A 69,650-nucleotide genomic window follows, 5' to 3' on the forward strand; every position below is an offset into this window, starting at 1 on the left:
TCTGTGCAGGGAGATGAACCCTTTTAGGGGGAGCAGGGAGCAGACTTTCGAGGTTTCCTGGTTCAGCGAGAGGGTGCATGGCACTTGCAGGCGGCTCCATAAGCAGTTGATGAGTCTGTCTGAAGGGCGAGCAGCAGGGACACCCAGTCAACATCAATCTTACACCAGCATCAAACAAGACAGGAGGGCGGTTTAGCTCGGCATAAAGAAACACAGAGCGTTAGATTCTGTTTAAGATGACTAGGCACGAAATGAAAGGTGCAGTCAGTCAGTCAGTCCAGTGCTCCTGGCTCGAGCCAGGGAGGACCTGAAGGAAGCACAGACATGAGGGCTCCCGGAGACATTATCATTGATTACTATAGGACAAGCATTGGTTTTCTTGTGTACTGTAACACGAGTTCCTAAAGTCGGAACCCTTTTATGTGTTACAGTGTGGAGATATAGAGGGAGGTATTTTTAAAAAGCCTTCCAAAGGTATGTGGGGGCTCCAGAGTGGGGCAGCTGTCAAAACAAAATGGGAGATTACAGGTTCATTTCATGGTGATGCGACAGAAATGAACCCAGAGAGCATAATTGGCCTCATTTTGTCTATAGCTCTATCTCTGCCCTAGTTACTTAGCATGTTGCTTGCCAGCACTGACGTCTGTTTGGTAATGTAATACAGCTGGCAGTTAGTGCTCTCCTCCAAGTGTGATCAGCTGTCCAATGATGTTGCAATGAAAGCAAGTGAAAGCCTGTTGTGGCTAGCCTAATGACTCAGAGGAAGCATACCCTCCCAGCACTGGTAGTGTCATGTCATCTGATGGGGAGTCCTATCTAGGGACCGGGATTTGAAAATGTAATTAAACATAATTTAATTAGGAGAAATTAGTAGAAAACTGTGTACAACTGTCGCTGTAGCCAGTTCTCCCCAACTCTCGCAGGCAATGTTTTCCACTGACCTGATGGAGTCGCGGCAAGAGCGGGTGGCCATCAATGGCGTGGAGCCGCAGATGATCGGCATGCTGGTCAGCTATGCCTATACGGCGGAGGTGGTTATCTCAAGGGCAAACGTACAGGCCCTGCTTGCTGCTGCCAACCTTTTGGATGTGATGGCTGTGCGAGAGGCGTGCTGCAGGTTCATGGAGCGACAGATGGACGAGATCAACTGCGTGGGCATTCACTGCTTCGCTGAGGCTCACTCGTGTAAGGAGCTGGAGCGCCGCAGCATGGAGTACATCCAGCAGCACTTTAGCACTGTCTGCCAGCAGGTGAGATCTAGTAGGAATGGAAAGATGTCATTTCTGTGTAGTCAAAGGTTACATATTTTTGTGTTGGTGACCTCACCGCTTATAGAAGATGGTTAATAGTGTTAAGAGATATAGCCAAAACAATATACCTGTCAAATATTTTATATGCTTAATTTTGATGTTTGACTCTTGCAGGAAGAGTTTCTCTCTCTGTGTGCTGATAAACTCACTGAGATCATCTCCAGTGACCACCTCAACGTGCCAAAGGAGGAGACAGTGTTCGAAGCAGCCATGCTGTGGTTGGAGAAGAGCACTGCACGCAGACAGAGCTTTGAAAAGGTGAGCAACGAATCGGGTCTCACTATGTCTGTGCATACTTGTCTCCAGTCATGATTATTTCTGGATTACTGGATTATATCCATTGAAGGTAATGTAGAGTTATTCTATATAAGATAAGGTGATGATGTTTGTCAGTAGGGAAGAGTTACGCGAGACATCCTTGTGCTGTGAAAGTGAATGTAGTGCAGATTAATGAGCATGGTCCAGACAGCTCAACTGGCTAGGAGGCTTGCCTGAGGCAGATCAGCTCAGCTGTCTCTCATTCTAAGTGAGGATATATGGGAGATATGTGGAGGATTACCATCGCAGTGCTTAGCATGAGGAACTTTACTTTCCAATTATAGGGCTATTGTTTATGTTCACAGTTGTACATGTGTAAGATTAAAATACTCTATAACACAATTGTGGATCTCCTGTCTCACAACAATCCAATTAATCCAATTAAATGATGAAACATTTGGTGCATTTGGCAAGTATTTATATATAATTATATACACACACACACTATATATATATAGTTTATATAAAGTATAAATAAAGTTTATAAAAAGTATAAATAATTAATATTTTTATAACTAGAATTTTTTTCTAATTTAGAGAGATTGAAAGTGGATTTGCGCTTTGACTCCCCTCCCTTAAGGAGAGACACAGAATTATTACTAAAAGTGAAAGGAACATGTGGTCTGTGGCGGCAGAGTGATATTACAGGAGGAATACGTAAATGACTCAGCAGCAGCAGGTTTTTAGAGCGTTATACTGATTTTCCAAAGTTACATAGAGCAATTAACAGCGTACTGAGCCCAGAGTAGCAACAACAGAGATTATTACATGGCAGTGGAGCATTAGAATGATTTTGAAACTGTTATTTTGAGGTAAAAATGCTACATAGTGTTGCTCTAAAGTACTGTTAGTTAAAATGATTGCTTTCTAACATCACGCCACAGGTATCATATTTCCACAGAGACAAACTGAAATTTCAAGTTTTCTATATTTTACTGTCCATTGCACAAATGTAACTAATTAACGGTTCATTTAAATTTGAAATATTGTTTATAATAAGCTGTAAAATCCATTAGTATCTTATTTTTCTTTTATAATGAATATTAAAGAATTGTTATAATGGAAACTTCATCTATTCTAACATTTAGATAAGTCCCTTTCCAGTCAACGCATCAGAATGCACTGATGCATATTTACACTCCTGACTCTTTAGTCTTTCTTCATGTTTCTGTTTCTGTTGAATAATGATATATGTTGTATGAATATGATGCAAAGGTGCTTGAACACATTCGGCTGCCCCTGATAAGCCCCTACTACATCCACGATGTGGTTGAATCGCTGGACGTAGTGAAGGAATCTCTGAAGTGCCAGAAACTGATCTCAGAAGCCAAGGACTACCTCCTGCTCCAGGACCGCAGAGGAGAACTCTACAGCCCCAGAGCACGGCCTCGCAGGGCCACAGGTACAGCATATACATCTTCACACATACAGACACAAATACAGGATACATATTTGTGCAAAATAGCTCAACCCACCATGTGAAACTGGTTGGGTAAAAACAAATACATTTGGGGCAGGTGTTATATGTCTGGATTGGCTTTGTGGTTTATGCCAGATCAGTGCAAGTGTTCAGCCCCAGGCTCAGTATGTGTTTATCTCTTATAGGCACAGCTGAAGTAATAGTGACAGTAGGAGGGGAGGATGATAAGGTCGTGCTGCGAAGTGTAGAGAGTTTTGACCCTTTAACCGGTCAGTGGAAAAGCCTGGCTTGTCTTCCATTTGCTGTGAGCAAGCATGGCCTAGTGGTGTCGGGTAAGTGTTCTTTATGTTCACATGATTCTGGCCACTTTAGTTGTATCTTGTTACTGTGTTTTACTCAATGTTGCAATGTTTACTTTTCTTTTTTAGCTCTCTAGCCTAGAGCTTAGAGCTTAGTTTCGTGATCAACCAGTACTAGCCTTTGTCATTAGGCTAAAAGTTTCCTGAAATTGTTTCTTTTTCTGAACTGCTGCTTCGTTTTCAAGCTTGTTGTTGTAAGTACTGTTAGTTGTCCTGATTTGTGTCTGAGCAGGTTCCATGTTGTATCTGGCTGGCGGAGAATTCCCAGATGGCTCAGCAAGCAGAGAGATGTGGCGCTATGACCCCTGTTTCGACTCCTGGTTAGAGATGGCCCCCATGAATGTGGCAAGATCTGAGTTAGGTGAGGTTTTGTTTACCCTGTTGTTGTTATTATTATTATTATTATTATTACTATTACTGTTATAGTGTCTTGTTATAATGTCTGGTTAGCTAGCTCAAGAGATGTTAGCTTTTAGTCTAGCATGAATATCTGCTGTATATCTGCCATGGTTACAAAGCTGGGTTTGCTTAGTGCTGCTTTCCGGTTTTACTTAATTAAGATTAAGATCAGTTCTTACGGCCATTGCACAGCAGTGGCAGCAATGGGTAGCTAACTGAGTTTGAACCCCCCACAGGTCTGGTGATGCTGGATGGGTATGTGTTTGCGGTAGGAGGCTGGGAAGGCCGCTCTCGTCTGGACTCTGTAGAGTGCTACAATCCTCACACTAATACCTGGCATTTTGTGGAGTCGGTCAAAATGGCGGTCACCAGTCCTGCTGTGGTTGCCCTGGATGGGCTACTTTACGTCACAGGTGGTGTATTCAGTTCACACTTGCCAGGTCTCTGCTTGTCTTTGTTTTTGTCTTTGGGCTGTAAAACAAAGGTGTAGTACATTGTACAGTATATACTCTCAAACTGTAGGAGGTGCTGTTTTGGAAGATGGTGATGGAACTGACCTAGCACAAGTCTACAACCCTAAGACTCGAATATGGACAGAGGTCGCCCCCATGCAGATCGCTCGCTCTGGGTCTGCAGCCTGCACCCTGAAGGGCAAGATCTATGTAATAGGTAAAAAGAAAACAGCAGCCTATGCATTTGCTTCCTATTTGTTTTTTCACTCATACATTATGTCCTTTTTCCGTCAAGGTGGCTGGCATGCCTCTACGGAAAATACAGACAAAGTGGAATGCTACGACCCGAAAAGCAACAAGTGGACCATGTGTGCTCCGATGAAGGAACGACGCTATCGACCCGGAGTGGCAGTTGTGGATGGGAAGATCTATGTGTTAGGAGGAGAAGAGGGCTGGGACAGGTTAGACATGTTGCCTTGTACCATAAAACCAAAAGGCTGTGGTTGCCCAATATAGTGACTGTTTGCCAGTATTTCTTAGTCTACAAGTATATTACAAGTCCCACATATAGCATTGGCCCATAACTGATCACCCAGTAAAGCATAAAATTTCAGTTCAGACCATTTAGATCAAATTTGCAGGAGTTCTCAGTCCTGCAGCGTGAACAAGGCCTAAATCTGAGCTATGTGAATACTTCTTATTCCTCAGGTACCATGACACCATCGAAAGGTACTGTGAAGAGACTGACAGCTGGGAAATCGTAGGCGAGATGCCCACCAGTCGTAGCTGGCTGAGCTGTGTATCGCTACAGCTAAGGAAAGACACTCACACCACCAGCCACCCCGGTGCTGCTTCCGAGACCGAGTTTCCTGTGGACTGAGGCCGTCAGGGTACCTTTGTGCATTAAAGCCTTGTGCTCTGTGTGCCTACCACACCCAGCAAACACTGCATCTGTGTGTGCCTAAGAGAAGGCCAGGAGATGTAGTTTTCAGTTTGCCGTATGGCTGTGGAAAAGGAACACGCTGACCCACTGACAGGTCTTAAGAAACTAGTTGTGTGGTAATCTGTCTCCTTGGTCCATGACCATGGATGGATAGAAATCAGTGGTTTTGTGTAAGGGTGTGTGTCTGTGTACCCTCAGTGTCCTGTACATCATCCCCCTGAATCTGTGAAAAAAAAGGCTATACAGGGTTCCTTGTGTTAGCGCTGAGCACCTCATGATTGTGGAATAACGATGTGGTTTTGACCTTAACAGTCACAAGTGGTGAAGTATTTTTGTAACCCGTTCTGAATGGTGTTTTTTGTATTTATTGGGTTTTTAATGTTACACATTGTACGGAAATAGGTTTTCTAGCTAGCACTCCCTCTTAAGACTATGTGATATGAATGCATCACATTGTATCGTTGGGGTCATGCAAAACCCTTGGATCTCAAAAAGGACAACTTTATAGGAGATGATTAAAACCTCACCTGAAGTGACTTTTAATGGAAGCATTTCTATTTATGAGGAAATTTTGGCACAACGTAAAGAAGTGCAAGATTCAAATTTCTCAAAACCACCAATAATCCAGATATGAGGTTTGTGGCAGAATGGAAATGAAACTATGTTCCAGGTTGTTTTGAAGCATTGCTGTTTTTACAATGTAACGAACAGCAAAATTAGAGATTGTGACTGCAGTGATATATAGCTGTATAGATCAGTCACGAGAAAGTATCAAATTGTGAATTTGTTTTCAAATCAGCAGCACTTTCCAAATGACAAATTACTTTTTCAATTTAAAAGTCTATATTGCTACTTGTTAATGAACATTACCTAAGTATTGAAAGTGGTCATATGTCTTTAAAATTTGTCAGTGATGTTTGGATCATTAAGTGTTATTAAAAAGTATCCAGGATTCCTGAATGTGTCAAAAGTTGATCTGGTTACACTCTTAAAGCGACCTCTCCAGATGAAGCTGAACTGGCACCACTGCATTTAAAATAAGCACACATGATGTAGGTAAGCATTTTGTTTATTACAATAATTGAAAAACAATTGATCAGAGCAGACAGGAATCCATGTGTATCACCATGTTGAATGTTCTATAAAAGTTAAAAAAAAAGGTTGTACAGTTCACTAAACCAAATGAATGACTCCAGCTGAGCACTAAAACAAAAAAACATCTAAATGCAAGAAGAGAAACACCCCCTTCTCGTGATTTCCAACTTAGGAATCAAACTAGCACAATTCTATACATTGTGTATATTTATAGTATTAGTAGTAATGGTGGACTGATTAGCTCCCAGAGCTTTAATCACACCAGCAGTCTTTCAATGGCCATCTGCACAGACTGTATCTGAGGCTTGAGCTGCGAGCCTTCCTTAATTGTGACCGAAGTGGCTATCACAGGCCGGGACACCCCGCACGCTCGGCCCAAGGCCTGCTTGGAGCGCACAAACACGTACGGGACGTTCTTGTCCTCGCACAGCAGAGGCAGATGAAGAATGATCTCCAGAGGCTCAGCATCTGCAGCCATCACTATGAACTCCGAGATTCCACGATTCAGAGTTTTGGTGGCTGAAAGAGAGAGAGAAGAGAAACCAATTAACTGATGCCATAAGTGCAATAATTAAAAATGACATCTTTTAGTGTTGGAAATGTATTTCCACTAGGTTCAGCTTCTTGCCTTCATTGGCTCCCTTTCTCAGTTGTTTGTAGTTGGCCGCTTGCTGCACCAAGTCCAGGATAGTTTTGGTCAAGGTAGCGTCAGCAAGAGGATATGCCTTTGGGTTGACTTCTGGTTCGGCCTGGAAGATAAATAAAGTGACATAAATAAATAAAAGCTTTGGAGAGCATGAGAGTGATGCCTGCAAAGTACAAAGCACTGCCCCCCTGCCCACCCCTCTCCCCAGAATTTTTTTTTTTATATATTGGCAATGTGAAATGTGTCCAGACAGGATTTCTAACTTGTGTGTTTAATACTTTATTTCTACTTTCATTTTGGGATTTTTACAGCTTTAAACACGTCTCTGTAAGTCCTGCTTTCTTGCTGCCACACCTGGTAGATGCAGGTAGCTACATGTAGACTTCTGGTGAAGCCTAGGACGATTTACCACAGCTTAAAACATACAAATCAGTTATAGAAGGAAAAAAATGTGGTAGCATTTCAGTTATTAATTTTAGATTTTAAACAACGATCTAATCAATCTATCTTACACACACAGTTACAGCCAATCGGACATGTTTGAACGTAGCGCATTTCGATGGTAGCTAACATTAACTAGCACTAGCTAACCACCTGTCCCACAAACAAAAAGAGGATCAGCGAATCAGTCAAACTAAACTAAATCCCGGACATATGACTCTTAAATTTACCCCCCAAAAAACTCGTAAAGTCGTGTGTTTGTAGTAGTGTGTCGTAAGTTTAGCGATCCTTCAACTAGCTAGGTGTTACCGGCAGCGGGGCAACGTGGGCTCCACATGCGGGAGAAAGTGACCCACCATTATTCCAGCAGAAGATCGGAAGATCAGGGATCGTGTGCACAAGCTGTCTGGTCGTCCTCTCGGCGTGTGCTTCACGGAGGACAGGTGATCTACTGCGATATACAGGCGGATAACAAGTTAAAAGAAAGTGTAAATCTTCTCTATCTGGCTAAACGTTGCAGCGACGAGCTCTGCGTGGTAACACTGAAGAGTTCCTCGGTGGTGTTTCCTCTGCCTGTAGCTACACCGGGGTTTAGTACGGCCGCTCCCTACCGGAGCTTCTTGGTATTGCAACCCTCCTTTCCCGTCTGCGTTCCCCTGATCTCCTAACCATGTGGATCCACATACCAGTCATTTCACTCATATATTTGTAGTGAAGCAATATTATACAGATCAGGCAATGAAGTTTCAGCCACGCATGTCATTTTCCCTTAAGGTTCACTAACGTTTGTCATAGAGAGCTCACTAGACAGATAGAGCCAGACGGTGTATATAACTGATATGTAAACTACCTTAGGCTTAAGATCTTCCATTGTGACCACTGCCCAGAAGTAGTACAAAATTTAGCCTCCACGTTTAACCCATCCATGGCAGTAAACACATGCACATATTGGAGAATAAGGACAGTGAGGGTGGGAGGCTCTCCACTTCCTGCTGGTCCAGGGTATCAAACCAGCAACCTTGTGGTCCCAGGCCACCCTGTATTCCACTAAAATTCTCCTGAGAGAGTCAGTGTGAATGGGCTGAACTGCTGTAGGCACTGAATTAGCCACTGTGGGCTCGTCATGTTGTCCAATTGTGCCCCTGATCTATCTGCTCTGCACGTGAGACAGCCTGATCTGGGTCTTCATCCACAATATGATTGTCCTGTATCAGCTGTCTGATCTTCATCTTGAGCAGCAGTGTGATATTACAGATGCACACAAGTAGGCAGGCACTGTGGGGGTCAGGAGGAACGTGCTTAGACACACACACACACACACACACAAATATATACACACACATAAACCCAGACAGTTTAACCAAGGCCTCACAGTGTGATGAATGCTTAAGGCTCTGCAAGACCCAGCGAGTGGCAGCACGTTTGACAGGAGGGTTCAGTGACGTTACGAAGGCTTTAGATATTATTCTAATCGACAGCAGATATAATATGGCATGCTATATTATGTATGCGCATACTAAATAATACATATTCTGTACATACTACACACTACAATAATATGGTATGCTACTTTCTACAGATATATACTAAAGCAGTAGAACACGAGAGGGAGGGTGGTCTCGTGAAATAAGAGCTGGGCTATGGTGAAGCAGACAAGAAGGCCGAGGGTGAGCCTCGTATTTCTTCACAGCCGTGAGTGTTCTTTTGCTTTTATACAATAGTTTGCAAAATAAATAAAGTATGCAAGAAGTAAAATTTACATTTAATATGTATTAAGGTTTGCATTTCCACCAAATGATGATCCCTTACAGAAACGAACTCCACTCACTGCACAGCCTTCTCCAGCTCCTTACACAGACCCACAAATTAAGCTCCGTTTCCCACTCACAGTTTTTTTCTTCTCCTTTTGTTGTTTGTTATCATGTTTTATTTGCTTTAATCCTTTTAGTTTTGTTTTATGTCATTCAAATTTTCCTTTGCATTACCTCTCGGATTAACCGTGTTCAACGGAGGGACACAGTATTTATGAAAAAAAGTGCTGTTAAGGCGAAATAGCAGCAAAGTTAGAACGCTTCTCAACCAATCAGCTGGCATTGCTGGATCTAACTGTTGCATAATGTGTAATACTGCATACTACATAATACATGCTACTTTTTATGGAGGCATACTACATAAAATGCATACTACGCTCTATGGAGGCATACTACTCACTACCTAATATAGCATACTAACTTCTATAGACGCATACTACTTCACGATACACACTATTTTATTCATACTACATATACTAAATATGTATATGTAATATATAATAGTATAATATATGTAATAAATAATAGTCACAATAATTACTTGTCGACTTATCGTACAATATCTGGATGTGAGCGCAACAATATCTGCTGACCTTGATAATGCCCATTGTGTTTCCTCAGCGAGCCATTATGTGAACTTTGTTTAAAAACATTTATTTTTTATTATTATTTTATTTTGTTTTATTTTTATATCCAATTTCTCATGTCTCAATATTCTGAATGATCAGAAGTCCATTGCTGTTTAAAAAAAATCCATAATTGTAATATTAAGCTATTTTACCATCATTATGACTTTCAAATTGCAATAAAATCAAATCAAATCAAATCAAATTTTATTTGTCACATACATAGTCATACACAGTATAACTTGCAGTGAAATGCTTTTTTGACAGTCTGCCCACATCAAGCTATACAATAAAAATCTACATTTAAACTTAACTAAACCTTAACTTAATGAAGTAAAGTGCAAAAGTGCAAAAGAAAAATAGAATAAAAATGAAGAAAATAAAAATAGAATAAGTTACATTTAAGTTAAAGAATAAAATATAAAAATATGAAAATATAGAAATAAGCAAAAAAAAAAAACAAAATACAAATATACAAATATATATACAGAGATGAAATAGTGCGTGTCTGTGTGTGTGTATATATATATATATATATATATATATATATATATATATACACACATACACACATATACATATGTAAATCATGTATTGCTAATATTTACTTGACTATATATCATCCAAAAATGACAATGGCATACTAAATAATCATATTACACAGTAAATCGCATAAATAGCTACAGCCTTTAGAATAAAGACCCTGACTGTGCTAACGCTTACTCATGACGTCATCGCGGAACTGAGGAAGCTGCGGCTCCACACGGTCAGCTCGCCCGTCCATGTCCGCCTTTGCCCGGTGGCTGAAGAAAGAAGGGACCGGAGTCATGAGAGGAATCCAGACTCTTAATCAGCTCTCAGTACGCTGCAGCTCATCCTCATCATGCTTACCCTGTAACAGCACGTCCTCCATATGGGAACTAACAGCTCTGCCAGCGTTTTGTTATTCCGTTAGCTCCTGGCTAAGAGGCTAGTCTGCCTCTACTAGACCGAAATAACAGCTCGCCGGCTAGCAGCTAAACTAGCTAGCCTTCGGCTAACTGGACTAGCTACTTTTTACATTAACAACAGCAGACGGGAGTAGTCTGGAAAAGATTAATGGACACCATAAAGAGACTCAATTAGCTGAGATGGGGGTTGTGGTTTACATTTAGCGCGAAGTGTAGCGAAATGTCAGTTTCCAGTGGCTGAAGGTCATTGTGCTGCTGCTTGGGGAATGGCACATAGCTACGTTAGCCAGCTAGGTAGCCTTAGCTAGCAGGCTAGTCTTAGAAGATACGGTCACACACTAAACTCGTTTTTTTCCATCGACTGTTAGCTACAGTTTTAAGAAAATGCACACCGAAGTTAACACAGAGCTTAATGTCAGGTGTTGTCAGCTGTGTCAGCTAAGCTAGCTAAGCTAGCTAGTGCTAACTGTCTGTGAAAGGGTTTTCAGGTTACACACTGTTTAACTCGAGGCATGACTACAACAGTCCTCCCAGTCTTGGCAGTAGGTAAAATATCTTTAAAATATATATGAGAATCAGTTGCTACCTTAGGGGCTTTGCCCTAAACCTCTGTGGAGAGTTTGTGAATCAATACCCCTCTAATATAGTCTATTAGCTAGGTTATTGTTGGGAGTAATCCCAGCCAAGTTTACCAGTGGACACGCTTACTGTAACCTGTAAGATGACCTACTGGTAGCACCAACATACCTGTGCAGCATAAGCAGTGAAAGTAGTGTTTCCCTGCAAAGTGTCTTCCATAGGAGCTAGTTTGTTGACGTGTGCAATGCTTTGTACTTTGCTGGCGAATTGCTCATGCTTTTCAAACTTAGATTTAAAGGATTCACGCTAGGACTGGGCAATATGACCATATTTTATTGTATCGTGATCAATCTTGTTGTCGTGGGTATGCAATAGGCTTTTTGAGTATATTGTGGCTGTCGTCAGTCATCAGTACTGATTAACTGCACATTTCACTACAAAAAAAAAAGGTTATCAGTCCTATTTAACTGAATGGAGTGCAGTGTATTTTGAGTAAAAAAAATCATGGTAGTCAGTATAGGAGAGTGTTTAGAGAGCAGGTCTTTTAAAATGCTTTATGTAGTTGGTGAATTTTGTCTGCATGACAAAATATTGCAACCAAACCAAAATGTCTTTGTTTATGGTGATATAATTTTTTTATTTGGTTTTAATTTGGTTCTTCTGAGCGATGTCTTGTGTGTCATTGTTCTCCACAGAGGCGATGCTATGCTGCCACAAGGATCGTCCCTCTAACAGAGCCACTGGGTTCTCCCAAGTCATCTAAAGCCATTGCATGTCCTCCGCAAGATGTTCAGGTACAGGTGTTCTCACCAGTTGCAAAAAATTCAGTTCACAGTGTTACATAAAACAGATGAAGTTAAGTCATTTAAATATGACTAAGCTTATTATACTTTGAAGGTACAGGGAGAATATGTCATGCAGTGTATCATTCATAATCAGACAGAATAATCAGACAAAAAAAGATCAGTTCAGTGTTTCATGGAAAATAAAGTTATAAAATATATAAAAAGTTTTATATTGTTGCTGTCCTCAAATCTTCAAAATGGCAACTTTACAGGAGGTGAAACCTTCTTAACTTTCAGTGGAAGTCTATCTATAAGGAGTTTTTTTACAGTGTAAAGGACAACTGCCAGATTCAGATGATGTCAAAAATTTATACAAGGTCTTTGCATGACAGCTATGACATGTTACTGGAAAAAACCTGCATGGGTTGATGCACGTTTTTTTTAGCTTTATGAGAACTCCCATTCATATTTCAATCAGTTGCCCGTTTCCTCATTTATAATGTTTCTGGTTTTCCTGCTTGGTCCATATTCATATCCAAATCCATAGGTTCAGAGCTCTCTGGCTTTAGTCTCAGCTTAGATGGTGAGACTGTCAAGTCGTCCTGTACTTTCTAATCTTTCACTTATTTCATTAACACCACCTCCGGGTCCTGGTCAAAACTGCTGTTTAACCTCACCTCTGTAATACTGCATACCTCTGCTCTTTGCTAACTGTGAAAATGTGGATATTTTGGACCATGCTTTTGTTTATTTTCAGCTGGTGTTTCATTAGTATTTCTGATTGCCTTCGGTCACTTCAGTATGTTTAACATTGCGCTGCCCAGGTTCTTTCCCATTCTGAAAGATCTCCTCACATCTAACAACCCCTTAATTAGCCAAGTTCCTGCACCTCTTAACATCTTGCCTGAACAAGGGGTTTTCAGCACTCTGCACCTCTCTTTGTCCTTAATTTCAGACTGGACACTCTTGGGGGCAGACAGTGAGGTTCCAAATTATGGAAAACTTTACCAGAATCCTTTTGACTCTGCTCTTCATTCTCCTCATTCAAAGCTAAACAAAAATGCATGTTTTCATTTTATATAATTTTCCTGTCTTCCTCACTACAGTTACTAATGTCTCTCCCTTTCTCTGTCTACTTGATTTGATTGTCATTTAATTAATTGTTAATTAAACTTCATCTTTGTCTTGTGTTGAATGTTTTTGTTTGTCCTTTATGTTGTAGGTCTCCAAGCTTCCCAGTGGTCTTGTTGTTGCTTCCCTTGAGAATTACTCTCCTGTCTCCAAAATTGGTGTGTTTGTGAAAGCTGGCAGTCGCTATGAACCTTTGGAGAACCTTGGCGTAACTCACTTACTGCGCTTATCAGGCAATCTGGTAAGGTTTTTATCAATTTCATTTAAGCTGTCTTCTCAACTGCCGCTATGCAGATGTGAAAGATTCAAGAGATTGCTTCTGGAGTATCCAGTAGCTGTGAATAGAGACAAGTTAATAACAGTCTAATAATCAGTCTTGAATAAGTACTTAATCTTCATATTTGAAACCAAACATCTGTCAGCCCTGTGGTCCTGCAAATAGTTCAGAATCATTTGCTGCTAAATTGCATTGTGGTTCTTCAGGACCGTTTTAAGAATAATCTCTCTCCTGAGTCTTGCCTAAATGTGCCCAAATGTGGTATTAGGCAAGCATTGTTTTGGATATGTACATTAAATTGTTCCTGGGCTGCAGAAAGTTTACTGGAATCTCTCATTGCAAACCACTATGGCACAAACCAGTTATTCATCTATGTGCATTCACTTGTCATAAAATGTAACTACTCAAAGAAACAAGCAAATAGCTCTCCCTTTTTTCAGACTACTAAAGGAGTTTCCGCATTCAAGATCACCCGAGGGTTGGAGGTTTTAGGGAGCACTTTAAGGTTAGTTGTGGTGCTTTGGTATGACACAGTATGCTTGTGACTGATTCCTCATTTTGATGATTATGGTGATTGTGGTATCGAACAAACTGAACTGAGGTTGCTTTTATTAATGTTCTCCAAAACAAACCAGTCGTTGGAGGAAAAAAAATATTCATAGGAATATGTCATAGGAGTGTCATGACATGGGGCATTCTTGATTTGGACGCAGGGTACTATAATAATATAATGAATAAATAAATAGGAAAAAAACAGGTACTCAATCAGGGTACTGATAGATTCTGCGTTTAATTAGTACCTATACTTCATTGCCTGGTGGTGCCATGTTGTCATGCTGGTACATATGACAAAATGACCTCGCTTTTCTCACTACTGTCTCTTGTTGGATTGCAGTGTAACATCAACAAGGGAGCACATGATCTATTCCCTAGACTTTCTGAGGAATGATTTGTAAGTACCTGTTTGACCTTGGACATGGTGTCCTTCTTCACAACATTTATTGTGCATTGACCTGCAGTAGAGACAACTAACATACACCTACACTCTTTGGCTATTTGATCAGATACACCTGCCATACATACACTTTGTAGGTTAGAAATTAGGAACACCATTTATCATCATTTCTCAACTGTACAAAAACATTCATCTCTGAGTTAACCCATCCATAGCGGTGAGCACACACACTTATGAGCTAGGGAAGGGAGAACACACACTACGGAGCAGTAGACTGCCCCCTCAGCACCTGGGGAGCAACTGTGGGTTAGACAAAGAGACAAAGCTCTGTTCTTTCACTGCCCCGCCCCCACATCCTGCTGGTCAAGGGGATTGAACCAGCAACCTTCTGGTCTCAAGCCCACTTCTCTAACCTTTAGGTTGGGCTAAGGACTGCTGTGCTGACAATTATTCACTTCTCACCACCTTAGGTCAGAAGTATCCTAGTGGTAAAAGAGGTGAGTCAGCAATCAGAAGGTCACCGGTTGAGATCGACATAGATCAGCACCCCAGCAAGGTGTTCCCAGACTGGGAGTGTTAAGTGGCAAGTGACCCATTTTTCTTGTACATGGGTCTATACCAGATCAGTTCACCTAACTTAAATGATGTCTGGCCACATCCATTGCTGAATAGGGTAGATAACCTTATATACCTTCAAAGTAAACATATATGGTAGGTGTTTCTGAAGCCATGGCCAATGAGGTCTTCTGATTACTTGTGAGATCATGCTTGTTTTTGTTTGTATCCTAGAAGCAAATGCTAATGCTGCCGATTTGTTGTGTATTGTGTCTGCGTCCATCACAGTGATGCAGTCGTAGAATACCTGGCCGATGTGACCACTGCTTTTGAGTTCAGGCCATGGGAAGTGTCTGAGCTCACGTCCAGAGTTAAAATAGAGAAAGCCGTGGCAGAGCAGTGTGCTCAGACAAGTCAGTGCTCTCTGTTTACCTTGTGTTGTGGCACATTTTGTTTTAGAGCACAGGCATTTGGTGGAGAGGAAGGCCTTACTATGTTGTGTTGTGCTTGTTAAGGTGTTCTGGAGATGCTGCATCAAGCTGCATATAAAAATGCCCTGTCCAACTCTCTCTACTGCCCAGACTACAGGGTTGGAAAGATCAGTGGAGACAATGTAAGTTATGAAGAAGTACTGATAAAACACTTTTGTAACTTTGAGGTGAAGCAGAATAGTTGGGCTGCTTATCAATATCAATGTGTGCATGCGCAATAGTCGCTTTGCAGGACGTGTAATGTCACATAAGGCAAACTGTTTTTTCTGATTGATACAAAAGAACATTTGCACTGTTCACATTTTCATGACTTATCTACCAGAGGCAGATTCTATCTGCCTAATGTCATTCATTTTACTCTGCTAAACGGTGTGTTTGGAGTGTGTTATTAACATTTTGGATCATTGACTTTTGTGAAAGGTACTAAAAAATGTCCTGTATTGCAACATCTAAGTTGTAACATCTATATTGCTGAAAAAAATTCTATATCTGTTTTCTATTTTTTCCCCAAGTATCAGCAGCCCTGGTCTGTTTTTTGTTCCAGAAAATGTCACATTTATAGTAGTGTATAGTGTAATTTTATGTGTTATGTAATTTGCGTGCCTGTGTCATACATGCCTCAAACTGATTTTAGGTTGCTGACATCAACCTGACCCAAAATTGCCATTTTTTCACTTGGTAATTTATGTTAAAGTTAAAAGTAAAAATTACCTATGAAGTGCCTGGATAAATGCACTAGCAGGTGGGGAACTAATTATATAGTTATATAGGTAATTACATGGTTAAGCACGTTTCTACCGTCATGTCTCACCTCCCACTCACACCACCCCTGCTCATCGTTGAGCAAAATAATAGATAGACCTGCTTATGTGTTTCTATAAATGACATAACATTGCCAAACGTATGATCAAAATGTAGCCTTTAAGATGACTGCTACTGTTTCTGTTGCTACACAAAGTACTTTTGCAGCCCCTATGTATAGATAGCAGTGTGAAAGCGTGTAAACGGATCGATTTATGATTACCAGACAACTTGCCTTGATCTGAGGAACGTGTGGGAAGACTTGGTAATGAAGTTAGGAGCAACATTCTGAACTGTCCTCTGTCACTTGTAAGCTACATTAGTTACATTAGTATTGTAACAAGTACCTTGTAGCTGGAGTTCAAAAATTAAGAAGCAAACATATCTTGTTTGATAGACTATACAGCATTTGGGGCAAGACTAAAAGTGTGTGTGTACAAAAAGAGCAATAATTATTCTGCATAATATATGAGGTGTGTACATGTCAATCTGAGCTGTTTTTTCTTCTTTTTGTTTTATTGTAGATGCGAGAATTTGTTGAGAACAATTACAAAAGTGCAAGAATGGCTTTAGTCGGAGTAGGTGGGTGATTTATTCATTTTCTTGGTGCTATTTTATTTGTTGCAGTTATAATCTCTCTTTGTCCTTAAAGTGGTTTTGAATTTTGAGAAAAAATTATTTATACATGCAGACATAAAAACAGACCCGCTGCGATTTCGTTCCTAGGAGAAGGCTTGATTAATTTAACATTAAAGACACCGTATATTCTGGTTCACTCTGAGACTAAAATACAGGGGTTATTACTGTGGAAATATTTAGTTCAACATCTATAAAAAATTGGGCCATGTCCAAAAATCTCAGTATGAGACTCCACATCTATTATAAATAAGGACAGTCTAAAAACACTGCATCATTTGTGCTTGAACTGCTCCATGATTGCACTGTCCCGAGTGATTGTCACTTGCTTGCAATTTGAACACAGATGTGCAGCTCGATTAAAATCATAGAAATCAACATGTTTTACATCAATTTCAGGCCAAGACTTAATATTTGCTGATTGTTCTTAGTGCTAACAATGATCATTTACACAAATTAATTAAAATTTTGTGTAAACCCTAATACAAGAAAGTGAAACCAGCATTATTTATTTATCTTTCCTCCCTTATATGCCCAAATATGTACATGAGACTATGGCTTCTTCTGTATGTATTGAATGACATATTTCCGGAGCTGCAGTGCAGTTTTGCTCTGGCTGTCGATACAGTGTACAGGCTATAGATTTTCTACCCTTCTAGTGTTTCATCTCTCCTTTTTTTTTTTTCTTGTTCTGTTCATACAGGAATTAAACATTCTGCTTTGAGGCAGGTGGCAGAGCAGTACATTGACGTTCACCATGGGACAGGAACTCCTGGAGACAAAGCTGTTTACCGTGGAGGTGAGGCTACCATTTGCATAAAACTCACTACACTGAACTGTGATTTATTCATCATTTAGCCTGAAAATGTTTGATGAAAACGTGAAAATTCATGTCACTGTTGCAAGACAATTTGAAAAATAGACTTTAATAATGAAATTAATAATTCGGATTAACCATGTGCAACAGCTTCCACTGGAGTAATTATCAAGGTTAAAACAAGGTTGCTTGCTCGCTGGGTTGAGCAGACTGTACTTGCACTCAATTGTGTAGCTAACAAGGTGGTTCACTTAATCTGTGTGCATGTGTGTAGGTGAGCTCCGGGTGCAGAATGGAGACACGCTGAGTCACTCCCTGCTAGCCTGTGAGGGGGCTGCGAGCGGCACAGCGGAAGCCAATGCCTTTAGCCTGCTTCAGCATCTTTTAGGAGTTGGCCCTCAGGTCAAGAGAGGTTCAGGCATCACCAGCAAACTGAGCCAGGGCATCGCCAAGGCAACCACGCAACCTTTCGATGTCAGTGACGGTGATGTAGTGATACACGAACAGATTTTTAAAATGTGTGAATTCTGAGAATCTCATGATCAGAGATTCAGGTCGTCCTAATTAATTGAAGCTTTCCTCTTTTTAAGGCGACAGCTTTCAATATCTCATACTCTGACTCTGGTCTGTTTGGACTGTACACAGTCGCACAAGCTGGCTCTGCCAACGAGGTGAGTAATGTTCATGTTAAAAACAACAGGTACTTTTTTTTTTTTTTTTTTTTTTTTTTTTTTCTTATTTATTTATCATTAATTTCTATTCATTACTCAATCAACCTCTAGGTCATCAAAGCTGCTGTGGCCCAGGTGGATGCTGTGGCTAAAGGAGCTGTTTCCGAACAGGACCTTGTCAGGGCAAAGTGAGCACAATTGCTGTTGAGTCAGAGCTTACTCAGTTTACCATTATATTCACTTACAATAAGCCTCAGACCTTGTTTTGGATTTCTGGACTCTATACGGTGTATATAAGATTTCTTAAGACCCTACAGTGGCTTCCAAAAATCTTAAATGACTAGTGAAATTTCATGAATCTTTCAGCATCATAATTTGAGCAAAATGTAGAACTGCTGAAATATTTAAATAGAAATAACTGTAGAATTTCGCAGAACTTCATTGCTTATTGCTAAAACTTCATTGCTTATTTCCAGGTTTAAGTAAACAAAAACCTCAGCTTGTCAGTGTAACCTCAGACTTTTGTACTGCACTGCACAGCATATTAAATAAATATTAGGTTGGGTTGCAAATGTTAGTGTGTTCAAGCTAAGAACCTCTGCATAATTTACAATATAGCTCCTAAACAAGGCCAAACAGTGTTACAGTGAATTACTTGTTTGTGGAACAAAAGACCAGTTAAATAATGTCTTGTGGCATTTGCTTTGGTTGTAGGAGTCAGTTGAAGACCGAGTACCTCATGGTTTTGGAGAGTTCAGAGGGATTGCTGGAGGAGATCGGCGCTCAAGCTTCGTCCAGCGGAGCCTACAGCTCCCCAGATGCTGTGGCCAAGGCCATTGACTCTGTGACGTCCAGTGACGTTATCAATGTATGTGGATTACGTTTCTTTATCTATTCTAATAAAACAGCAATTAGAATAGCAATTAGTAGTTTCACTATTTCCACTGTGCCAAAAAACGACATTGTAATGTTTTGTGCTTTAAAACCAGTAATTATGCATTTATAGAAAATAATCTCTCCCATATTAAATCTACCATTCTGCATGTCTGTCTCTGTTTGTCTTTACCTGTAGGCTGCAAAGAAGTTTGTGAACAGCAAGAAGACGATGGCAAGTAGGGGAAACCTTGTAAACACACCGTATGTGGATGAATTATGAGGATGAGCCATAACTTAAAGTATTGCAACATTTACTCACCACTGCTGCTGACAGTGCTTTTCGTAACTGTCACCACTGGTTTAGGTTTGTCACATAACAAATGTATTTCAGGAGTGGGAAGTATACATTTTGCCAGTCTTACTGTATATCTGTTGTAAATTCATTAAAATCTCCATCTTCATACATTAGTCTTTGTTTTTCTTCTTTTTACTCTGAACTGCTTCAACATGGTGACGTGTTTTAAGTTTAGACATATCTGGTGGAACATGGATCCAGTAGAGTCGCTGAGTGCACATACTGTACTTTTACTTTTGTTAGCGCTTTCTTTGCCACCAGGGGGAAACACTGTTTAAATCATGAATGCTGCTGCATCAGAAAGCATTCTCTGACCATTTGTGCAATACAGCAGACTGTTGCTTCAGCCTATTGCGTTAGCCCTTTGAGGCCTAAGCAGTCAGATACTTGCCAGAAAATGAAAATCCTTCAAAACTTGTTTATTTGACCTTCTGATTGATTTATTTATTTATTTTATTATATTTTTTGTATACCGTCTTGCAAATGTGACTTTTTTAAATTATGCGTCAAATTTGATATCTCATCAGGTTTTTTTTTTTAACTAAAACATGAACACAATTGCTGAACCCCTTTCAAATGGTATTAATGTAAGGTTTTGAAGTATTGTTTTTTTTTTTTTAGATATTTAATAATAATTACATAATTAATCATTTAATAGTTTAACATTTAATGTACTTAATTATTTAATTACCACACCAGTACTGCAGAGTTGTTTTTAAAAACCTCCAAAAAATGATCTACTTAACTTTAGATGGTTAAATAATCACTTTATTAAGATATAAATATACAAAATGGTTACTCTTCCTTACTACATCTGGGTTCACTGAACACTCTAACTGAGCTTGTAAGGCTGGAATAATATTGCACATTTAAAACGGAGGTGCTACAAAAGGGTTTGTTGAACAATGGCATAAAAAAGCACTTTTGGTCTCAAAGATTTTGAGTGATATGCATCAAGTTATTCATATTCACATAGCTTTCTTACAAAAAATGGCTCCTTATGGAACCAAAGGTGGTTCTTCTATGGTGCTGTTTAAATAATACTTTGTTATTTTTAAGAGTAGGGATACTGAGAATGCTGCGAATAAAATCTGATGTGATCTGATCAGAGATGGAAAATCTAATTTAGGCTTTATGTAAAAGTAGTGTGAAAGATGGTAGATTATAGATGTCTTTCCTGGACCTAATAAAGGTTCTTTTTGTTTTGCTCTTCTCACTGTCTTCCATTAGCTCAAATGGATCTGTTCTTGAGCAACACTAATGAGCATGTTCTGACCTATGGGGATGATGGTTCAGCTGATGATGACCGCTAAATGTGCGACTGGGCTCGGAAATTGAATGGAGTAACTAACATCAGCCAAGGCTAGCACTGGTGCTTCTGCACAAATGGACTGCAATTAAAGGAGATGGAGATGGACAAGGCGTGAATGCGACAGATTCACGATACTTTCCATGAAGCCGCTTTTATAGTTTCATGAATCTACATCCTCTCATGCTGAAGCAGGGGTTTGCAATCCCCAAGGAGGTGGTTGAAAGTGAAACACTGAAAGCGCAAATGCTGAGGGTTGCATTTTGAACATAAAGAGCTTTGTGTGTGTGGAAAATTCCTTGTAGAACCTTAGAAAGCTTTCATACTTCAAAACAGATGCAAACAGCGTATTCTTTAAATGTTCCATTAAACCTGATGAAACATGGTGTTTGGGTTGCCCTCAATTGTACTCTAGGTATTCACACTGGGGCCTTTACTCCACACCTTCAATGTGCTGTGCGTTATAGTTACAAAGCCCCTCAACAACTTCCAATTCTACATAAACTGGTTTCAGTCCAACTGAATCTGGATGTTGATAAGTGTTTTTTGTCTGCAGTATTATTAATATCACTACTACACTTGTTTTTTACATTTACACTTAAGGAAATATTTATCCAGAGCGACTTACACAAGGGCTTCACTGTTTACTCAGAAAATATACTTAGTTAGTCTGTATATGTTAGGATCATCAAAAATACAATATAAATGAACAATTGTGAACTATTGTAGACAATATAAAACAATGTATTTTGATATAAAAAAGAGACACTCCTGGCTACATCTATTCTAGGATGGCTGCCAGCATCTTATAGCGGTGCTTGAATTGTCACTAAAGTGAGATTTTCTGTTTTAAAGACAAAAGCGTCCCACTGGTGGTGTATCTTGAAGGTTGGCGAGACTACACTTATCCTTGGGGGCTGTTTGATCTATTTCCCTGCTAGCTGGCTAATTCAGAAGAAACCTTACAGTTAAGAAGCCAGACATCACATTTGTGTCTGCTAGCCTCCACATCAGTGACTATGCAAATGAGCAAGGTTTCTTTGCTGATTCTCAGTCTGCATTCTGGCCTGGATTTGTGTTCTTGTCTTGTGGACTTGTAAAACTTCATCAGTCGCAGCCCAAGTTTTTTCCTCCCTTTTTACATTCAAAAGTCAGCATCTAGCCAAGTACAGTCCTAATGGTCATATCTGTGTATTCCTCTGCCCACGTTATTGAGGATGCATCAGGTGATTGGTGTGGATTTGGGACAGACAAACATCTCAGAGTCATAGGGTTATCATTTTGGAAATGCTAGCAACTGTTGATGTGTCACGCAATGAAGTAACAAGATTTTTAGGAGAGAACTGAGTTGTTTAGACATGTTGTGCAGGATATGTGAGGTCACGCTAGCATGTACCATGTGGGAAGGGCACTGACTGTACAGCACTCTCACGTCCAAGACCGCAAGTCCGGACTTGCCATGGATTCCCAACGTCTGACATAATGCATGCTGGGTATTGTAGTGAAAAAACATTAATAATCACCAACATAACACAATTCATTGCAATGCTTTGCTGCAATAATTTATTGTTACACTGCACAATAAACGGCTTAGTTTTACTAGGATTAGTTTTTAGTTAGTTTTACTAGGGTTTATAGTGCAAACTATAAGCACCATGCTTTAATAAATAATAAATAACTAATAGCTACATTTAATACGCCTCATAATAAAATGTGGTGAATGTATATGAAAAAAAAGTGAAGATGAGATTAAATCTGACTTGACTTCGCCATCAATGAATCGTCGAAACGGACGGAGTCGGTTCAGTGAACTGAATCAAACTTCCCACCACCGTTGTTCCCGACCCTGGGCTGCTCCTTCGAATCTCGCGAGAATACGAGCCGCTCAACGCGATGTTGGAGGGCCGTTCTGTGTGTGAGCGTGTGTGGACGAGTGACGAGCAGTCTGCTGCTCCATGTCATCTGAGAATGGACTAGGACATCGGGAGATCGTATCTCACGCTGTTTTCCCCTCACGGTGCGCCTCTTTTATTGCTCGAAACGGGGACCCGGGTCTTTTTTAGACCCCCGATGAAAGTTGTGGCGCCCACCCGGGCCAGATTCGTTCGTGAGGCGAGCGGTTTCGAAGAGACGGCGGGACGGACAGCTCGCTGCCTGCTTTGCGCTTCTTGCAGATGCGAGTCGAGCAGAGGAAAATGGGGGGTGGGGGGCATGAATAAGCCGAGCGAGAGGGAGGAGGAGGAGGATGGCTCTCCGCTCGCTGGACGGTGTCGCCGAACGTAAGGAAACGGCCTCCGGCGAGTCGTTCTAATATTCAACCGTCGTCCACACAAGTCGTATGGTCGGACGGCCGCCTTTCAAACGCTCGTCCGGATGGATGTTTGGGCAGCAAGTCGCCGCAGGCCCGCCGTTCGCCCAACGGATCCCGAAGCAGCCGCTCCGTAGCGCGCTAGCCTAGCCGCTGTGCTAGCCGCCAGCTGTTTGCTTTTTTGTTCGCGACAGATTACGGACGAAAATACACACTTCTAACATGTAATTCTGCTCTCTGAGGCTGAGAAAGATGGACCGTCACCGCGGGAGCCATATCTTGCGGTAATGTGGCGAAACTGGATCTGACGGTTGCGCCTCAGGTTCGGGTCTGTTTTGTCGGAGGGAGGCGAGCCGGACTGCTAATACTCCGGCTACCTGACTAACCGGCGGAGGGGGAAAGGGCTCTCCTCTCCCCAAAGAAGATTTTTCTCACGATTTTCCTCTCCCGACACGAACTGAGATGGATAAACTGACCATAATTTCAGGGTGCCTCTTTCTGGCTGCGGATATTTTTGCCATCGCTAGCATAGCGAATCCGGACTGGATCAACACGGGCGAATCGGCAGGTAAGTCGTTGGGGGGTCGTGGTTGTTTTTCTTCGCGATACGCGGAGCTGTTGTTTAGCTAGCTCGTGTATGATCATGATCATCATCATCATCATCATCATCATCATCATCATCTCTGTTTTCAGACCTAAACATGAGATTTCCCCTCATGGAGGAAAGTGTGTGCTCATCCTTATGGCACAAGACTAACGTGGGAAGCTTGCCCTGCCGGATGTAAACGCTATCCTGATCCTTACCACAAAGATACGCAGTTTTCCCCCTCTTTTCATCAGCTTTATTTTCCATTGTGTTCTCTAGACACGTGATAGGAAGACACTGTGTACCAAAACAGTTGGACTAGGCCTGTGCTAATGGTATAAGCCCCCCTCTAAAGGGCCACATTAAGTCACGACCCTTTAGGCCTTGAGTGAGAATGGGCTTTGTTTTCATCGTTGCTTCATCTTGCTCTTGAGTGCCCACCACGGTCATGATGTGAGTCTGATATTTAAAGACATGATAAAGCCCCTAGGGCCTGGTCACACCCCGATAAAATGCCCTTAAACCCCCATATGTTGGCCCTTCTGTATTTATGCCAGCCTTCAAAACAGAGGCAGGCTATTGATGGACAGCTGCGCTTTGTTTGCCATGCTGGACAGCCCTGTAAGTGGGTCACCAAGGGTTCAACCACAATTTAGTGAATTCATCCAGATTGCATCAACCCTGCTTCTTTTTGTGTGTGTGTGTGTGTTTTTTTTTTTTGTCGTTACATATGTAATGTTAATGTCATGTTGATGCCATGGTCAGCCAGGTCAGGTGGGCTCTCGTCCTGTTCAGGAGATTGGTGCTAAGAGGTGTATTGCACCACTTTAACATCACTAACATTTAAGAGTTAAATCCTTTCAGTTTTGAGCGTAGATGTTGGTGGTGGTATAGCAAGCGATGCCAATATCAGATACTTTTCCTTTACAGATTACAGTGAATGTCGAGAAAATCTACTGGCCAGATCTGCTTAGACTAACAGTACAGGGTTTCATCAGAGGGGTGTGTTTTGGGCATTGATATTGGTGCCGGTATAGCTTGGGATGTACTGATATGGGCCGATGCCAATATTGGTTACTTGGTTAATTTCTTGTGTAGCTAGGTGAATATTTACACTTACATTTATGGCATTTAGCTGACGCTTTTATCCAGAGCGACTTACAGGGTAACTCATATTACAGAGGTGGGCCAATGTAGTGTTAGGAGTCTTGCCCAAGGACTCTTATTGGTGTAGCGCAGCATAGTCACCCAGACTGGGAATCGAACCCCAGTCTCCCACGTGGTGTGGTAGCTCACTAGCAGGTAGTGGTATTATCTGTTGCGCCACACCAACCACTACACCATATAGCTGTATAAAGTGCAATTTGGACTTATATTTATATGATTATGACTTGGTGCTTATGTGTTTAGTGCATTTAGGCTAATACAAATCAGCCTAGAAATGGACTATCAGCATATTTTGTTGCAGAGAAATCAGAACTGGCCACAAGAGCAATCACATGTTTTGTCCTAGTTGCCTTCAAATGCAGTAAATGTGAATAAAATGCAGTTTTAAGCTGTTCTGGACTGATCCTGACATGCTGTTGATCTCATAACACATTGCTGTCCATAACCACAGTTAGCTCTAAACCTTTACAAAGATTTGTAGAGATCCCTTTTTACCAGGACTTTTACCAGTAGTGCTTATAAGTATGCTGGATAAGCAAACCACTTGAATCCTAGAAGCTGTAGATATAAAATAGGCTGTTGGGTCCTGCACTGAGCTGCTATCAGAGGTGAACATGAACTGAGATCTGCCTGTCTTCTTCTGATAACCGTTTCTGTGGCTTTAAGGATGTGGCCGGTTTATGATTACATTGCTGATGCTACTCTTTTTCTTTTTGTATATTGAAATTTTATACCTGTTCTTTTATTTAACCTGATATTTCCTGTAACGTTAGCTGTGTAATGTCAAAATAGGCTTTATCAAAGGCTAGTTATGGTTTGTCACAGTACATGCACCTGTATATATTCCTAACTCTGCAAAAACCAAAGTATAGATGACAGTATAGATGGTGGTGTTTTGGTATCTCGGCCTGTTCCTGAGTAATTATCAGCCTTTACTCCGCGATTAAGAACCGCAGCACTTGTATATTTCTCACACTTGATGGCCTGATAGTTCGTGGTTGAGGTGACAAAGCAGCGGTGGAGAGCTCTCTTCTTCTGCAGCTACCGAATAAGGAGAACTGAGCCAAAACTATGGATCAGCGGTTTACAACTGAAATGAGAGGTGGAGGAGGGGTTTTATTTTTGGGCTGTTTTGGCAAAAATCCCACCATCTTGGACCCTCTTTACACCTGGTCGCTTCATGTGTCTTGAGTATCAGGATTTTATCTGCATAAAGCCAAGCCATGTAAAATGCAAGTGTAAAAGCCACCAAGATGCATTTAAACCAGATATTAATCTGATCACTCGGACCACTTCAGGAGGTGGTCTGAGACGCATTGGAGCCACTTGTTGCAGAAGTTTAGGTGCATCAGTGAAATGTGTGTTGGAGAGAAAGAAAAACACCAGCGATAATTGCTGCACAGCGAGCAAATTTACATAGTCCGAAATTCGGACTAACCGGAGGCACATTTGACTACCAAGTGTAAAAGCATGTGGCTACAATCTTATCAGGATATGATCTGAATACTAGTCACAGAAAGGGGGATCGGTGCACTGCAAGCAGGTTTTCAAGCAGGAGCTTGAAGCTGAGCTCTTATTGCAGGACTTGTTGATTCAGAGACATACTGAATCTCCTCAGGTTTATTAAGAGACTCTCTGCCCATGTCTGATCTCTTGAAAAACCACAACGATGGCAGCAGGACTAATGGGTGGTTGATAATGGGTCCACTGCTACAAGACAAACTTGCTGGTACTTTTAGCTCTTTTGCAGCTAAAGATACAGGCTGAAAGTAAGACTTGGAGAAGTTTGCTGAGGTTACAAACCATTAATATTTGTCTGTTTATCTTATAGGCTTTTGGTTAATTGCCTTTCGCAGCGTAACTTTACAGCCATGTGTCGTTGACTGTGGTTTCTGTGGTCTCGTTGGGAGCTTAATGTACTGCAGTAATAGTGAGACTCTGAGCGGCTCTGACAGTTGTTCATGTTCACGGCAGTGTTTACACCCTCATTAAAAACAATGAATCATAATTTTCAGACACTGTGCGGTGTGTGTGTGTGCGTGTGTGTGTGCGCGCGTGTCGGGTATGTCAAGGTCTTTAGATTTATTGACAGTCGAATGGTGTGAGACTCTCATGTCTGTGTTGCTCGGCGACCAGTGAAAGCAGCATAAGTTACATCACACTTAAAAGCAGCTGATTTTGCAACTATGCCTTGTTGGAGCGTTCAGGGCTAAGATTTTTTGCTCAAGGGAACCTGAGCTGTGAATGTTGTTAAAGGACACTACTTCCTGCCTGTCCAGGGGAGCAAACCAGCGCTCTTCGGTACCAAGGTGTCAAACTTGTAGGCTACTACTGCCCCTAACGGTCTGATTATGTACCTGAACTTTTGTTTGGCCTATTTGCTAATCATCCTGTCGATAGGGACAAGATAAGGAACCATGTGTTGCCAGTCCTTGCCAGTCCTTATATTTATATAAATATAATCTATACCCATGTATTGTGATATTGACCCTCTGGGGTCTAAGGGCGTTTTTATCATTTTTGCATATCTTCTTGAATTTTCCTTTACAGGCCCTTGCATATTAAATAAAGCCCACATGTATTATTCCAAAATGTTCAGAATAGAGCTGGGCAATATGGCAATATTTTATCTAAATATTTTAAGCTATATTTTAAGCTAAATTTTGTTATGGTACACACAATGCTGTGTATTGTGGATATCGTCAGTTCTTAAAAAAATGTACACTGTTAGTGCACTTGTTTTGTCATGTAGACATTGTGCTAAATGATGTATATTGTAAAAAAAAAAAAAAAAAAGTCTTTAAATATCGTGATATAAATATTTTCCATATCGCCCAGCTCTAGCTCAGAATTGTTTTCGTGCTTGAAATGGGTTTATCAGAGTCTTAGCTTCACAAAAGTATGATAAAAGTGGTGAGAGACAGAAGACAAGTTTCTGAGTGTCCCTTGGTCAGTTTCACACAAAACCATAGAAGGACACATGAATCCAGACATTACAGATGAGCGGCAGATGATGGACACGTGAATTCACCAGTTAGACACGGCTAGAGCCAAAGAAGAGTGTCTCGACCTTCCTTTATAGCCTTGTAACTCCGGATATAAGTCACGTATGATCTCGCAATGCTGCGCAATCAAAAGGGCGGGCTCTGCAGATTCAGGAATCGTATTTCTGTGCCGTTGTATTATCACAGATATTAATAGAAACACTGAGAAACCTCAAATTTGGCACGTCAACACGATCACAGACGTCGGAGGGTTAACAGCTTTTCTGTTTTTAATTTGAGATTATGTGAAAGATTATGAAAATGATCAGGGATATAATGCTGTTAAAATGATGATGTTTTCTATGCAGAGTGGTTTGTCTTTGACAGTTATCTGCCACATGCATCACTTACTGGCTGTTTTGGATGAGTAGTTGGCTGATTAGCATCTGCATTAATGTGCATGTTTCCCTTTGGTTTCAGGTTAAAAGAAGGAACAGAAGAAATGGACCAATCAGGACAAGCATGTCAGATGTATAGTGTGTTCTTTTAGCAACGTAATGCTGTTATTAATATTGTGAAATATTTAGAGGGAGTAGACGTGAGCATTTCTTAAAGAAAATGGGCATCATGCCCCTGTTTCACTGGCACGTATATATGGTGTGGATGGGGAGGACATGCCCCTCTCACTTATTAGTTTCATTTTGGAGGGTACATTCTTCCTTATTGGGGCATTTTGCATTTTGATATACTTACATCTGACAGATTAAAATAAGCCTTTCACAGGTAGGCAATGGGAAATATCATTAGCTTAAACTGAATATCTTTACTAAGTATGTATCAGAAAATACACTCCACATATTACTTTTGGGATTTAATATTGTCATATAAAACACTGGTCGATGGTCGTTCTGGTTCATCTTGTTTCCTGTATAAACCCACGGATGCAAGCTGTGGCCTACCAACGGCCCCCTACCCTCCCTTTTACCCGGTCCCTTTTTTTTTTTTAAGAGCAAATCTGCACCCCTCTCGTACACCACGTTACAGTTTAGAGTGACGGTTCACACGACCGGTTCGTGTTGAGTATCGTCTCTGAAGGAAATTCTTTAGTAAATGAGCCTCATGTAAACCATTGTCACCTTTTTTCCTTCCTCTGCCTGCTGCGGACAGTGAAGCGTCTGTGACTCTGCCCTTCCTGCCGACGACCAGGATGAAACAAATTTAGACCGCTCTCTCCGGAGACGGCAAACGTCATTTTATAGAAAGTAATTTTGTGCCGACTGGCTTTACCTCTGGAGGCTGTGGGTTGAGCTATTTTAAGCTGACCTTTTAGTTATTTTAATTCTGCTTATTTCTGGACCTCTAGAGGCTGTAGGTAAATTCCAAATTACTACACGCTCGAGAATAGTGCGTTCGATGGCCACGTAGGCCCGGTCGGGTCGAGTGACAGAATGCTGGGCTGCCTGTATCGCGGGGTGTAACGAGTAACGAGCCTAATGCTTAATGCTTATTTAGTTGAAAGCGAGTTTCAGGGAGGACAATGTAGGTCTTGTTGGGGCCTTTTTCTCTGTTATAGCTTATGTAGGCCATGTGTCTGCATGCCGTTTCGTTTTGGTGTGAAACCTAATTGTCATGGTTGTGATGGCCTGGGGACTGAATGGATACAAGGAAGAGTGGATCCTTGCATTTGAGGAGCCCACAAAAAAAACACATTTGTAAATACATAGATTACACAGAGCTGAACAGTTTGGCTGAGAAAGTGCTGTTTGATGGAATGCAAAAAAAAAAAGACACACATTTGTCAGTAGGAGTAAACCATTTTTGCTGGGTCTTTGCTATGTGGTTGGTATGTGGTTGCTATGGTATTCCAGGTGCATGCTAGGGTTTTGCTATGTGGTTGGTGTAGTGGTGTCATGTGGCTGCTATGTTGTTGGTACTTGGTTGCTTTGGTATTCCAGGCAGTTGCTGTGGTGGTGTTGATATGTTGTTACTATGTGTTAGCCAGGTACTTGCTAAGATGTTAGCAGGCAGTTGCTATGGAAAGCCAAGTGGTCACTTTGGGATTCCAGGCAGTAGATGTGGTATTGCTTAGTGGTTGCTAGATGGGTGCTGTAGTGTTGCAAGGCGGATACTATAGCATTTCAGGTGGTTGCTATGGTGCCGCTTAGGGCTCGCTAGCTTGGCAGTTTATGTAGTGTGGTTAAGGTGGTTGCTGTGATGTCTCAGGTGTTGCCAAGCGGTTGTTGTTACCCCATGTGGTTGGTTTGGTCTTAGTAGTGCATTACCTCTTTATTCCTTTTTTCCTTTTTAACAAATTCTGCAAAAATCTATTGCTATGTAGAGACCACATGTCCAGTTAAAAAAGCTGCAAATATTATTAAGTATATATATTTGACGTTTTTTTTGAAGGTGGAACGCAGGTATCACTTCTTAAGGTGGAACAAAATGATCACTGGCCAAAGCAAACTCTTGCTTCCAGTCACTACAGTGCTGTTTTCCAGCACAGTGTTGCAGTATGGTACTTCTGCACTGGAGCCTGTGGTCATTTCTGCTGTGTCTTCCACCAATCCGGTGTTTTTAGTCAGCACTAAAGCGCCTATGGCGTTACAAACGTTACCTACGTTTACTGTTTTGCCCAACGTTTGCACATGACCTCTGCAATGAGTAGGCGATTCTTTCGCTGCGGCTGCTTTCCCCTCCCCTCCAGTTCTTTGAATAGTGTGAAGCAGAAGCTGTGAAGCATCACACGGTCACCTGACTGTAGGCAGAGGATCTAACATGCGTATAACTCTCAGTTAAAACCAGAGCCTAAATGGCCTATTGTCTTTCAGGCTTTTACAACCTCAGAAAGTTTCGTATCAGAGAGTGCATCTCTAACCTCATTTCCTTCGTTAGTTTCATCAGCCGTCTTGTTGTCTAAGTGTGTAGTGGCTTTCAAACAGGGCTCTGTTGCCTCTGCCTGTGAGGTTGACGCAACTCGTAAACCATAGATGTATCACAATGATTGTTCTCACGCACACCTTCAACACAGCTTTTAGGACTAGGCCAGAGTGCAGATTTATTACACCCCTTGTTATGCCTCTTTTAAAGGAGCTGTCAGCTTTCTTGATTGCACATATTAGAAATCCCTGTATTACTAAAGAAATGTGACTTGGCAGTGGTTGAACTTTGATTGAGCCCAAGTTGCACTTTTCTCTTACTTTATCCATTGCTAATGCAGGTAGACCTCATCTCTTAGCATTTGTGAAATGATAGTAGGCCTACTGTAGCTAGGTAGCCACCATAAAATGACATGCAGCTTTGTGAAAGTGGACCCCGGGTGGACTCACAGGGGCATCCAAATGGTGATACAGTGACCAAACAAAGAATAAAGAGAAGGGGTGACCTGAGATATTAGCCAATAAAATATTTGCTAATTCTCTTGCTGGAAGCTGTTCAGACTCAGCTTACATTTTGGGGACACTTTGTAGGGAGGGTGGGGGTGACATGCTGACATGCAAATCTTCATTGTTAGGCAGATGTTGAGTTTTTACCTGTAATTCTAAACAATTATTTGGCAGAAAAGCCCAACACTTATGCAGCTCTGTGCTGCTTCACTTTACTGGCTGTATTTGAATCCTTTTACTGCATTTGTGACCCCTAAGAAATATATATATTTATATATATTTATGCTCCTCTGTCTGCATAAAATGCATTGGCACATATATTCATGAAACGTAATGCTGCCAGCCCACAGTTTTCATATTGGTGACACCTGTAATAATAAACATGTGATCTTGCTCTCTTTAACTGAAGTCTCACACTAATTAAAAAATGAACAGCATTGTTATTTATGTGGCAGGCTAGGCTATGGTATAGCCTATAACCCCTGTATAAATACAAAGTGTGTTTATACACACCCTAGTGCGTTTCCTCTGTTAGTAGGGTCTGTTACGGTAAGTGTGAACACCACCTTTCCAACTCTGGTGCCCATCAAACAAGCACACAGAGAGCACCTGAGCAGGTGGGTTTCGGTCTGTTTCTAAACGAACTCTGGTGCAGTTAGTTTGAAGTTTGAACACAATGCGGGACCCCACTGCGGGACTAATAAAGGACTATCTTATCTTATCTTATCAATCCGTACAAAAGGCATCTAAACTAACCAAACGGGCTGTGTACGGCCACGGGGTCACTCCTGCTCAATAAATCTAGTATCAACCCTGACCGCTCGCACCACCGACGTCATGCCATCCTCACGCATCTGTGCTTTAACCTCTTCTGTCTGAGGCTGTAGTTTAGCGGGACTGTGTCCCAAACCACACCCTACCACACTGCACACAGTGCTTCAAAACTAGCCACTATCGAATTGTGTTGAGCAGCTTTAACATGCATCATTCCATGAACGTGTTCCGCGAGCATGTGTGTATTATCAAAAATGTGGTTTAGTACTGATACCAATATGACGTGAATATAATAAGCTAGACTTGAGCCTCGTGCAGACATCTCCTTACAGATTTCTGTCAGACATGCCTCATATGTCACCTTTTTCTCCCTTTTGGGTTCGATTGCAAATATGTCTGTATGAACGCAAAGCAAACCAGGGCTGAAATGTAACAGTGTGCTTGGTCTGGACCAGGGGGACCACACTACCAGTATAAACACACCCTAACATAGAAAAAGTAATATGTTAGTAGGTAACATTGCACGAAAGCCCACCTCTTAAAAGTTTGATGCCAGTAGGTTTTCTATGTCTGATGCCAGAAGAACCACTGTTGGTTTCCAAAGCGCACTCTTCTTAAAAGAACCATTTGTGTTAATAGAGCTAGTTTGGAGAACCTTTTTAAGAGCGTAAGTAAGCTCTGGTTCATTTAAAGGGGCAACTCTTAAACCAGAATAGATCCTTCTGGGTTGTGTGAGAAGGTTCTTGGAACCTTTTTAAAGGTTCTTCACGCTCACGCTTCACACTCTCATATTTAGGGACGCAAAAGTGGTCTTTCTCTTGCATCTCTCAAAGAACCCTTTGTGGCACCCTTTTTCACAGTGTAGCCGAGATTTAATGGGTTGCGTTTATGGCTGGAGCACAATTGTGTGCCTGTACAGCATAACTTCTCAAAACTACCTCACACTGGTCCAGCCTCACACTCACAACCCTCACCCCCAATGTGTGTTAGCAATGTTTCTTCGTTACTGTTTCAGTGCAAATGATGACGAAATCCACGGCAGCAGCAGGCTATCTGGTTTGGTCATTTTTATCATTAATATTTAAATAGTTCTGACCTGAGGAGGATGGGTCCCCCTTGTGAGTCTTGGTTCCTCCCAAGGTTTCTTCCTCCAGCTCTGAGGGAGTTTTTCCTTGCCACTGTCGCTGTTGGCTTGCTCACGGGGGGTCTTGGATCCTTCATGTTATTTCTTCTTTCTTCTCTGTCTCTGCCCTTTATTAAGTACTAATTATGTAAAGCTGCTTTGTGACGACAACAGTTGTAAAAAGCTATACAAATAAATCTGACTTGACTTGAATTCTGTACTTCCACATTTGCATTTTGCCATGTGTCTTCTAGTAACTGGAAAGTGTGTGTTTTTAGCACAGGTTTAGTGAATTTAGTGAGTTTAGTGAGTTTGGCAGCAGTGTGTTTGTAGTTGGGTAGTGTGTTCTTCTTCAATGTTTCAGTTACCAAACTCACCAAAATCAGTAGAAAAGTGAGATTCCCAGTCTCTTTATGGTCCGTCAGGACTTTTAAAAACAGTATACTGTATTGAACTTAATATTCAGCAACCTAAAAGCCTAAAAATAGGCGGCACGAGCGTCTTTCCCATCCCTTGTTTAGAGTGTACACCTATCCTGTTGTTTCATTTGAACAGAAAAGGCAGTCCACGGACAAGAGCTCCAGCAACCACAGCAGATTACACAATAGAAACCTTCAAACTCAGTCCGTGACTAAGAATCCATGATCTCACGGGGACAAAACGCGAGTTGGTGGTCGTGACATTTTGAAAACAAAAATCCCTCCCAGCCTTTCGTTCCCGGTAGCACTCTGTGTGAGCGGCATGATTAATACGCCTCTCCGCCTGCTGTATGCTGCGTATTCACTTTACAAGGGGCACGGTTGTGTACAGTAATAGATTGTTTTGGAGCTGTCGAGTGGTTTTAAAGGTGCCATTTCTGTTCGCGGTAAAATAAGCGCTGCCATGTAAATGCCAATCCCTCCCACTGATCTCAAGCTGCTCTCTAATATGTAGCCTAAAGGACACTTGCACAGTTCTGAGGGGAAAACAGCAAGGGGCTTGCACTCCCGTCTGAACTCGGCAAGTTGTCCAAGTTCTCATTTCCTGTCCAAACCTCTTCAGATTTAAAACCAGCAGATTGAACCGTGGCACTCGTGTCAGACAGGCTGGGAATGTTTTGAGGGACTTGGGTAAACATATTGAACATTCACAAGCCTTGTATCTCGGCAATATTCAATTTTATTCCCAATTTTGATGCACCTTAAGGTGGGAACACTTCGGAAAATAGAAGCGCCCTTTTTCCTACGTTTTTCTTGTGGCTCCATTTTTATTCTGAGGTCCATAAATCAAAGACCTCACTGGTTTTAACATGACTCCCTTTATCCCTCAGAAAACTCTTACTGTTCCTTTAAGAATGGTATATACAGTGAGTCCAAGAAGTATTTGATCCCTTGCTGATTTTCTTCGTTGGCCCACTAATAAAGACATGATCATTCTATACTTTTAATGGTAGATGTATTCTTACATGGAGAGACAGAATATTAAAAAGAAAATCCAGAAAATAAATCTAAGGAATATATATTAATTGATTTGTATTTCATGGAGTGAAATAAGTATTTGATCCCTTAGTATTCATTAGCAGTTCTGGCTTTTACAGACCAGTTAGACACTCCCAATCAACTTGTTACCTGACCTGAAGCCACCTGTTCTCACTAATCACTTGTGTGAAAAACACCTGTCCACAGAATCAGACAGATCACACAGATTTCAAGTCTCCAACATGGGTAAAACCAAAGAGCTGTCACAGGACCTCAGAGTCAGAATTGTTGACCTTCACAAAGCTGGAATGGGCTACAAAAAGATTAGTAAGGTGTTGGATGTGAAAGTAACAACTATTGGTGCAATTATCAGAAAGTTTAAAGAGTATAACATGACAATCAACAGATCTCGGCCCGGTGCTCCAAAGAAGATTTCGCCTCGTGGGGTGGCAATGATGCTGAGAACAGTCAGAAATCGTCCTGCAACCACTCGGCAGGAGTTAGCAAATGACCTGAAGGCAGCTGGGACCACAGTTTGCAAGGAAACAATTGGCAACACTTTGCGCAACAATGGATTCACATCCTGCAGTGCCCGAAAGGTACCCCTGCTGAAGAGAGCACATGTGGAGGCGCGCCTCAAGTATGCCAATGATCATTTGAAAGATGAACCAAGTTATTGGGAGAAGGTTTTGTGGTCAGACGAGACCAAAATTGAACTTTTTGGCCTCAACTCCACCCGCCATGTGTGGAGGAAGAAAAATGCTGCCTATGACCCCAAGAACACTGTGCCCACCGTCAAGCATGGAGGTGGAAGCATAATGTTTTGGGGGTGTTTCTCTGCCAAGGGTACAGGGCTACTTCACCGCATCACTGGGAAGATGGATGGAGCCATGTACCGCACAATCCTGAGGGACAACCTCCTCCCCTCTGCCAGGGATCTGAAAATGGGCCGTGGTTGGGTCTTCCAACATGATAACGACCCTAAACATACAGCAAAGGCAACAAAGGATTGGCTCAAGAAAAATCACATTAAGGTCATGGAGTGGCCCAGCCAGTCGCCAGACCTCAATCCGATCGAAAATCTATGGAGGGAGCTGAAGGTCAGAGTTGCCAAGCGACAGCCCACCAACCTTCATGATTTAGAGAGGATCTGCAAAGAAGAGTGGGCCAAAATTCCCCCTGGTGTGTGTGCTAAACTTGTGGTTAACTACAACAAACGTCTCACCGCTGTGCTTGCAAACAAAGGCTTTGCCACTAAGTATTGAGTGTGTTTGGCAAGAGGGATCAAATACTTATTTTCCTCATTGAAATACAAATTAATTAAAATATATTCTTTAAAATTATATTCTGGATTTTTGTCTTGATATTCTGTCTCTCCATGTTAGAATATATCTACCATTAAAAGTGCAGAAGGATAGTGTCTTTATTAGTGGGCAAACAAAGAAAATCAGCAAGGGATCAAATACTTCTTGGACTCACTGTATAAACAAGCTTTGTTCTGCTGTCCTGTTTTATTCTTCATTCAAAAAGCAGTCTGGCCTGAAACACTATTAATTGCAGTGTAAATGAGCGACGCTAAACTGCTGGAGGCATAACAGGTGCCTTTATGTAAATGGTCTTTTTTGCAGCGTAGTAGTCATATGGACTGTATAGACTGGATGGAGTTAATGGTATGTTTTGAGACTTAAGTAGTGTTTACATACTACATCCAGCCTCACTATAGTCATCGGACGGGACTACCGGTGTAACATGAGCTAAGTCATTCTGGATGGCATCAGACAAATGGGTGTTTTCAAATGGTGGGACTATGTGTTTTAGAAGCTCTGCAGAATTTTTAATGAGGTCAGCTCATGTGAACGGCTGAATGATGTTATTGATCCCCTCGAATTTGCTTGTTTTGTTTTCTGACCACAACAGATTGTAGCGTTAGAGCTTTCAGCAAATTAGCAATTTCAGATGCATGCGGGTTCAGGGATATCTAACTGGTGGATAGGGATTTGAGGATTATTTAAGAAAACTAAAACAAGGTATTTTAATAAAGTTTTAATTAAGTAGTGGTGGGGAGAGTAATAGTATGTGTTTTCGTACCGGACCATCGTGGTTGGGCTTGCTCAGTCGCATGGAAAAAACACGGTACACACTGTTAGAGAAAATGCAGTATTTTTGCAAGTACATGTGTGACACGGAAACCTTGTTGTGGGATTGTGGGAACTGTAGTGGTTTAGGAGTACTGCTATAGTAACTGTAGTCTTGTTTTAATATTGGTTATGATTCTTCATTTCTACTCTCTGATTATGCTTCTGTGTCCAATCTATGCCATAAGCATGACGTAGGTACTGCATAGCCTTGCACCCTACGCCATATCCTACACTGTAGGCTGACGCGCACCTCCCCAGATATGTCACTACACGCTGTCACTATGCAGACCGTAGCAATTGTGATTGGTTCAGTCGGCATCATCTGTCCTTATGCATTACAAAATTTTTTATAAAAGTGTCTGTTGTTTACCAGCTATTCTATTCAAACATGGGGTGTGTCCCAGTTGCATACTAGCTACTAATACGAACTCATTTTTGAGTATGTAGGGTGTGATAGATGTCAAGTGTCAAAGTTGAGAATACTCAATTATCCAAGAAACATACTCAGGACCAGTTTTTGAGTGTACTTACCATGGACAATATTCTCCCACAGTGCAGTGTGAAACAAGAAGGGAGGAGCTGCTCAGGTCTGGAACAAATACTAGGAACAAATGTTGGATAATGCAGGAGCAACTGTGTCTCGAGAACCTGCAGTGACATATGTTGGCATAGCAACACTTCATCACTTCCTATTAGTTAAAAAACTGTGAATGCTATGATTTTGTGTTATGATTAACCCTTACTATATCATATATATACCCTATAGTACTTATAGTGTGTGGTATGCAATTGGGATGCAGCCATAATCTGATAACACAGCTCGGGTTCAGCCACCACGGTCAACACAGTGGTGTAGAAATGCAAGTGCCAACTAGTGTTTTGGCGGTGTAATTGCACACCAACACAAGTATAGAGGTTGGATAAGGCTGTGGCAGGCTGTGGCGTGGACTCATTGCATTGTTCACCCTCTGAACTGATGTACTCGTTTGGAAGAAGTTGTGGATTGCTCGTCTAAAATAACTAATTTATAGAGTTGAGTGTAAACTGTGGCTGAATTTCAGATGCCTTCTTTTCACTTGCCTTCACTATATAATGCACAGCATGAGTCATGGAACTGTGGCTTCTCTGCCCAAACGCTCAACTGAATGTTAAATATGAAGTTATGCAAGCAGTGTCTGAATATAAATGGCTTTATGTTGGACATGTAGGGTGTAGAAGCTGTAATTTCATTACAGTACAGAGCAGGAGGGTATCTGACATTCAGCCTCTGGTTTCATGTTACTGTAGGGTGAGCTAGCTGCTCTTTTCTCCTGGTTTTGAGAGCGCAGTTAAACGGTGGTTTTAACACAGCAGCAGAATGTTTCAGTGATCGTTTCGGTTTTAACCCACCACGACTGGCAAGTTTTCTACAGGGTTTTTTTTTTTTTTTTTTTTTTTGTGGCATGCTGCTCGCTGTATACAATAGTAGCTGCATACTCACGTTTTACACACTTGCGTAGGACACGACTGCTGGGTTAAACAGCTGTAACTCCAGCGCTGCAGGTTTATTGTTTATTGAGCTTTTATAACTGCAGGAAAAAGATCAAATTAAATTAAAATTGCCTTTGAAGATATTTCTGCATCAGTCCTGATCCCGATGCACTGGACAGTTTCAGTGTGCTGTTCACACCAAGCCTGTAGATTCAATGACTTGATGATTACATTTTTTGGGAAGTAGGTGATCAACATCTGAACATGAGACTTTTACTGAAGACTTCTACTAAATCCAGCTGTTCTTCACTTTATTTAGAGAGTCCAAGTTCAGATCTGTAGATTCTCACCTGAGAGCATCTACAGGCCTAACAGGCCTAAAACAGACCCTCTCAGCATCCTCAGCCAGCTGTTATATACCTGGAACTGGACATTGACTGGATTAGTGATTGGGGATTAGTGATTGAAGGGCCAGAATGAGGGTTAAGATGAGGTTTTGGGTAAAAGTTAGGGTTAAGGCCAGGGTGAGGGAAAGGTTTTGGTTTGAGGTTAGGATTCACATTAGGGCCAGGATGAGGGTTAGGATTATGCTTTGGTTTGAGGTTGGGGTTAGAGGCAGGGTTAGGATTATGCTTTGGTTTGAGGTTAGGGTTAGAGGCAGGGTTAGGATTATGCTTTGGTTTGAGGTTATGGTTAGAGGCAGGGTTAGGATGAGGGTTAGGAGTAGGTTTTGGGTTGAGGTTAAAGTTAGTTTTAGGATTTGGGACGGGACTGTCTAGGAACCTCTCGATTCTGTTTGAGTATGATTCAGAGGGCTGCGATGATAAAAAATCAAGAAAGAGGAAAAGAAAATCAAGGTGCATCGATAATCGCTTTCTCACTGTGTGCCTACTTGGTGCTTTTAAAGTATTTCTACTGACCCGCAATGATTTTACTTACAACGATGCGAGTCAGCTGGAGGTTTTGCAGTGGTGCTGTGGTGGGGGGAAAACGCACTGTGGACAACTTGCCCCACCCAATTCATGTGATTGTTGTCTTCTGGGGTTTTGTTAAGGAAATCCTAAGTCATGGGGGTGGGGGGATGAGATGGGGGGTGTGTGTGGGGGGGGGGCTTTAGACATTATTGTGGGTATGCTTTTGGAATTAAGATACAGCATCTTAATAGACCTCATTCTCATTCATGGTTCACAAATGTCTGTGTGCATGTCTGTCCATGTTTTTGCATGGTGAGGTAAATGGACGAAAGCCTGCAGCGGCATACACACAGCCTCCGCTTTCCGCCCACAAGGGTTCACATAGGCGGCTTGACTCATCCCCACAGCGCTTCCTCCATCTCCAGCTCAGCTCGCCCAGCACTAATGAGAGTATAGCAATGCTCAGGAAGACGCTTCCTGCCGTAGCAAAAGCAGGCGGTGAACATGAGGGCGATCCGGTGAGGAGATCATTAGACCCAGTCATGAAGGGGTAGGGAAAAATGTTCTTTGTCAATGGACCTCACTGACCTCTGTAGACCTCTGACCTCACTTTGTTTCAGATTCATTCAGAAATGATTCAGTGCATCATAATCTGTACTTTTATCCCAGTTTAGGTGTTTGGTACGGTTGAATTCAATCTGATTGCTATAATGAGATTGAAGTATGTCTGGACACAAATGCAATGCTGAATTTGAAGTACTCTGAACGGCAAATCCACAATGAATGTTCGAATTCTACAACATTGCTTGGGACACAGATGGAGTGTGTATGATTCTCATGGGACGTTTGCAGTCCTTATTCACACGTTCATTGCACATTTTCTGTCTCACTTCATGGCTTTACAGATCAGCGTTTCTCGTGCGTTGTTTTGGCAGATGGCTACTGCAAGTGGCAGAACACCATTTGTATGTAAACTGCTTGCTAACGGAAGTGCCTTTAACCAGAGCACAGCGCTTGTTTCCAGCTCAGTCCCGTCTGCTCGCCAACAACTAACTCACTCGAGTGATGCAGCTAGTTCCACAACACTGGCAAAATGTTTGATTAATCAAAACATTTTCAAAACACATCTAATTCAAGTCTTTGTCTTGAACCTTTGTGTTCAGAGCACCATCTGGGGTCCTTAAGGCATCATTAACGGACATTATTGCCCATCCGGCAGCAATAACAATGTTCTCACAAGGTAAATAAAAGAGATTAGAGTCTGCAGCATATTGTTACAGTTAAAAATGAAAACAGAATTTGTGAAACTATATAAAACTATCAATTCAATTTTAAGTTTTACTGACCACCAAAGGTTTTAATTGGTGGAATGCCTAATGCCAATTGTCCAATCAGCTTACCAAACCTTTTCCTGGGTTAGGGCTTCACTAGTAGAACTGAAGGCCTAATGTGTCATTTTAACCACCAACACAATTTAGAACTGAGAGAGGAATCAGTCATTCACATTTTAGGTCCAGTGGATGGGATGGACCAGTTTGGAGAAACCTCACGCGTGCTAAATGTAGAATTACCATGTAGAACATGTGTTGAAATGCATTAGCGCAAACATGGTTCTAAAATCTAAAGAGTTTTGGACTTTGTGACCTGAACTGAAGGCATGGGTCTAGTAATTGTGGTTCGTAACTGGATAAACCTCATCATATGTGTAAGGATGTTCTTTCTCAAATTATATATGTTATATAATTAAGCTAGAAGTGCTGATCAGGACTTTTTTTTTTTTTTCTTTTCCTTTGCCCCCTCCTTCTGAGACTTCTCTACAGCAACAGGTGTTCTCGCTAGCGAGCAGGGCTGCTGGAAAATGTTGCCGCTCCATTGCTTTGACTTCAGATGTAATGTTCTTGGGTTTATTTATCCAGATGTGTAGCCGCAGAACGTTCATCCGAAGCTCTGTGTGTGTGTTTGTGTTCAAAGCCTGCGTCTCTGGGAGTGTTCTGTGGCATGCCAGCTGTTTGTAAGGCTGGAATTTGAGTGAAGTTGTGAAGCAGCAGGAGGTGGGGTGGGGGGTGGGGGGGCGCAGGGTTCTGAGGGAAATGTTTACAGGATGCAGTCGCAAGTCTTTATCAAGGCCTTTACATTCTTTATTCCCACCAAAACACGGTGTGCTTTCCTATTATCAAATTCCGACATAGCTGTAGATGCCTCAGAATTTTGCAGGAAAGCATGAAGGCATGGAGGTCAGAAGCTGAGAGTTGAGGGTGGAGGGAGGAAGAATGGGGGAGTGCTCTTTCTCAAAACAACAGAAAAAAAACTTACTTCTCAGATGCATGGATGAAGCTTTTAGGCTGAATCACAGATCCTAGCAGACCAGTATGGCATTATATGGTAGTATGGTTACATGTTACATGTTATTCATGTATAAGTTGTCAGTCATCTTTGGACTTTATAGGGAGTTACACTACACAGACTACACTGTGGGATTTTTTGATAAAGAGGCCCATCAGTTCGAGGGGCTTTTTCCACATATGTAGCTTTATTGGCTTTATTGTTAATTAGCAAATGCATAAAACAACCCCAAGCTACATTTAAAAGCTGATGGCTGCATAGGAGTTATTTGGTAATTGAGCGACTTATAATTTTGTTTGTTGCAGTCCTAATTAAAGCCATTGTTTTTTTATTTTGTGTTGATTATTAGTTAGTTAGAATGTAAACATGCCTCTGCAGGTCACAGAAACTGACCACATGCTTGGTAGAACCTCACATCCTTCTCAAAATCAGATACTTCAGTTCAGACCTCCTGATTCATTCTTTTTCTCTCTCTATGCTTGTGAATCACCCACATTACCCACTAGGCACTACTATGGTAATGAACAGGGCCAGCTTAAGATCATCTAGTGCCCCTGTGCATTAGATTTATGCAGTATAGCAGTATAAGTCTTCAAAGACATTTTCTCTAGACTTGTCCTGTTTATTCACCAAATATCGAAACTGGTTGCATTCACTCTTTAGTTAAGGTCTTGTAAGCGTTACCTGTGAAGGCCACTAATATAATTATAATATAAACAAAACTAAAGGTCAGAACTCTAGATTTGTATTGACATGTACACACCACTGTGGATCAGATTTTTTTTAAATGTATTTATTTTTATTTTTTTGTACAGTTACATGATGGTTTCACTGTGTGTGTGTGTGTGTGTGTGTGTGTGTGTGTGTGTGTGTGTGTGTGTGTGTGTGTGTGTGTGTGTGTGTGTGTGTGTGTGAAAATAAGAATCCATTGTGTAAGTTAAGAGTATCCTTTAAGACCCATACCTCTCTTCAGCTTCGTCAAGACAACCATATTCACAAGACAACCATTCAGAGAACACAACCATGTTCTCTCTTTCTTTCTTTCTTTTTTTCTTTTTTTTTTCTTTCTTTTTCTTTCTTTCTCTCTCTTTCTTTCTTTCTTTCTCTTTCTTTCTCTTTCTTTCTTTCTTTCTCTCTCTTTCTTTCTCTCTCTTTCTTTCTTTCTTTCTTTCTCTTTCTTTCTCTTTCTCTCTCTTTCTTTCTTTCTTTCTTTCTCTTTCTCTCTCTTTCTTTCTCTTTCTCTCTCTTTCTTTCTTTCTTTCTCTTTCTTTCTCTCTCTTTCTTTCTCTTTCTTTCTCTTTCTCTCTCTTTCTTTCTTTCTTTCTCTTTCTTTCTCTTTTTTTCTTTCTTTTTCTTTCTCTCTCTCTTTCTTTCTTAAGACACATGACACTTTTGAATGATTTTGTTTGCCCCGGAATATAAGGGTGTCCGCTTTGCTGATGATCAGTACAACTATTAAAACAGTTACGTTTGATATGGTGGATCAGCCATAACTTTCTTTCTTTCTTTTTTCTTTGTCTATTCCAGCATATCAGTCCTCAAAAAGAATATTTATGTTTTTGCCATCTCGCCTGCCCCTACTCCCAGACCCTGTGAAGTGCAGGAAGGACGGAGCTGCTAAGCTGGCTGTGGTTTAGGGTGTTGTAGAGGAGAGCAGGATTTCCCCTGTTCTTCCATGCTGTGTATGTCTGTTTGTGTCTGTGCGCACCTCTCCACCTCCACACCCCTCGCTGAATTGTCTGGCAGCTTTGTGGGGTTTTTACAGTAGCTCCGGCACCTCTCCTGATGTACATTATAAAACCCCCAGGCCCTCAGGGTGTAGTACTGCATATCTGCACTCATCGTGAGGAAACCTTGTGACCTTGTTTTTTCAGCTTACACACTCTTTAAAAACATTATGCTGTGGCTAGAGCTACCTGTAGGTCCTGTGGGGACATTTTGGGATTGTTGGAGACTATGTATTTCATACGCTTCTTGCTGTTCTTGGGCTGAACTTGCTAGGATGACCTAACCTGGCCATGTTGGCAGTTGTTTAAAATGTTCTCCACGTTTTTTTTTTATTTATTGATTTTTTTTTCAGACAGTGGAACAGCTGATTTATCAGTGCTCAGAGATCTTTTTAACCCCCTTTCCAGACTTGTATACATCTATAACCTTTTTTTCCTGAAGGCCTCAGAGAGCTGTTTGAACCCCATGGGGATACCACTCACGTCAACAGAGCAAACCGAAACCAAATGTCTGAGGTTTAAGATGATAAGACCGGCTCCTCCAAATGTTCTAATCATCCGCAGTTGATGTGCTTCACCAGATTTTAATTTTAGACTTTTTAATAGCAATAGTGTATTTCTATTTATTACGTTTTTATGTTTAAATATGTTAGAGACAGGTTTTTCTGGGGTGTCAGGACCCCACCCCAGCTATACTGTGTTTGAAAGTCCAGTTTAATGGCAACAGCATGATCAACCTCAAGCTTTAAAACTCTGGAGATACTAGCTAGCTGACCGCCTGAGGATGCAGACTTGAAGATTACTTAATGAATTTGCCAAATAGCAGCAGTTTCCTCCAATGTGATTCACTAGACAGTTCCTGTTGAACGCTCATGTGATGCGACTTTAACAATGAGGAAATCTCACTGTGATCTAAAAGGGCTACAGTAGCTCTCTGAGTCCTGTCAGGACAGCACCAGCATGCGCGCAGCTCCGATACCATCTTTCTTAAAGGACTAACTTTGTGAAGCTGTTATATAATTTTTTGGAGTGCTAATCTTTGTGGGGCTGCAGTTTGATATAAGGACAAAGTCAACAAACGAACGAATAAGGACCGAACCCTTTTCCATTTCCTGAGAATACTGCATTCAAGTGCTTAGTTATTTTAAGTAACGGCACAAAGTGTCTTGCATAATACATTAAACTTTTTTTTTTTTTTTTTTTTTTTTTTTAATAAAAGCACCTTATTTTCTTGAATGATTTTTTTTGGCCCGGAATATAAGGGTGCCCGCTTTGCTGATGATCGGTACAGCTATTAAAGCAGCTACGTTTGATATGGTGGATCAGCCATAACTTTAAAGGGTGAGGGTCAGAGGGTGAGAGATGCATATCAGGCAGCACGTGAACAGTCAGTTCGTCAGTTCTTGAAGGTGGTGTGTTGAAAATATTGAGTAACCCAACTCGCTGACTAGCTGATTAAGTAGAGCCGACTGTCTAGGGGGAAAAAATAAGGAAAGCTAAGGCCAGTACGCAATGTAAAAGGCTGTCCCTGTGTGGTGCAACAAACATGAGAGTCAGTTCTATACTGTGTGTGTTTGTCTTAAGCTTAGAAACCACAGAGAGAGGTCAGCCTACCTGTGACCTTCGTTTCCTGGGGGGGGGGGGGGAGGCGGTCTCTGAGGCTTTTTATGTGTAGTTTGTGTTGTATGGTGCTACTGTTCAGATTGTCTTAGCAAACTTTGATGCCCATTACATTTAAAAACAGTAGCTATTCCCTGTAATCCTGTAGTGTGTAGTCACTGTCTAACTCCTTGGGTGTTGGTAGGCTTGCTAATAATGCTGGAGTAGCTTGAAAAGAGTCTGAAACACTGGGGTTTCATCATACCACAGGATTTCAGCGAGATCTAATACATGGCCATTGTTTTTAAGGCGTCTGTGTCTGCTCCCTGTCTTCTAAGTCTTCTGTGACATTTTGTTGGCCCGTAGGTTGAGAAGACGAGCTTCTAATGAGCAAGTGGTGGAGCTTTCAAGCTTCTCATTTGAAATGATTCTGTGTGTCTGTGTGTCTGTGTGTGTGTGTCTGTGTGTGTGTGTGTGTGTGTGTAGCGACACTTTGAGGTCTCTTGTCTCCTGGGGCCTTGTGAATGATCAAGTCACAAACTCCATCTCCCTTTGCTTTCATTGCCTCGGGTCTACGTTCACTTGAAAGAATGCTTATGATCAAGCGCTTCCCTATGCCACATGTTTTCTGTGCCTTAGCTCTTCCAGAGCCTTTCGCCCTTTGACTCAGTGACTGAGAGGAGATGCCAGCCCGTACACTTTGGGGAGATTGTGCTGGATCAACATCTGGAAGCTCCGTGTTAGTCATGAGGATTGTAACATGCTGTAAACCTGCGCTATGCTTTGCAGTGCTCAGTGGGTGCTGCTATTGTGGGAAGAACTGTTAGTACAGAAGATTGTGTGAAGATTGGAGGCAGATACAGAAACATGGGCTAAGAAGTTCAGTATAGAAGAAACTTCTTTTTTTAATTTTTTTTATTCCTTTTTCATTTGAAAAAATCATCTCTACATATGTGGTTCTATTATCTATCTAAATCCTTTCCGCTTCCGCTTCAGGTGCGCTGACTGTGGGTTTGGTGAGGCAGTGTCAGACCATCCACGGGCGGGACAGAACCTGCATCCCTCCTCGGTTGCCTCCCGAGTGGGTCACCACGCTCTTCTTCATCATCATGGGCATCATCTCCCTCACGGTCACCTGCGGCCTGTTGGTAGCGTCACACTGGCGCAGAGAAGCCACAAAGTATGCACGGTGGATCGCCTTCACAGGAAGTAAGTATCTACTCCGGCTCTTGCTGTTTTCAGATATTTGGCTTAGGTTCTATCGTTTCCTGGTTGATTGGTCATATTTGTGTTTGAACAATCTATACTATGTCTGGCGCTGGTGTGGATTATGTCTGTAATTAAAGAGCCCATGTTTGCACATTTACACAAGTAGTGACACGACTGGACCAAAATCAAGAAACACGTCTTGTGAAAAATCGTTTTCCACTGGAGCTTAAGTCACAAAGGCTCTACCACTTAGGCGAGTTGAGGAGTTGAATCAGGTGTATTAAATGAGGAGGAACAATATAGTTTGCAGTGTTTTAGCACACTTTGACTGGCATCGGACGCATGCACTAAACACTTGAACACTCCCAGTGACAGTTCCCACAATTAAACGGAGCATGTGAAACTGCTGCTAGTCTAAGAACTCTGCCAACACCTCAAAATAAATATATTGTCAGTGTTGTGCAAAAAAACAACAACTTGTACCTCTAATTTCTGACATAATTTGAATCTGGCAGATGTTCTTTACATTGTCAAAATGCTGTATTTACATTTAATGGTTTCTCTTTTCATTCTCCTGTAAAATCGACATTTTTGATGCACTGCACTGTTTATTTTCAGTCATCCTCACCCTAATCCAAACCGAACCATAGCCCAGAAACTAAGCATTGGACTGAATCATTAGAAGAACCGTTACACCGTCTGTGGTACCACTGTTCACTGTGTAAAGTCAAAGACAGTATACAAATCAGCTCTGATTACGGCTGCATCGTGTTGTATCATTTTGCATGTGTCCAAATTCTCACCGATGCAGGGTGTTTGATTAAGATTTGGATCCTGCTGAAACAATCTTCACGATTCCAAGTGAGGGGTCGACCTCTCCTCCAGTTCGATTATTCCTCCATCTCAGGCAGTGGCTGGTTCTCAGCAGGGGCCTCCTTCTCTCCCTTCCCCCTGTGCAACATGGCATCATTTCCTTGGAATAATACACTCCTTAACACTAGGCTCTCCCTCCCCTAGCAGCTGGGCTCTAGCCCACTCTCCCTGGTACGGGGGCCACTTGCCAAAATAGCATTTTCTCTGGATGTCGTGATGTGACCGTGCCCAACATTGTGTCTGAGCAAAGCAGATTGATTTTTGTCCTTGTTTGGGGGCGGGTCTGCTGTGTGGATTTTTTTTTTGTTGTTGTGTTCAGGGTAACGCTGAGGTGGAGTATGCCGTGAAGGTGTGTCTGAGGCCCATGTGGATGGCATCTGGTGTGCTCAATCACTGGAAGCTATTGTCTTTGCTCTCTTTTCTCAAGCTGTTTTAGAGCCTCTTTGCCTTCCTATAAAAAAAAAAAAAAAAACTTTTTCAGTTGTGCTGAGCCCTGAGGATACACTAACTTAACATCTTACAGAGCAACCTTTATAGCAGTTCATGGGAAATGATGAGAATGTTGCACGAGAAGCTTCACGTTTTAACGAGTCATTTAACCGCTGATTTTCATGAGGAGAGATTTATACACAGTCTGCATTTCACGTTTCTATTTTTTTTTCTCTCCCCCCATTTATGCCATCAGTGCGTGAGGAGAGATACATACATAGTGGCATGGTTGCCTTGGCAACAGGAAAGAAATGTTCCCAATTGTCCAGGTTCAGTTCACTATCTCCCGTCCTCAATGACTCACTTGTCTTTTCCTCGCCGGTCATTATGTGGGGGTGGTGCCTGGCCTGTTTCGAAGTGTAACAGCTCTATAAGTAGAGCACCCCCACAGGCAAGGACCAGGAACCTGACCATGAGAGGTAGGCTTTAACCGAGAGCTCTTTTTTTAAAGACTGCCTCGCTCCAAGTTGGAACAAAGAACATCTGCTGAAATGAATTGTTTTCTGAGGGTGGAAATGTCACAAGTTATTTGTGGTCATGTAGTCAAATGACATCTCATAGTGCCAGATGACATCTAGCAGGCGGCCCAAGCAGTGCCATAAAGAAATAATAGCTATGAATAGCTATTATCAGGCCGGGTGGGTGGTGCCAAACATTTGGGGACCGTTCTTAAACCCCCTGCCTCAACAACTAGGCCATTGGCTTGTTTGTTGATGTACCTAAAATATCACCTCTTTGCCACTTCATGTCCCATGGTACTATGCTAATTAAAGATTCTTTGGAGGTTAATTAAAGGATCTGTGCACCCAGAAAGCAGGAAGCATCGTTCTTCGTACATACGTACAAAATATATTACATGCTCTATTACATTTGGGTTGGATTATTTAAAAAAAAAACAAAAAAAAAAAACCTTGATTTGGCACTAGAGCATGGAGGTTAGATGAGACTCTACTGCTAATACAACAATAACACTTAAATAGGAGCCTGATGAACATGGTGGTAAGCCAAAATACTGCTTAATGTACAACAGTAGTGATTAAGGTACAATACTACTTGAAGTACAGGCTTGCAAACATGTTGGGAAGCCAACAATACTGCATACAGTACAGGAAGTACAGTAATGCTGCTCGTGCAGGCTTACAAGCATGCTCATAAGCCAACACCACTGCTTGAAGTACAGTAATACTGCTTGTCGTGCAGGCTTACAAACATGGTGCTAAGCCTACAGCTCTGCTTAAAGTACAGGCTTACAAGCATGCTGATAAGTCAACACCACTGCTTGAAGTAAAATAATACAGCTTGAAGTACAGGCTTATAAGCATGTCGGTGAGCCAACAATGCTACTTAAGGTACACTTTCCTACTGCTTTACAACAAGTGCCTTGCAAAAATATCTTCAGGAAGAAGAACCTGTGGTTATGGATCACTGTGATGCCTGCCTGTGAGGCAGAAGTGAGGACTTGAAAAGGAGGAACAAATCTAGAGCAGAAGAGGGAGAGCTTGGCAAGAACCAAAAAAAGCTGGCCTCACCAAACCGGCAGCGAAAAAGGAAACCCTGCAGAGCATTGCCACACCATGTTGCCCTGTTTAATGAGTGTTTATCGCTCCTAGTTTGGTTTGATGTTTTACATGGGCCGTTTTTATCGTAAGTAAGTAAGTTAGTAACATCATCTCCTATTGAGATGATTGCTTGTCTGCCAAGCTGCCAGGAAGCATGCCAGACCAAGTAGTAGGATGTCATCTGGTAGTTGGTCAAAAATGTTCCATTGGAAAGTAAGGAATGTTAAGCACGCTTTGGAAAATCGTGATGCTCTGATGACGGCAGTGTGCATTGTGGAGGGAGAACAGACATTCTGTTAATCAGAATAATCGAAAGCATTCGAGCTGCCTAAACACCAACGTTTACAAACAGCCACCACCGATCAACAGCCCACCTCAGCACGGCTTTCATGTCTAACCCCACATTGTTCCTGGCCCCCCCAGCTCTAGTGTTATTAGTGGATTGTGCTACAACACCAACGCAGGCAGCATTTTTCTTCTGAAGATGGATCACAAACCCAAACCCAGTCAGTTGTTACACACGTAATGTGAGGCGAAGTGTATTTGTTAGGTACTAAGGAGGATATGGGTGTTATTCCGTTTAAAGGCCTGAGCTATGGCAATAAGGAAGGTGTACTGCGAAGCGCGGCGGGACCCCTACAGTAGCGTGAGATTGAATGCTGTGCTCACAGGCACAAAGCCAGCCAGTCTTATAAAACGCACCCAAGGACAGCACGAAAATACATGTAAGTGCTGTGCTCAGCAGAGTTAAAACGCTTTCCTTAAAGGAGCACTTTTGCTTGTTTTCTCAGTCAGGCAGTCAGAGGGAGCTGAAGCATTCACAGAGACAGAGGTGAGTGTCAGACTTCAGGACTGGGAGTTCCTAAATCTGTTCTGTCAACAGAGCAAGCAGACCAGTGGAAAATGAATGAATCAAGTTCACTCCAAGTCCAGCTCTGCCCAGCTGTTTACCGTCGGCAAAATCGACTGTACAAATTTAGTCCCACCAAACATGTCCAACTGGGTTCTTTTGGAGCCTTATCTCCAGCTGTACTGCATTGCTCTTTACCATTTTCTTAGCCTCCGGGATGAACGCCACTACAGTTTTGTTTGGTAATGAGCATTTGTGCTGAAACCCAGCACTGTGGTTCCTCCATGTGATTACAAAGAGTGCCAAGGCCAGTTCTGCATGTCGATTAGTCACCTATAAAAAGCAGCACCGGCCAATCTTCAAGTGAGCCCATTTCCATAATTTCAAAAGACTCTGATAAGCTGAAGCAGACAGGAAGGGCGGCGGCCTTTAGAAATGTTAATTCGAGACTCTAGTAGCGCCGCGGTCTCCAGGGAGGGCTTCCACAGGTAGCTGAGCCATGGCAGCCGCTGGCTGCGGGCCACCTTCACCTGAAAGAGGTGCTTTGTGCGTGGAGCACAGACCCCCACTGTACCTGTACCCTAACCCTGACCTAAACGGGCCACGTTCACGGCCAGCCCTGTAGGCGTCGCGACTCGCGCCGCCGCCTTGGCTCGCGTGGGGCAGGCATATGGCATGTCAGCAGAGACAGACATAAATATTAGCTGTCGTCTGCTCGCTCTCACTGTTGGCTTGGCAGTGCTAAGGCTGACAGGTCTGAGGGTAAGAAAAAGGCAGCCTTCTTATCTGGGTGGGCAACATATGCTGTATGGACAAAAACATTGAGACACCTGCTTATTTATTGTTTCTTCCGAAATCAAAGGAAGTGGGGTTGTCCTGCTTTTGTTGGAGTAACTGTTTCTACTGTCCAGGGAAGGTGTTCAGTGACGAGAGCATTAGTGAAGTCAGGACATTGGATGATCCCCAGCTCCCCAGAGGAGCACAGTTCCCCTGCTCCTCAGCTCAGTACTGGTGGGCTTTGTACCCCTCTATCCAAGGCCTGGCATTAGGCATGGTGCCAATAGGTTCATGTTTATCTGCTTTTCTCTAGACAACCTGTACACCTGTGTCAGCAGTGGATGCGACCTAAAGTAGCTGAAGGCATGCATTGGAAGGGTTGTCCACAAACATTTGGACATATAGTGTAGCACACACTTTAGATAACATTTGAAGTTGTTTACAGCCCAGATTATGTTTGTGTTGTTGATGAGCACACAGTACCACTTACACACATGCTGTATAATGTTCATATTAGGGGGTGTAATGGCACACAGGCTTCACTAATTTGATCCGTATTCATATTATGCAATATTCACTCTTTGTTTTCCCCTTTTTTTTTCAATTTCATTTTCCGTGCAGTTTGGAATTGGCTGTACAGGTTAATGTGTGTAGTGAAGAGGTCTGATTGTGAAAGAATTGCGCTGGGATGTGAGGATGTCTGTTTTGAAAGTGCTCTTCAGCAGAGCTGTGATTGTGCTACCTGTGCAGTTAGGTCAGCACTGCAGCAGGCATTCTCTGCTGCAGGAAGTGGCTCTTTTACACTCTGGTGAAAGCATGACCTTCAGTCCTTCAGACCTCTCCTCCTCCTCCTCCTTGTGGTGTCTGAAGAGACTGAAGCCGTGAAGTGCCTTACGAAACACCCTTTTTCCGAGGATGCTGTGTTCATTACTTGTTTGGTTATTTTAGGTATATATCCCTGTCTTTCTATTTCTCCCTCTCTGCCATTCTTCCATCAAGGCCAAAGTGTTTAATTGTAGCTTAGCGGCTTCCTGAAAGACTCTATTATCTTGCTAATGGGCGTCGAGATTAAATTGAGTCTCCACTGAAGCTTCTTTGTGCGGCTCCTGATCCTCCATCCTCCCTAAAAGCTTTCGTCCCCGAAGTAGATTAACTTATCCCGAGCGACCGCCTCGAAAGGGTCTAAAATGCGAGAGGTCAGAGGTCCGAAGCACTGAAGGTCCAGATCGGACATTCCAGGAGTTTGTTTGCTGTCAGAACTGTCGTCTGGCAGGTGATTTAAAACACACATTCTCTGTCTAGAAGCTCTGCTGGTTCTTAAGAGTCGGGCCAGCATTGAATGATTGACCGTCTGAATATTTGGGATGTTTTCAGTGCGGAGATTCTAACCGTCTGTTTCTTTCCCTCTGTCTCTGCAGTGATCTTGTTCTGTATGGCGGCGCTCATCTTCCCCATTGGATTCTACATTAACGAAGTGGGTGGGCAGCCCTATAAGCTGCCCAACAACACCGTGGTGGGCTCCTCCTATGTGCTCTTCGTGCTGTCCATCTTTTTCACGATAGTGGGGCTGCTGTTCGCAGGGAAAGTGTGCCTGCCCGGCTGAGGGCGCGACTCCTCCAGGGTCAGCCGGGGATTTGTTTTTGTTTGCGAAGAGGAATGGAAAAGTAGCAGCGCTCGCACAGGAGGGGCATCGTCGGGACGGTGATGGGGACTCGAATAACCAACGAACTCCCGGAAATGACCACGCACTCACTGCAAAGCTAGCGGGTCTCGGCCCATTTGTACCCAGAACCAACCTGAGCTTTTTTCAGCCTGTTTTTAAGTTGCACTTCGGAGGATCCCAGGAAACGTCTGAACCGCGGGAGCGGCGGTGGAGGACACTGGCTGTTGCCGTGGCAACGCGGTTGCGACGCCCTGTGGTTCTGAGGCTCTTTTACACCGTGCCCTGTGAGAGGATTTGAGCACCTCGCCATTTCATGCTTATTTTTCTTTTCGTTCCTTGCGGAGGAATTTTGTTCGGTTCCCATGCGCTCGCTCCAGCTTTGTAGTTTTATATACAGATATGTCGCCCCCTGGAAAGGAAGGACTGGCTGCTGTGAAAAATTCCAGAGGCGAAGGAGGTGCCCTGAGGCTGGAGCTCCTTTCCAATAGGGGCAGGAGACGCTCAGGCCCAAAGAGGAGCCACAGTGCCCCCTTCAGTCTGAATGAATACTGCACACAGCGGAGGCGCCCCAGCCTGTGATCAGAGAGAAAAGGGAGCAGTATTTGAATAGGTGACAGAACTGAGTGGGAAAACTAGCAGATTTTGATAGAAACACTAAAGACAAAAGCACTAGGACTGCCGGTCAGGACCCTGTGAGGCCGTGCCTCACTGTGCTAAACCTTCTTGCCTGGGAGACCTATCGCCCACACACACATAGGATTATGGACACGCCTCTGGATCTGGTGACCAAAATGAACTCCTACCTGCCCTCATGTGCATACTGGGCTCTATTAATTTAGTCCATGAGAAAGAGAGACTGAAAGAAAGAGAAGTGCTTTGTTCTTTTAACCCGATCACCCTTTTTCTTGATTTGTACTTCTGACTCAGAGTTTGTTTTGGTTTTCATTTGTTAACGTGCCATGACTCTGTTTTTGTTGTGTGAATACTAAGGGCAGGACTCTGTTATAGGGAGCACTGTGAGGTTATAGCCATTAGTAGGTGAAGCACCACAGATGGACAAAAAAAGAGAACTCCTTACCTCATTGTTTTGTAGTTCAAGCTTTTTTTTATTATTTTTTTTTCTTCGCTAACCACAACAGTGTGTGCCCTGTAAGTTATGTCTTGCCTTGGTCAGAGACATTTTGCTGAAAATGCTGTGATCATTGCGTATTATTTATCTGACACTGAATAACAGGAGAGATAGAGAATGTGTGTGAGTGGCATCAGTTCTGTTTGTTTATCTTCAGTTTTGAAGTAATCCCTGTTTTAAAACGGTGATTCATGCGAGAGTGTGTATATTGGTAGTAAATTTGGAACAGAATTTGTATGATTTTTGATGTTTGATTATGGATGTTCTCAAATGAAGGTTGACACCCCACCCCTCCCAAACCAGCTCCTCATGAAATGTATTGCTCTTATTGATTTCTGTCTTTGACCTTCCCCAAAATCATTTCAACAATTGCCTTTACAGTCTTTATTTAATATTCCACAAGTATTTTTGTCAGCGCACCCCTTTTCCCTGGAAGTATTTGGATTGTTTTCAAGGATGGCCCAAAAAAAAGGATGAAAATGTGGGAAGCCGGTCAGCATTCATTTTAAACCCAGGTACAGGAGATCATGACTTTCTTTCTTGGGCTGAAAGAGTTGGCAAACATGATCTGCTTATTATAGGAACTCAGTATTAAGAATAAGCTTGCAGAGGTAAGCAGGAGTGGAGGACATTGCATACATCTGATTTCTGCTTTGGATTTAGGAAGAAAAAAACAACAATGTAATTAAAAGAAATAAAATTGACTTTACATTAAAGGGTAATGAATAGTATTATTTATGGTTACAAAAGGGAAGATTACACATATATGAATAACAGTATTATCTATCAAAGGATGATTTAGCATTCCTTGTGCACAGTTACTGTTACAGATTCATTTTACTGGCAAGACAACTGTTTTTCTTCTGCTTCACTTTGTTTCGATATTTCACTGTATCCAATAAAAGGCATTAAAAAGCCTTACTGGTTGATGCTAAATGAGCTTTTCTTAAACAGACTTGTTCTCTTACTATATCTAGATCTGGGAAGTGCTTCATTCAGTAGTTGGTGGCCAGCCTAAATTGCATGGAAGTTATTATGGATGGTTTGGGGTCAAGGCTGATCCCAGCATATTTGAATGGATTAGGTATTGGTTGTTTTAATCGCAGTCCAGTTCCGAGTCTTTCAACCATGGTGTTCAGAGCGCTGTCTGGTGTCCTCAAGGCACCATTTATGGACGTTGTTGCCCAGCTGGCAGCAGTAAGGATGTTCTCCGAAAGTAAATAAAAGGTTTAAGGGTCTGCAGTGTGAAGCTGTTTAACACTGCTGCATGAACACTGACCATAATCGCCAGTTTCACCAGCGGGAGAACTGCACGCCAACACTGAAGAGCGCATTCAGAACCGGGAGTATGCTAATGGTAGTGCTAATACACACAGTTTAAAGCAGTTATTTCACATCAGTAGACCAACAACTACAGAGATCAGTCCACCACACAGACACAAAGTGATTTACATTTACATTTAAGGCATTTAGCAGACGCTCTTATCCAGATCGACTTATAAAAGTGCTTTGCTATTTACCCAAGAAAAACCTTAGCTAGTTAGAATAGACTAATAGTTCAAAGATACCTTTAAGCCTTAGATTTGACTGCTGTGTTTCAAAGGAACTAGGAGCTGACTGGTCAGGGAGGAGAGTCAGACTGGATTAAAAGATATTAAAAGAAAATAAATAATAAAACTAAACAAAATCAATCAGACCAGAATGTCTTATGTCTTTAACTGACTCTAAAAATGTGATTTTAAAAAAGTGATTTTACTGCAGTGTTCATCAGCAGCTCATCTGTGTTTATTGTATTATTTATATCAACACAAAGATCTGTTCAGTATTGGCTAATACTCAGCATTAAGGTACTCCTATCAGATCAGAGGCAAAATAACCTGATCGGGACATCCCTAGAAGGAAGTATACTGCTAAACTTGAACTATTATGAAGTGTGAAATCTGGGACAGGCGGTCATCTTCCTTTTATGATGCCTAATGCCTGAGACATATTGCGTGTTTGTTTTCACTCAATTCAACATTCAACTCTCGGCGTTACATATACAACTCAATACACACATGTACACATTCGTTGGTGGTTTTGGAAAGTAAATAAAATGACATAAATCTGGTTCCTCTCAGCACTACAGGTTTAAAAGAGCTAAAATATTAATGTAAACTGCTTTAGGCTTAGAATCTAATCAGATAAAAAAAAAGAGATAAAGATAAATCACTTCAGATCACCATGGAACATTTTGTTACTTAACAAAATGTTCTGAAATTTGATGATGTGTGCAGGATCGACAGCCCCTGAAGATGTTGACTTGGACCTGCACCCCAGAGACTCAAGAGCCGACTTAGAGTCGCACCATCCAAAGACACAAGACTCGATTTAGACTTGCACCCTGGAGACTCTATAGCCAACTTCAAAGGTGCACGTATTTGTCACTGTACAGTGTACACTGTACAGCGAAATGTGTCCTCCGCATTTAACCCATCTGGTAGTGAACACACTCACACGTGTTAGGGGCAGTGAGCACACACACACCCAGAGCGGTGGGCAGCCAACTCCAGCGCCCGGGGAGCAGAGAGGGTAAAGGGCCTTGCTCAAGGGCCCAACAGTGGCAGCTTGCCGAGCCCGGGAATCGAACCCACAACCCTGTTATCGACAGCCCGGAGCTCTAACCGCTGAGCCACCACTGCCCCCTACTTGAACTCACACCCTAAAGACACAAGATTCACACCCAGATTTACACCCCAGAGACTCCAGACTCGCTGGGACTCAACACTTTGCATCAACTCGAAACCCTAGAGACTGGGAAAACACCTACAGTGAGTCCAAGAAGTATTTGATCCCTTGCTGATTTTCTTTGTTTGCCCACTAATAAAGACACTATCCTTCTGCACTTTTAATGGTAGATATATTCTAACATGGAGAGACAGAATATCAAGACAAAAATCCAGAATATAATTTTAAAGAATATATTTTAATTAATTTGTATTTCAATGAGGAAAATAAGTATTTGATCCCTCTTGCCAAACACACTCAATACTTAGTGGCAAAGCCTTTGTTTGCAAGCACAGCGGTGAGACGTTTGTTGTAGTTAACCACAAGTTTAGCACACACACCAGGGGGAATTTTGGCCCACTCTTCTTTGCAGATCCTCTCTAAATCATGAAGGTTGGTGGGCTGTCGCTTGGCAACTCTGACCTTCAGCTCCCTCCATAGATTTTCGATCGGATTGAGGTCTGGCGACTGGCTGGGCCACTCCATGACCTTAATGTGATTTTTCTTGAGCCAATCCTTTGTTGCCTTTGCTGTATGTTTAGGGTCGTTATCATGTTGGAAGACCCAACCACGGCCCATTTTCAGATCCCTGGCAGAGGGGAGGAGGTTGTCCCTCAGGATTGTGCGGTACATGGCTCCATCCATCTTCCCAGTGATGCGGTGAAGTAGCCCTGTACCCTTGGCAGAGAAACACCCCCAAAACATTATGCTTCCACCTCCATGCTTGACGGTGGGCACAGTGTTCTTGGGGTCATAGGCAGCATTTTTCTTCCTCCACACATGGCGGGTGGAGTTGAGGCCAAAAAGTTCAATTTTGGTCTCGTCTGACCACAAAACCTTCTCCCAATAACTTGGTTCATCTTTCAAATGATCATTGGCATACTTGAGGCGCGCCTCCACATGTGCTCTCTTCAGCAGGGGTACCTTTCGGGCACTGCAGGATGTGAATCCATTGTTGCGCAAAGTGTTGCCAATTGTTTCCTTGCAAACTGTGGTCCCAGCTGCCTGCTAACTCCTGCCGAGTGGTTGCAGGACGATTTCTGACTGTTCTCAGCATCATTGCCACCCCACGAGGCGAAATCTTCTTTGGAGCACCGGGCCGAGGTCTGTTGATTGTCATGTTATACTCTTTAAACTTTCTGATAATTGCACCAATAGTTGTTACTTTCACATCCAACACTTTACTAATCTTTTTGTAGCCCATTCCAGCTTTGTGAAGGTCAACAATTCTGACTCTGAGGTCCTGTGACAGCTCTTTGGTTTTACCCATGTTGGAGACTTGAAATCTGTGTGATCTGTCTGATTCTGTGGACAGGTGTTTTTCACACAAGTGATTAGTGAGAACAGGTGGCTTCAGGTCAGGTAACAAGTTGATTGGGAGTGTCTAACTGGTCTGTAAAAGCCAGAACTGCTAATGAATACTAAGGGATCAAATACTTATTTCACTCCATGAAATACAAATCAATTAATATATATTCCTTAGATTTATTTTCTGGATTTTCTTTTTAATATTCTGTCTCTCCATGTAAGAATACATCTACCATTAAAAGTATAGAATGATCATGTCTTTATTAGTGGGCCAACGAAGAAAATCAGCAAGGGATCAAATACTTCTTGGACTCACTGTAGGTCTGTTGGACTCTAGTCCTATGGTCCCCACCTATGCCCTTGGTCCTATGCACCTATGACTTAACATGGACTGGCATAGTTTGTCATTATTAAGGTATTCCTCAGAGCCGTCCACCAACAGATAAGATGGCTGCATTTGTTCCTGAATGATTTGTGCTGTTAGATGAGTGCTGGATGTCCGAGTGTTTTCTTGTTAACAGGGCTTTCTCGGTTTGTGGTAATCATGGGGTTTCAAAGAAAGAGGGCCCTGCAGACGGCTGGAGATCAACTTGTTCAAGTCTCTGTTAATGTCCTTGCTTTGTGTAAAGGACTTATACAAAGAATTCTTACCGTAATCTTCCTCCTATAGACCAAAAGCTTTTACACAACGAATATGATTTTTTAATGTAAGAATTATTCGCACGCCAGACACATTCAATTCTTGTGTATACTTAAGAACATTTCACTCCAAATGCAATTTGATGGAATATTATTTGCCCCCGATCTAATTATGTGATTGTTCACCGCTAACGTACGCGTTCTCCACCAATCACAGCTCTGTTTCTGCTGTTGGTATGGTAACAGCCAGCCCTGACTACTGACAACTAGGCCGATTCTCAATTTGCACTCCTTTCCGTACTCCTGTGTTCCTGTGCTCTCGTGAAACAGCATCAGATACAGCCAGAGTACCGTTTCATTCAAAAGTTCACATCTAGCTGAGTCCAGTCTAAACGCCCGGATGTGGAGGATGCATTAGGAAGTGGCTTGTGTGGACTTGGCACGTCCAAAAATCCCAAAATTCATTACGCACCACGCTGCTTTTCTAATAGTAAAATTACCGTACAGTGTCCTCCCGGTTCTCAGGAGTTTGTAACTTTTTTTTATTGAGAATCCCCTCTAGAACTTTTCCTTGAAGTCACTGGCTGTGATCTCATTAGTATTGAGCGATATTCAGGAAAGACTGTATTTTTCTAAGCAGCTCTCAAACACAAATGAATTCACTGCCCCAGTAATTATGATAAAAAGTCAATTTTATCCTGCATAGCAGAAACACTCAAATTTACTACAGACACTACATTTCCCTTAATGTCCCAGTGGTTATTATTAACGCAGAGTCATCGATATTCGCAAATATTAAAAAAAGAAGGTACGCCACACAACTTAGCTCATACCTCATAGCTTTATATTTTGGTTAGAGCCACTAAACACATAACCTACCAAAAATTGCTACATATAACACCACTACAGCAGGAATTTATAAAACTCGCAAAGCACTAGCAAGACATTAATTAAACTAGCATCAGTTACATAAGCATAGGCCTTATTCATGCTAGCTAACATTGACAAGCTTGTAAAGTAAGCATGGTGATATGGCCAGTAAAACAGTAAACTACTCATTATAAAAGCCTGTGTTGTCTAACTAACATAAACTGATGATGCAAAGATAAGTTTTACATGTAATTTTATGCTGCAAAGGAATTATTTCATGGATGTGACAGAAATATTTCTAATATAATAACAATAATAATAATAATAATAATAATATAATAAGTCTATGAACTAGTAATATTATTACTGACATTGTTGGTAACATAATAAGAATATCACTAGTAACACTATTAACTAGTAAAATTACTGTACCATCTGTACAACTAGTAGTCTACAAACGCCTCTGGACGAGCAGAACCCATCCTAGAATTCTTACCAGTGCATTTTATGTAACCTCTGAAGAAAGGCTCCAAAACCTACAGTTCTGCCGAACTCAGAGACACACAAAGTCACAGGGTAGGTATGAAAGATGGAGTTTCTGGTGGGTGAATTTGAATGGGGCAATTTTATATAATACAGACAAAAACGAGACAAACACTGACTCAATGCTGTACAGGTAAGTACACAAGTCTAGTCCACAAGGTCATAAAACTCTACACTCTACACTACAGCTTACCCCATTAGCCTCATGCTCCCTCCCTGCATGAGGCGGGTATCCCAGAGCTAGTCCTCATTGCTCCATTTTTCCCTTCCTTTTCCTTATACACATGGAACTGACCGTTTCTCTAACAGCTCTAACAGAGGTGTGTTGACTCTTAAGGGTCAACTAAAAGATTGACATGATCATCCCAGGCTTGATACATTAGTTACCAGTAAGTACTTTGTTACAGTGTACACATTTACACTCATTCACCCCTTCAGGTTCCAGGTTACGACCTCACCCCTTACACGAGACAGCTGTGGGCCCTACAGCTTACTCAAGAGTGTGTTTCCCCCAACACATCACACCTAGAGACTACATATACATATTTATATAGACAGCAGATAGGTATTTCAGGTCCACCATAGAGGCTACTGTACTGTCCTCATCACAAGTTTTTATAGTTAGACGTATGACGTATGCACTTCTAGTCACATTGTGAATCTTTTGACACTGAAAAGGTGTTGTGATGATATGATGCTTGTGTAAGTGCATTTCCATATGATTCAAAACATTACAAAAATGATGTGACTGAAAACCCATGTAACAGTTCAACAGCACAGGTGTAAGGTTCTCACAGAGGTCACAGCTAAAAAAATAGGCAATACCTCTTGTCCTCGAGCTAAAACATCTAACATCCAGTGTTGTGATCTGAGTTTCTGTTCAGCAGCTCATTGTTGCGACTGAGCTGTAGTTATTTGATGGCACAATGCTTAATATTATAACCCCCAAAAGAGGATTTAGATGAATATGTTTATAACTCCCATTTTTACGTAATTCATGACGTACATTCACGAAATGCCGGGTGCTAATCTTGTGGGCAGCTTATTTTCAGCTCTTTTGTATTCAACTGATTTGTTTCATGATGGCTGTGGTGATTGGGTTGTTTTCCTTTAGGGGAGTCATTGGCTGAGTGGGTGAGTTTGAGTACAGTTTGTGCTTCTATTAGCCGCCTGGGAGCCTCAAGGGATCACTGAGGGACAGATTGAACCAGTCCTGTCCACTGTTCTGTATTGGATGTGAGAATAGACTCCACTCCTCCTCTCTCTGCAGGGGTGGGGGTTAATGCCAAAGACGAAAGAGGGAAAAACTAAGAGTGCAATAGATTCAAGACGTTGTGGTTCTGTCAGCAGAGTCTTGATTTGAGTTTCTCACTGATCACAGCATGTTTCCCTTTCAGGCCTAGTTCCTATTAATGTCCTTTATTTGTTTACAGGCACTGTACAGAGAGCCTGTATGTAAATTTGGACTGTAACCATATATTATATTAGATATAACGTAGTGCTATAATTATTCATTTAAACGATACATTAAATAATCTTCACAATCTCTTCAAAATTCTTTGTAATTATAATTAATAGAAATGTAATTTTCTTGTGAGGAAAACTTTCTGACACCCCCACATTTATTACTACTTAAAATGTCTAAAATTAAAACCAGGTGCAGATGATTGGAACATGGTTAGAGAGGATTTTGGAGGAGCCTGTCTTATTTAAACCCTTAGTTTGGTTTACTCTTGATTTTTGAGGTGAGATCCAAACCTTCAGGCCTTCAGAAAGAGATTCATAGACTGTGAAGGGACTAAAAAAACATCACCTCAAATCAATTAGAAATCAGCCGTTCCGCTTTCCGCAAAATTATTTGGAAGCTGCCAACACCAGATCAGGCCGGCCTAGCAAGTTCAGCCCAAAAGCTGATTACAAAATGACTAAAGAAGTCTCCAACACTCCTAAAATGTCATCACGGGACCTACAGGTAGCTCTGGCCACAGTTAATGTCAATGTACAGTATGGTCATGGTCATAGTCATGAGCCATGAGTGGTGCCTCCTGCTTAGAGCTAGTGAAGTGTGCATCCTGCTGTGAGCTCAAGACCCAACACACTGCTCTGTCTCACATCCCTTCATCATGTCCATATCCACTCCGTTCCATTCAGACTCATTTTCAAACCTCAGCCATCAGTTTGTCCTCGCTCAGGCAGCTAAAATTAGCTTGAACGGATTGGTGCTGAGGGGGAGAGAGGTGAAAATGGTGCACACTTTTCTTTACATCGTGCAGTGATTGCTTGCTTTCACACAGTTTTTTCTGTCCTGTGTGGGGGAGGTGTTCTCACAAGTCTACCAGCAGCAAAGGCTGTAGTATAGTGTAGTTCTCCTCGTGAGCGCATATCGTTTAGACGCTGTTTAAAGATGTTCAGCGAGATCTGAAATCAGAAATGTATCCCAACATACATGAAGTTAACAGTAATTAAGTGTTAAAAAGTTGCTTTTTTAGTTTTGCTACTGGAGCTGCGACGTGAACGTAGCTAACAAGTAGCGGATGTTCATACCCCAGTTATTAGCACTGTGTGTGCTACACTGCTAACAGCTAAATTATCACACAATGGGTTCAAACTACACTGAAATCGTAATTCAATTCCATTCAAATGTATTTATATAGCGCTGTTCACAATGCATGTTGTCTCAAAGCAGCTTTACAGAGCCAACAAGGCCTGTGGCGACAGTAACATGGAAAACTCCCTCAGATCGAAAGAAAGAAACCTTGAGATGCTGAATAGCACAATAAAAAAAGCAAAACAGGAAAAAACTATAAAACAAAACTGAATTAAGAGTACATTTATATTTACAGCATTTAGCTGACGCTCTTATCCAGAGCGACTTACAAGGTGGCTCGTATTACAGAGGTGGTCCAATGTAGCGATAGGAGTCCTGCCCAAGGACTCTTATTAGTGTAGTGCAGCACAGTCACCCAGACTGGGAATCAAACCCACTCCCATCTCCCACTTGGTGTAATAGCTCACTGGCAGATAGTGGTATTATCTGTTGCTCCACACCAACCACACCATTTGGCAAATGGCAAATGTGCTGACAAGTCATAAAAGATGAAAACGTGAATGCAATGATGAAGTCCATGCCAGCAAACAGCCACAAACTCACAGCCATGCATTGCTGAGGATGAATCAATGCCAGCCGCCAGAGCAGGACATCGTCAGGGTAGTGGAGAGCCATGTCTGGCGCTGGCACTGGAATGGAACGGTTGGAACTGGGCATCTCAATACATGGGAAGAGTCTCAAATACTCTTTGACACTGTATGACACACCACATCTATAAACATGGACAAAAGTATAATGCATCGAAAAATAGCAGTAGAATCTTGAAGTCTGTATTATATAGATATCGTACGTCATACAGTGTAAGGAATCACATTGTAAGGAAGCACTTGCCTCAAACTATGTTGATTAGTTAAGTAATCTCAAACAACCTCAACAATATGAAATTTAATGAAATTATTTAAAAGCCCTAAAATAGTATAACTAGTATTGACCTTTGAGTTCAGTACATGGTAATGACAAATCGTGAACATTAAACACTGTTGTCTCTTCAAAATTCTCTTAAATAAAGAAAAGTTGTAAAACAGCCCAATTCCAAAACCTCAAAATGGTTACATTACAGACTCTTATTATCATTACCAACCCATTAGCAAGAGCCGGTCGAGCCCTAACGCTGCAATATGGTAAAACGCAATGGCTACTTCAGTAGTATGTGATATTTTTGATACTTCTAGTCCACTTTCTGAGACAAGCAGCCACATCACCTCCAGAATCTGCTAGTTATAGGAATACCGGTTGCTACACAAACCAGGTCTTGCGACCCTGCCTTTTGTTGAGCCAATGTCCATGGATAAGCAACTCAAGTAACTTAATGACAGGGTTGTGGGTTCGATACCTGGGCTTGGCAAGCGGTCACTGTTGGGCCTTAACCCTCTCTGCTCACCGGCCACCGCAGTAATGGCTGCTCACCGCTCCGGGCCTGACTGCTCACAGTCACTGTGTGTGTTTCACTGCATGGATGGGTTAAAGGCAAAAGCCAAATTCCATCTGTGTCAGACACAAATGATAAAATGATGAATATGATTGTCTTGTCTCACCATAAGCTCACCATACATTTCATAAAAATGTGTTTTATCCTAAGGCAAAATAACAGGGTTATATTGAATCAATACAATATCTGTGCATTTTTCACCTCAACTTAAGTAATATAATTAAGGACAACTTAAAATACTCAATAAATGCATTCTACGCCACTTTTACCTGCAATTTCACTAATAATTAAATAGAGTTTGTGGAAAGTGATTTAGACAGCCTGACAGCTATATATATATATTGGGTCATCTCGGCATCATCCTCTGCATCATCCTCTGCAGCTGCTTTGAGGATTACTGCCGTTGTTACTTAATGGACTGTCATGAAGGATCAATCTTCATCACTGGGTCAGACTTCAGCACATGTAAAGAGCAAATAGTTGTCTGCAATCATGACAGCCTTAAGGATATCTGGCAGAGGAACCAATGCGCTTTTCAGTTGCAGCTCGCCCCCATCCTCGCTCACTCATCCGCTAATGACAGTCGTATGGTGACTCATGATCTGCAGTACACCTTTAAAATTTGACTCATAGCCCGATTATGCGCACTTCACTTGACAAAAAAAATATGTTGACAAGAACATTCTGCATAATTCATGACAGATAATCATCTGAATAAATGTTGGGATGTAAACAAAGTCATTCAGGGTGCTTTGGTGTGCTCTAGAGAAACTAACGAGCCAGAACTGTTCATAGGCACCAGAAGTGTTTTTTTTTTTTTTAAAGCTACCTAGCAGAAAGCTGTTACACAAAAGGGTTTATACACAAACTATGCAAGCAATGTGGGCGTCTCACCTGCTGAAAGGCCCCGTCATGATGAGAATAACGCTATACAGTAGTGTGCAGAAGCAGATGTCATCTAAGCACATTATTTAAAAAAAATGACCAAACCAGGTGTTGGATGAGAACTATAAATAATACTAGCCCTGAAAAGTAAAATTGAGAAAAGTTTACTAGCCCTGAAAAGTTTTAATGAGCACAGTAAAATACCTAAAACTAGGGGTGGGCAATAAGAGAAGATAAGATTTTATAGATAAGAACACTGTAATGATCCTGAAGGAAATTTCAGTGTCACAGTACTGTACTATTGCACACGGGAACAGACATACCTTATTACAATACATACAACAAACAAACAATAATAAAAGTAAGCAGGGTCGATGTGGATGTATGTAAGTGTGTGTGTGTGTGTGTGTGTGTGTGTGTGTGTGTGTGGCGGAGGGGGGGGGGTGTTGCAAAACAGTTATAAAATACAACAATGTTTAATTGAAATTGTGATAAATTTGGTCATCATAATACAAGTGAGCAAATCGTTTCTATTGTCAATGCTTAAGGAACACGGACCACCTGCACATTTCATTACAGAGAGTGTAAGCAGTGCTGTTGCATTTAAATGACTGTACTGCGGAATGGTAGAGTATTTGAATAGCAGGTTGCTACTGATACATTTTGTTATGTATCATGACAAATATTGTGTATCATTACATTGTCTTTAAATATAATGATATGGTAAAAATATGATGTCACCCACCCCTACATAAAAATACTACCTTTTGTATTAGTATTATGTGTATTTACTCTAATATTAGTGTTTGACTGAGCAAATAAATAAACTGTGTGAATTTGCTGAGTAGGTTTTGCAATGTTAAACACCAGCATATAACAGTACTCTACAGGCCCAGTGGCAACTGCCAGATACCCAGTGAGAGATGCTAGTGGTAAATCAGCCACCACTTTTGACAAACTAGATCAAAATATCCAGCCCTCCTGGCACTTGGGATTAGCATTTTTCTTATCAACCTATAAGCTAAAGTGGTAGCTGCGAGTAAGCCAGTGGCAGTCGTTGGTGATAACTGGGTTTGCTTAGAGTGCATCCATGGCTTTCTCGCGCAGCAGTGAGTGTTTCAATGCCTCAAGAGACCCCCCCCCCCAAGTAAAGTCAGTTCTGTCCCCCTACAAAACTACAATCTCACCTGGGATGCTGACCCCAGCAAAATGCTACCCGTGTTGCCCATACCTAAATATGCCACTCAGTCTGTAATACGGACTAACAGTGTTAATCACTGTCACATAAAAGTAACCTACAGGCCCAATGGCAGCAAGTGGCAGCTGTGTTGTGGCAGCTGCTGGTCAGCCAGTTGCAGCCGATTGTGACAGCAAGTCAGCATGCCGGGTTTGATTGGATTGATGGACAGAACTGGGTTCGCTCAGAGTGCAAGTGCAGCACTGAGCACTCTAATACATCAAGAGAGCCCCAGTAAGCCGGGGTTCAGCCAGGGTGCCATTAAAGCTAGAACCGCAACTGTTCTCAGTAGTAGCTTGCCTAGATTACAGACTAGAAGGTTAGAGTGCCTACTCTGACAAGGTTAACTGACCCACACAGTGACATAATGATTGTTTGGCATCAGAGTGAACAACAGAGTGATGCTTTGGGGTGCCTTTGGGATTTGTATTGAGTTCATTAGAAGGTTTTAGTAGTGGCTTTGTTAAGAGTTTTTGAGTTATCGCCATCATAATGTCAACTAAACAAAACTATAGCCAGAGGGCTGTTTCCGAAGCCAGGGACTTCATCAGCTTTTGGGTGCGCTGGTTGTAGTTTGCGGTCTTTTGATTTGTAAGGTTTCATCAAGGTTGTCAAAAACTGACAAAATGTCTATGCTTTAATGTTTCTGTTGAATGCTGTGATGTTATTGACCTGAACAAGCTGAGTGACAGCTACGAGTAAGCCAGTGGCAGCAAGTCAGCACATCGGGTTTGACTGGAGTTGGGGCACCGAACTGAGTACACAATCACACCCGTCATTCTGACTCCTCTCCTTTTTCAACACCCATCCTAATAACTCCACTCTAAGAAACTGAATGGAAACATCACCTACTAGAGCATCCAGAAATCCATTGTATTCACTCAGACTAAGGGCTCTTCCCAATTAACTAAATGCAAATCCAAAAGGCACCCCAAAGCATCATGGGAGCACTCCTGTGTGGATTGATTATTGATTAACTTAGTTTTGTCCCCTAACCCCAATCAATTAACAGCTGCCACTAACCAACAGCTACCACTAATAGCTGACACTGGCTGACTGTAACCACAAGTCCCTACCAATCTATTCCAAGCAGTGCATTAATGCTGAGTGGCTGCAGGAACAGCAAGAGGAGCAGACAGTGACAGTAATGGTGAAATGCAATTGCTTAGAGATTGATTATGGACATCCTTTAGGTATTGTAAGCAATGTCCATTGTTGATTATGGCAAAACTTTGGCAGTTTTTTAAAACCCCGAAAGGGTGATTCACAGACATGTCTTAGAAAATCATCAATGTTTTCCCTCTAGAAAAGCCACCCAGATGTTCAGTATCTCGCCATTTCAAGGCTACTGTAACTCCCTACTGGGTGGTCTTCCTATGCGTACCATCAGGCCCTTGCAACTGATCCGGAACGTGGTGGCGTGACTTGTCTTTAACCTCCGAGGTTCAGCCATGTAACTATTCGACTGCCAGTCCTCCTCACTGGCTTCCTGTAGTTCTCCGCATCCGATTTAAAAACCCTGAAACTGGCCTACAAAGCCAAAAATGGACCAGATCCTCCATACCTGATGGCAAGGGTCAAAACCCAATCTGTACCAAGATGCCTTTGTGCTTCAGGTATGGCTCGGCTTGACCTACCATCTCTCAAGATACAAGACAAGACAAGCATCCAGACTTTTTCCTGGTGTTGGAATGAACTTTGCCTGGGTGTCTAAACGAGTCTTCAAATGCCTCCTGAAAATACAATAAGCGCTTTAACAGAAGTGATAGTACTTGCTTTGGATGAAGTACTGAAGCAGTAGCAGCAGACATGACAGAATGGCATTGTAGTGCCAGGTTAAACTGCTTCTATTGTCCAATGTTTTCTAACTTGTAGATCTGCTGGCAAAGGAAAATTGCAGCCAAACAATAAAAAAAAATCCAAATTACTGATACAGAGATGAAAGGTACATTTCAGTGCGTCAGAAGACGCTCCTTGTTTTTTTCTTGACCGGTGCAACACAATTTATTTATTCTACCTGCTGGCAAAATAAACACTGAGGTCAATCAAGCAAGAATAATCAATGCAGCAAATGGGGACTTGAATGGAGTGCTTTTAACATATTGTAGTTAAAGCTTTTACTAAGTGGTGATGTGCCATTAAACCCCAAAACATCAACCAATTTAAATTTAAGTAAAACAGTAAATGTGGACTGAAAGTTGCAGTATGCACATGAATGCCTAGATACTGAGGGAGTAGGGAGGCTGTGGCTTAGCTTGGTTGAAGAGAGAAATCCATTGCCAAGGTTTCAAGCCTGGAAACCATACAAGATATGCTGGCTTTTGAATTACAACCTCCCATCACAACACTGGATTGCCTTGGCTCTGGCCTGGAAAGACGCAGTCAATGTGAATTATCTAATCTGCGTGTTTCCATACACAGGGGTTGTTCAGTCAAATCTCAAATCTTAAATAGTTTTTATATAAAATACAGTCTTCAGAGTCACAAACTTAATCACAGTGGTGGGGAGACGGAACCCCTTCATGTATATGAGGGATATAATCTCCCATAAAATGTTCAACAAGAACTGAATGGAAAAGTTGCAATCACAAGTGTTCAACCTCTGGATTCAGTTTATTAGCAAAATGCACAAACTTTTAGTTTTTTTCAATGAACCAATCAAACAAGACCAAATTAAACCGCTCAACACAACTAACAGAACAAGTGGTTTCTCCACATTCAACAGAAAGTACTACTTTTAATGACTACTGCAGTCTCAGCACACATTTGCAAATTAGGTTGCAAATCAAGGGCTTCATTAGTTGCATTAGGTGTGCTTGAGGTCAAACACATCAGATACCGGGACTGGCTAGGGGTTTGTTGACTGTGATGTTTGACTGCATGCTAAAAATCAACAGTGTCGTCCAAAAAGTTAAGAGAAAAGTCGGCTCCAATCTGCTCAAAACCAGATACCATAAATAAGCCAAAGAGGTTTTGGGAATCTGTTCTGTGGAGCAATGAAACAAAACCAGAACCTCTGGGTTATGGATCAGCAGTATGTCTGGATGAAGGAAAATGAGGAACACCCTGCCTACAGTGAAGCATGTTATGGGGCTGCTTTGCTTCCTCTGGCACTGGAAACCTGCAGCATGTGGAGGGCAAGATGGATTCAGCCAAGTATCAGGAAATCCTTGGAGAAAATGTCATGGCTTCTGGCAGAAGCTTGGGTATCACTGGACCTTTCAACAGGACAACGGTCCCAAGCATACCTCAAAGTCCACCAAGGCTGGAGTTTCAGAAGAAGTCCTTGAAGACTCTGGAGTGGCTTTTACAGTTGCCTGACTTGAAGTCCATGGAAAATCTTTGGTATGATGCGAATCCAAGAACATTAGTGAACTGGTGGTTATAGCCCATGAGGAATGGGCTAAGATTCCTTAGGATGCTGGTGTCTGGATATGCAGCACATTTGCAGCAGGTCATAACAGCTTCACATGCACTGTTACAGGATAATCGCTGTAATGCGCATCATCTATGAGTGCTTTTAATGTTTTATGCTTTGGTTCCTCATAATTGAGAAGATAGACATATGCTCAAGACAATGTAAGATCTCATTTCAGCGATATTAGATGCCTACAGCGATGTAAGGAAATAGTCATTTTGACGAAATGTAGGTAGGCTGAGCTGTTCTACTAAGGAGGGAGCAGATGTCACAACACTCAGCACACAACCTATACACAGCCCCATTCTGCCATCTGCTGCACACATCTGTACTGTGCAACTACAACCTGAGAGTTCCTCAATACATTTAAAGTGCACATCTAGAAATGGGCTGTAACTTGCAACATCTACTCGTTTT

General features: G+C 41.9%; 4 protein-coding genes across 4 annotated transcripts in view; 3 read left to right on the forward strand and 1 right to left on the reverse strand.

Moving 5' to 3' along the window:
* Nucleotides 1-6,153, forward strand: part of LOC140574563 (kelch-like protein 24) — a 9,359-nt gene extending 3,206 nt beyond the window's left edge. The window contains exons 3-11 of the mRNA XM_072694422.1: nt 924-1,250; nt 1,425-1,568; nt 2,844-3,030; nt 3,234-3,380; nt 3,640-3,768; nt 4,043-4,219; nt 4,329-4,475; nt 4,554-4,719; nt 4,967-6,153. Coding sequence (XP_072550523.1) covers nt 924-1,250; nt 1,425-1,568; nt 2,844-3,030; nt 3,234-3,380; nt 3,640-3,768; nt 4,043-4,219; nt 4,329-4,475; nt 4,554-4,719; nt 4,967-5,138 — 1,596 coding nt within the window. The 3' untranslated portion in view covers nt 5,139-6,153. The remainder of the gene's footprint in view (nt 1-923; nt 1,251-1,424; nt 1,569-2,843; nt 3,031-3,233; nt 3,381-3,639; nt 3,769-4,042; nt 4,220-4,328; nt 4,476-4,553; nt 4,720-4,966) is intronic.
* A 101-nt stretch (nt 6,154-6,254) lies between these two features.
* On the reverse strand, nt 6,255-7,945 carry snu13a (SNU13 homolog, small nuclear ribonucleoprotein a (U4/U6.U5)). Its single transcript, XM_072694425.1, has 3 exons — nt 7,740-7,945; nt 6,925-7,045; nt 6,255-6,815 (listed from the first exon to the last, which is right to left on the reverse strand). The coding sequence occupies exons 1-3, from the start codon at nt 7,740-7,742 to the stop codon at nt 6,553-6,555; spliced, it is 387 nt and encodes a 128-aa protein (XP_072550526.1). The 5' UTR covers nt 7,743-7,945; the 3' UTR covers nt 6,255-6,552.
* A 2,617-nt stretch (nt 7,946-10,562) lies between these two features.
* On the forward strand, nt 10,563-19,807 carry uqcrc2a (ubiquinol-cytochrome c reductase core protein 2a). Its single transcript, XM_072693129.1, has 14 exons — nt 10,563-10,680; nt 12,045-12,143; nt 13,357-13,506; nt 13,983-14,047; nt 14,438-14,494; nt 15,341-15,465; nt 15,568-15,665; nt 16,869-16,926; nt 17,684-17,779; nt 18,072-18,271; nt 18,388-18,468; nt 18,580-18,656; nt 19,183-19,336; nt 19,541-19,807. Exons 1-14 carry the CDS (start codon nt 10,603-10,605, stop codon nt 19,622-19,624), a joined length of 1,422 nt encoding a protein of 473 aa, XP_072549230.1. The 5' UTR covers nt 10,563-10,602; the 3' UTR covers nt 19,625-19,807.
* Nucleotides 19,808-22,900: 3,093 nt separating this feature from the next.
* mosmoa (modulator of smoothened a) lies at nt 22,901-54,447 on the forward strand. The gene is made up of 3 exons (XM_072693435.1): nt 22,901-23,884; nt 45,978-46,190; nt 52,157-54,447. The coding sequence occupies exons 1-3, from the start codon at nt 23,779-23,781 to the stop codon at nt 52,339-52,341; spliced, it is 504 nt and encodes a 167-aa protein (XP_072549536.1). The 5' UTR covers nt 22,901-23,778; the 3' UTR covers nt 52,342-54,447.
* The last annotated feature ends 15,203 nt before the right edge of the window (nt 54,448-69,650 follow it).

This window comes from Salminus brasiliensis, chromosome 12, assembly GCF_030463535.1.
Source record: "Salminus brasiliensis chromosome 12, fSalBra1.hap2, whole genome shotgun sequence".
Taxonomy (NCBI): Eukaryota; Metazoa; Chordata; class Actinopteri; order Characiformes; family Bryconidae; genus Salminus; species Salminus brasiliensis.

Coding starts and splice junctions, on each gene's coding strand:
- uqcrc2a (XM_072693129.1), top strand. CDS start 10,603: ATGTCCGCCTTTGCCCGGTGGCTGAAGAAAGAAGGGACCGGAGTCATG. Junction 18,469..18,579: donor AAGCTGGCTCTGCCAACGAG/GTGAGTAATGTT, acceptor ATCAACCTCTAG/GTCATCAAAGCTGCTGTGGC. Junction 19,337..19,540: donor CGTCCAGTGACGTTATCAAT/GTATGTGGATTA, acceptor CTTTACCTGTAG/GCTGCAAAGAAGTTTGTGAA.
- mosmoa (XM_072693435.1), top strand. CDS start 23,779: ATGGATAAACTGACCATAATTTCAGGGTGCCTCTTTCTGGCTGCGGAT. Junction 23,885..45,977: donor CAACACGGGCGAATCGGCAG/GTAAGTCGTTGG, acceptor CTTCCGCTTCAG/GTGCGCTGACTGTGGGTTTG. Junction 46,191..52,156: donor GTGGATCGCCTTCACAGGAA/GTAAGTATCTAC, acceptor CTGTCTCTGCAG/TGATCTTGTTCTGTATGGCG.
- snu13a (XM_072694425.1), bottom strand. Junction 6,816..6,924: donor GAGAAAGGGAGCCAATGAAG/GCAAGAAGCTGA, acceptor TCTCTCTTTCAG/CCACCAAAACTCTGAATCGT.